Consider the following 50,794-nt stretch of genomic DNA (forward strand, 5'->3'; position numbering starts at 1 on the left):
TGTCTTTCAGTGTTTCTTCCTTCTGAATGTAGGCCATAGTGAAGAACAGAGGAAGGCAATATAAACTTCCATCCATAGCATCGCATGTGTCCAACTACATGTCCAAACCTTTACAAAGATACTGTTCCCCTCTTTCATGCAGTGTTTTGTTGGAAAGAAAGCTTAGTATAAACATAAGAATTTGAATCTTCTCCAGGCTACTAAGTATGCTATCAGTGTACCTTGATACAGTACTTGAAAGTGATACAAGAAGAAGTGCACTGGTCCCGGAAGGAAAATTGTGGTTTGGTTCATGTAAGAGCTTTATTTCTCTGGAACAGTGCACAAAGGACCCTAGGGATGAAACACTGCTCTTCTCTGCTCCTCATATGGCTAATGGCCTGGCTGGTGCCGTTGCTTCTGTCTCCTCTTCTGACTCATACCCCTCTACTTCTCCCACAGTGAACTGAGACTTTGGCATCAGAACTAGATTGTCTGCTTTGGTGAAATGATGCTGGTTGGTTGAATTTCCTCTGATGGATTGGGTGGACCTGCTCCTCTGTTCAAGTGTATCTTTGGAACCAGCTCTTCACAGAATCACAGAATGTTAGGGGTTGGAAGGGACCTCCAAAGATCATCAGGTCCAACACCCCTGCCAAAGCAGAATCACCTAGGGCAGGCCACACAGGAACACATCTATGTTGGTTTTGAAGTCTCCAGAGAAGGAGACTCCACAACCTCTCTGGGCAGCCTGTTCCAGTGCTCCATCACCTTCACAGTAAAGATGTTTCTCTTCATGTTGAGGTGGTACTTCCTGTGTTCTAGCTTATATACATTATTCCTTGTCCTATTACTAGGTGCCAATGAAAAGAGCCTGTCCCCTTCCTCTTGACACCAACCCCTCAAATATTTACAGACATTAATAAAATCCCCTCTCAGCCTTCTCTTCTCCAGACTAAACAGTCCCAGTTATGCCAGTCTTTCTTCATAGGAAGACTTCTGACTCATACCCCTCTACTTCTCCCATAGTGAATTGAGACTTTGGCATCAGAGCTAGAGTGTCTGCTCTGGTGAAACGATTCTGGTTGGTTGAATTTCCTCTTTGACCTGACAGATTGGGTGGGCCTGCTTGTCTGTCCAAGTGTACCATTGGAATCAGCTCCTCCTGGTGATGCTTTGCTTCCAGTGGATGCAGTCGAGGCCGGGATCTGGACATTACTGGAACTGCAGCATTAGAGCCACTTCTGTGGTGATCTGATGTATAATAGACAAATCATTCATATTTTGATGGAGAGAAAAGAGAAACACTATGTATTGTCACAGACAGCTAAAGCGTATTCAATAAAATACAGCATTACAGCTTTGGAGCCTAAAACTGAAGCATTTAAAATCATTGCTATAGAATAAGAGAGCAGTCAAGAACTAAAAATAACCCTAAATGTTTATTTTGATCCCAAAGCTGGTGTTTAAAAGATTTTATTGATCTTGCCTCTACCCTGAAACCTCAGTGAATAAGCACATTCAGCTATCTTTTAATGCATCACAGAGCTGCTCAATGCCTTCACAGTGCGAGAGTGCTCCTTTACATAGCTTGCTTTTTTTTTTCTTCAGATCCCACAAGTATACCCAGTACTGTGGTTGAAAAGCATTGTGAAATTCACAGCAGAAGACCAAAAACGTGACTAAGGCAAAAACTCTAGTGCCATTGAAAAATCAAGTTTACCAGCCACCTGTCATTAACAACTGGGAAGAAAACAGTTTCACCTGAAACCAGGAGTTTGACTCTAAGGCACTTTGATTATATTGGGTGTGTCAGACCTGCTCCTACTAGCTTTCTTTGCTACAAGTACACAACAAAAATTTGCCAGGGATAGGCCAATAACTGGTTTTCTCATTCTGTTGAGTTTTTAGAACACACTTTTTCACTTTCCTTAAATCCACCTGTAGTCTGGCTGTGCACTGGTAAATCCGTCAATTTAAGAAACAACTTGCAGCAAGCTAGGAGGTTTTGTGAGATAAACACAAAGGTCTATGAACAGCAAAATTAGACTCTATTCTGCTGCAGTTAAAGCACGTGTGTATTAGCTATAGCCACACAGTCAAAATTTATCAAGTTACCGCCACATAATAACTATTAAAGTATTTTGAGCTAATACTTCACAGTTGGCACAAAGTAAGAATGAGTGCACCAGCACTTACCTCTACCAAAGAGGGGCACAGATTTCTGTAATAGCAGAACCTGCTTCTTTCAGGTCATGTGGGCATACCACACCATAATCAAGGAAATAGAACAGGCTTTCTTAGACTTGAAGGGCTTCGGCCTAGCCCTTTGTGAGCATCACTACTACAAAGTATGAGTGATATGTACTATCAAAGAAATAATTCATTTGTATGAGTGGCAGAAAGAGCTGTTAAGATGGTTTAACGGTGGTCATTTCTGAATGCATGGTTATGACTTTCTGCACACGTCATGCAGAAAAGCTAAAACAAACTTGCTGGAGCATGCTTGTTCCAGGAGGGCTTCCAGGCACAGACAGAAGAGGTGGCATTTGTCTCTGTAAATGCATATGTGTATATATGAGGTTTTCATTCTAATTTCTGACCTACTGAGTATTTCCCTTCTCCGTGCAATTCATCTCATTCTTACAAAGTTTATGGAAGGACTTTAGGATGCTTCCTTCTGCTGCAGACATTTAAAGTGGTGTGAATGCTACACAATGGACCTAAGACAGGGCCACAAGCTGGACCAAGAAGTTTAATTATTTATATAGATCACAAGATAGGGCTCAAATTCATATCTGCTTATTAGTACAAATGTCCTTGCGTGGTCCATGGTCCAAGCTTTTTGTACAAAGAAAAAGATTAAAATGTTTGGTTTCAATGGCTAAACCAAATTCTGCCATAAATGAAAAGGAATTTTTCTAATGAACACAAATGCCTTTCAGATTCACATAAATAAACTTAGAAAGAAGTGAGGGAGATTACGTCAGGAGATTACAAATAGAGACAATGGTGAACATTCCAGTCTACTAAATTCCATGCTTCCTGTTAGCTGTTTTGCTGTGTTTTCTCAGGCAATTCTGTGTTGCTCCACCCTTAGCCTCTGACTTGTTCAAGTGTGAGGATGGCTACTAACCAGGCTGTATTCTGGACCCAGTACCAAAGAGACATGTTTGCATGTCTCTGTCCCTGTGTATGAGGCAAGGGGAGACCAGGAAAGACTGTCTGTCCATGGCCAGCTACTAAAGAAACCTCTACAGTGCATGAGTGGGGTAGAAGAGCATCTGTGCATGTGTGTCTGTGTGTAAGTCAGAGGACCAGCAGCTGCCATGGGACTGTGTCCCCAGCAGCTCATATGCCTGACTAACAGGCTATTGTCCTGATCAGTCAGAGAGTGGACCAGCATGAGGATCTCAGTGCTATTTGTGTGAATAGGAACACCTGCCCAGACTCACTACCAGCAAGGGTCTGAGGGCATGGAGCTGTGGCAGCTTTGCACCTCCACTGGGCTTATGGGTTCAGCAGCTCCTAATGAGTGCAGTGCTGCCGGGAACAGGTAATTTGCTTTCTTGGGCTTCCATGGATGCCCCCATGGCTAAGCCAAACCACAGGGTTCATAAGAATATTTGTGCAAGAGGGAAAAAGAGAAAACTGGGCGGAGCTGGAATGAGAGAGAAACTACTGCAGTAATGACCATATAAACAACACAGATAAAAAAGATAGGAGAGAAGGGCGTAGCTCATTTAAAGAGGCCAGGGACTTCCATGAGAGTATTCATTTAGTACTGTTAAATCCACTGAGCAACTGGCCAAGTTTCGTTTATTGCAGGAGCAGGATGCAGAATAAAGCACTTTCATTACCTGTAAAAGTAACATGCCTGGCTTTTCGTCTAGCATGCTGGCTGGGGCCCTGAGGCAAAGAGAGGTAGCGTACTTCTGTGCCACTAGCCTGTGTATGAGACAGAAATGTGGTCACTACTTGTGATCGCCTCTGCAGTTTGCACTTATTTGGTGGGACAATAAAGAAAGATAGTTATAAGCTTTTTCTGTTGTGCTTCTGCACCTTTACAGCCAAATTTAGAGAGATGTGAATAAGATTAATGCTTGGCTTGGATAGTTGACCTCAGGATCAGCTGCAGTGAAAATGTCTGTGTCTGATATAACAGGCTAAAGGGGTTTTTTTCACAGTCAGCAGAATAAATATATTCTTCTAAGATTCATTTTTTTCAACTTTAAATAAAATTAATATATCCAGCAAGAACTTATTTGTGTTCCTTAACTGTGATTATCTAATCTGGAATTGTCTATGCTATCCAATGCCTGTATTGGGTCAGACAAATCCTACTGATCAAGAGCTGAAAATATCAGTGCAAGGTGCCAAGAGCTTTGCAACAGGCCTTTTGTGAATCCACAAATTCACACAGCCATTAAAATACTATGTTTTGCACATGATAGAAGAATGCAAGTTTTGTTTTGTTTTGTTTTTTTCCACTACTTACAGCATAGTGGCTGATTTCTGACCAATGTATAGAGGTAGGGTATAAAAATATTCCTGTCCACATGCTAAATGAAGATCTTTCTTCTTAAGTGCTGCATGAGGACGTTGGGGAAAGTATCCATTTTAATTATTGAAAAAGCCAATAAAAATTGGTGTCGCTTTCCTTATTCACACAGAAGCAGAGGTATTTTTCACATGAATAGGAGTATACGTACAACAGGTACTGGTCTACCCCAAGGTAAGCTGTGTCCCTTCCTGCAACTCTGCCTCAGGCTGTGCTGCCGACGGATGAGAATTTCTTGGGCTTGTTTCTCATTCGTGTTGGCAGGCAGGTTGTGTCGGTTGTATGCTGGTGCCTGAAACAGAAATTGGACCCAGTTGATTCTCTTTGCACTTGCGACCGCCGAGAGGACATCTGCCTCAGCTCAGCCACTGACTCACCACAGCCGTCTTTGGTATCACATGGAAAAATACAGTATTCCATTAACCTCACTGCTGCAGGGCAAGATGGGAGGAAGCATGACGTCTCAGACTTCAAGGGCTATATTTTGATGTCATTTTTGATAGAATCATGGCTGCCCAGTGTTCTATAAAAAATACACTTGCTTACACAAGGCTGTTAACATCTCTGGGCTTGTCCTCCCTTTGTCAGCCCTGTTCTAATCACACAATTGGGAGTTACAGATCCAAGGCAGATCCCAAGGAAGAGACAGCTGGTTAACCCACCTCAGAGCCTTGTTGCAAATATTACTGAGCCAGGAGCATATTGCAGATGTGCCCAGGAGCAAAAGGCTATGTTAAACAAAGTACATGTCCAGAATGAGATGCGCAGTTGAGTTTCCTTTCCATAGAGAGACAAACAGCACCTTCATACTGCCCTAAAAATTGCATTTTTTAGGACAAGCATTTTAATTTATTGCACATATCTTAAAGAGAAAACGTCACTTAAGTTTATAAATCCCTTTTAAAAACAGACCCTAATCTCACTTTCAAAGTTGGCCTAGCGAGCCAGACCTTCAAAGATGAAAGTGAAGTATTAGAAGAGGCTTTAATTTACCAATCTTTCATTTCCAAAAGCACACAGTTCTCAGCATGGCATAGGAAGTGACTGGCACAAACAGTCATTACTGTAATTGATTTTGAAGACAGAGAGTTCATTTCAGTAATCTAAGAGGCAGCCATATATATGCAAATTGCTACCAGTAAGATAAGAAATTAATATCATAAGGATAATTGGCCATGGCAAATCAAACAATATTAGGAATGAATATCATATTAATAATGACACATTTAAATCAGGAAGGCCTAGCACTTTCTAGCAAACATGTGTTACACAAGTTAGCCCCATTTATCTGCATAATTTCAAGGTTACTATAACGTATCCTCTACCATGTATTGCTGAGGAGAACACTCAGTTGTATATTCTGGCCCAAGAATCAGATAAAGTAGATATTATACAGTGGGCTGCATCAGAATCAGGACAGATTTCTACAAAACAAATCCCTGTTGAGGTATTATCACCCCTATTTTAGGGGGAAACATCACAAATGGGTAAAGTGAACAGCCAGAGGAGGTGGAATATTTTTTTTTCCTTTTTCCTCCTGTGGCAAAGGTGAAGTATTGCTCCCACGCAGACACAGGATTTACCAGCCTGACTCTCAGCTGACTTTGGGCTATGCAATGTTTACCGCCACTGATCCGCCCACTTCCACAGGGGAGTTTCGCTTCTGCTGGCAACCTGCCAGCCTGCTGCTCCTGCGAGGTCCTGTACCCGTCCCCGGGTGCCGAGTAGTTGCCTGCCCAGCGTCAGTTGCTCCGGGCTGCTGCAGCAGCTCACAGGCCACCCAGACACCATTCGCCTTGTGGGCTCTGCGTGCCCCCAGGCAGAGGGCCTGGCACCCCGAACTCCCCAAGGGATATTCAGCAGGCTCAGGAAGGTGCTGGCGTGTCACAGGTAGCTGTGCTGCAGGGGAAGCCTGACCTCTACAGCTCAGTCACAGAATTTCCCGGCTTTTACTGCTGCCATCAGGGTGAAAAGCTGCTGGGGGGAAAGTGCTTTCATTTTTTTCACCCAGGAGTGTGCCCCAAGAAAAGCCTCCTTCCCTGCCTTCCTGTCCCCACACAGCTCCTGAGCCAGAGTGGCTGAAACCTCCGGGTCCACGTTTCCCAACAACGTGACCCCCAGGGCTGGTCCCAGTACTACCACCCAACGTGGCTATGATATCAGAAGGACAAATAAGAGCTTTCAATCTGCAAATAGCATGTAACAGCAGATCACTTACGCACCCTCTGTCGCACTTGATATAGATTATGTGCCAGGACATCTCTCATGGACTCCACCTCTGCGGGGGAGAGCCTATGCACACGTCGATTTCTACCTCCCCTGTAAATAAAAGATAACTTTAAATATTATGAGTTGTTTAAATTCTATTGCCATAAAATGATGCATGAACTATTTTTAGTGCTAGGACAGAAGGCTATGAAGAGGCTTTCAGTGACCAAGTAACACCACACAATCATGCAAAGATTAATAAAAAAAACAAAAGAATTTGCTCTTTACCAGGTTTTGCTGATATACTGGGTAATTAGAATAGACCCTAAACCATCATACATCTGGCTGCAGAAACTCATTTTCTTTCTCAAAGCTTCATAATGAAGTTCTTATTTAAGGTTAAGAGTTGGCAACTACCAGCTGCATGTTCAGGAAGGCACTGCGAGGTTCTTTCTCCAGCTGAATACATCCTTCAACACAGTCTAGCATTCTCTGCCATGTGGTCTTACTGGTTTTAACTTCTATGAGAATGTGCAGCAAATCCTTAGGAGTTAAAGCACATGCCAATGAAGAAGTGGAAGAGACCTCCCCTGTTTCCTCACCTGTGGTCAGGAGAATGTACAGGGTTTCCTTGCTACTAAGCCTGTTTGTTCATAAAATGAAAGAACTCCGTTAAAGATCATCATCTTTTTGTTTTTAATAAACTGTGACAAGCAGCCCACAGTCACTTGTAGCTGCCTGGCTTTTTCATTAGCAAAACAATGGAGGAAGGCTGCTGTGAAATGTTGACTAGTTTTGCTAAATCAGTCTGTCCGTGTGAGAGTTGGCTGTTGGCAGAATTCCCAAGAAAAGAAAGGGAAATAGATAGTGATCACCCAGGATGAATCAGTCTGAATTAATCTTGTTTCTGTATTTTTCCTTTCTCCGATTTGTTTCCTTGCTAAATGATGTCCTTAAAGTGTTGTCTGCAGATTGTACAAATAAAGAATGGATTATATTCAATGCACAGTATTGCCAAAGCTTTGTGTGCATTTATTTTGTATTCCCTCTAAAATAAATTTAAGATTTTTAATGGCAAAGTCAGGTGGATCCAAGCTAAAATGCTGTAAACATTAGAAAAATGTTGGAATTTGTAATTGCAGGTAGTTTAACAAGGTTACCACTGTTTTGTGCTATAATCAAACATGAACATCTTGAAAACTTGTAGGTCCATCATGAGCTGCCTGGATTCTATGTTTTAATGCCTCTTACCAACAAGCAGATAGTGAGTACTGGTGGCTTGACCCTGTCCAAACTCCCTCGAATGCAAGAACTAATTCCTGATATATTTCAGTGTTTCAGAATGTGTTTTCATTCTGCATCAGGCCAAAGCTGAGATCTACCAAAAATTTCATGAAGTAAAAAGAAAGGGATAAATTAACAATAGGTTAAGGTGTAGTGTTAGATTAGCACTGGAGTAACCAATAAGTTAAAGGATCTCACTGAGGTATGAGAGGCCTGTGAGTCTACCACTCAGCTATAGGCAAGCCAGAGTGACAGAAAAGGACTCCCTTTCTGGATTTGACCAGAAATGTTTTCCTGGCCCTGATGAATCCTTCTCAACAAATGTTTAATCAGCATTCATCAATTCTCAGCAACAGCAACAACAAGAAAGCTAAGTATTTGCCAGCAGGGAAAGAAGACCATCATCATCACCCAATTCCAGACCAGGTGGGTGAGTTCAGTGGTCGGTTGTTTTCTCACTTGCCTTCAGATCTCAGGGATAACATTGAGAGGATCCAGGGATGCCACCAAGTTTCCAGGCTTAGGTGTAACATACCTTTACTCTGTACTGGATCTGTCACGTTGTAGGCTGTGGGACAGTCCATGTATGCTACTTTCAACAGCAAGGAAACCAGTTTCCTCACTGTCAGCAGCCCCTACCTGCTGTCCCTTTGGACAACAAAGAGACCTTAGGTACATATGGGAAAGCAAACACAAACACAGAACCTGGGCATTAATGGCAATCTAGCCTGTTAATGAGTAGTTGTCTATAAGATGCAGGCTTGGCTTATTTGTGCAATGCAAATTGAACTGCTATAGCTGATGCAAGTGGGTTGACATCATAGGGAATAACTTCATCCTGATCCACGCTTCACTGAGTATCTCTACAGTGTCTATCGTACAGTCTGCAATAAATAAGGGAAAGCAGAACTCAAATCATCTTTTTCTTTTTCCAGTCACATACCTGAGCCCATCCACCTACCAGTACACAAGTGGTCAGTTTTAAGTAATTTCAATTTAAATTTTGCTCTTAAAGTGACTTAAATAGAAAAAAATAAAATTCCTTAAATTTCAGCTGAACTTGAATAGCAAGAGAACAAGCAGTGTGAAGACAGTCTATATGGGTATGGAGCATAAATAAAAAATGTGCATTCTTTTCATGGAATTAGATATTAACATACCCAACTGACAAAAATGCACAGATATGGTAATAAGGAACAGATTACTTTTACATTTTGCAATACAGAACACATTTTTAAAAAGAAGTTTCAAAAAAAAAAAAAAAGAAAGTAAGTTTTGTATGTTGCCAAACAAATAAAGCAATCCTTACTGAAACTATTTCTTTGTTCTTATTGAATCTTCCAGAATGTTATAACAAAGCACAACACAGGAGATGTATTTTGTGAAGAAAAGACTGAAATTATAATAATGCCATGAAAACTGACTGTCTTTCTGTATTGAGTGCCATGACAGTATCTCTTTCTTCTGTAGACATGGAGATAGTTCATATATGGAGGAAATAAAATGCCTTCTACAAACCTTGTAAGAGTATTTTTTATATATTACATTGAAAATTTTGGACTTTGTGAACTCTACACCAATCATTCATTAGGCATAGCTCTTGCACAGCTGCACCACCATAAATGTCAACAAGGCACTTGATTCTGATCTGTACTGCACTGATACATTCTAAGATTTGCCAAAGTCAGTATTGCAGTAACACAAAGCCAGCTTTAAGTAAGCTCAGCATCAAACCATATCTCTCTATTTGTTATATTTCCTCCAAAAAGCAGCCATACAAACACAGTTTTGATAATACCTGCTTGACTCTGTTTTTGCCATTTATAATCCTTATTTCTAAGGCATATATTCTCAAAAATTTCATAATAAAGATGCACTATATTGATCCTAATGTAGAATATTTTTCAATCTAAATTCTCAGCTCATAAGAGAATTTCTGAACTATGATGAAGCAATTTGTCTTCTTTTCTCTTTCCATTAGGAAAAGAAGTAGAACGTGGTTTGATTGCCGTAGATGGTCCACCAGCCTTGCACATTTTCTCTTGGCTCAGAACAGCAAAGAGAGTACAGCAGACAGAAAGGAGCCTAACAGACACACAGTCATTTTTAATATCACCCATTCAGCAAAAAAATGATTTAGAAAGTAAAAGGCTAGGTCTTATAGTGAATGCTGACATAAGTTTCAAGAAAGCCAATGAATCTTGACATGAGTAAATTGAAGTTTCAGGAGAAATTTTAATTTAGTATCTACTTGGTATTTGGGCTTTTGGTGTCAGTTTAGGTGATCTTTAGATGATTTGGTATCAGTTTAGATGATCATTCAAAAAAAAAAAAAACGAAAATATGCTTGGTTCTGCTAGAGGCTGATGCAAAATGGAGAGGTTGAAGGATGCATCAGCAAAGAGCAGGTAGTGGCAGCAACAGTGGCCAGTGGAAGCCCAGGAAGGGTTTGTGGGCATTAAGTGCCCGGACACTATGTTGGAAGGTGAGGATAAATACATGCACAGCAGTTAAAGTATACAGGAATGAAGATTTGTACAGACTTCCCTTCAAGAGGGTAGTTTCCTCAGTGATGGCCCTGGAGATCCCAGCAGTTCTCCCCTGGACTGTTTGATGTCAAGTTGCATTACTATTTCATGATTATAGAATTATAGAATCACAGAACGGTGTGGGTTGAATGGGACATTCAAAAGTCATCTGATCAAGCTCACCCTGCAATGAGCAGGGACATCTTCAGCTAGATCAGGTTGCTCATAGTCCCATCCAAACTGACCTTGAATGTTTCTAGGGATGGAGTTTCAAACACCTCTCTGGGCAACCTGTTCCAGTGTTTCCCCACCCTCACCATAAGAAATTTCTTCCTTGTATCTAGTTGGAATCTACAATCATTTCATTTAGTTACCCCTTGTCCTACTGCCACAGGGCCTAAAGTGTCTGTCCGCACCTTTCATATAAGGCCCCTTTAACTATCGAAAGGCTGCGATAAGGTCTCTTCGGAACCTGCTCTTCTCCAGATCAAACAACTCCAACACTCTCAGCCTGGCCTCACAGGAAAGGTGCTGTATCATTAAGATAATTTTTGTGGCCTTCCTCTGGACAGGTCCATATCTTTCCTCTGCTGAAGGCTTCAGAGCTGGATACAATAATTCCTGTGGGGTTGCACCAGAGGGGAGCAGAATAGCGGAATCACCTCCCTTGACCTGCTGGCCCTGTTGCTTTTGATGCAGCCCAGGATACAATTGACATTCCAGACTGCAAGCGCACATTGACAGCTCATGTCCAGCTTTTCATCTATCAGTATCCCCAGGCATATCTCTGCAAGGCTGCTTTCAGTGTTTAGTTGGACAAATTTACAGAACTACCAAAAATGCAGCAAAATAGTTTGAGGGACTGCAGACTGCAGTAGCAAAAAACTGCAAATGCTACAAGGAAGTCTGCTCTCAGTAAAGATCTGTAATTGGGATAGTGCAGTCAAGACTTGTACTCTAAGCTCTCCTGCAGGTGTTTCAGCACTTAGCAGTGATAAGCAAAACACACTGGCCAACTAAGTGATGAGTATGACCACGTTGAACCACTGTTGTGATTTAAAGGAGCCAGAGCGGCTACTGCATCTGACTCATGATTCCTCCTCAGAAGTGCTCATCATTGAAGAGAACCAGGGAAAATGGCGCTGGTTTTAATTTTCACTTTGTGAACAAAGAGCCAAAGTGCAAATACGATGAACACCAAGTTGCCAACACAAACCAGCAACTTCTCTTTTAAAATCTGTCTCTTCTTTCTTACATTTCTATTGAAATTATAAAATCCCTTGGTTATTTGCTCTTTTGTATCCCTTTCCTTTATGTCTCTACTCTACAAAGGGTCAGAAAGTCAATACTCACTGTAAAGAAGCTGTGGATGATTTTGAAACTTTCATGCTACTCTCAGCCATCTCGATGGCCAGTTTAATCTCCATCTTTTTGTACAATGACACAAGGCTGGATTTGGGATGGTGTTCCCGAATTAAGATTTTCTTCAAATACTTATTGTCAAACTTTTTAAATCTGGAAAAGAGATATTAACAGTGCAAAACAAAAAAAAAAAAAGTGTTTATTTCTGTGGTACAAACTGATTTTCATTCAAGTGCACACATATAAAATTCAGTAGAGGAAACTGAATCCAAATTGGAGGCACCTGTGGACTCCTGAAGGCCTGGTGAGTAAAGACCTTTAAGGGGGCATTTGGCATGGTCTACTGGTCCACAGAGATTGCAAAGCCCACCAGACAAAAGAAAGAAACAAGCTGCAATCAGAGCAAAAGAGAGGGTTGGGTGTGTGTTTGCATATAACTCTGCCACATTTGTCAGAAAAGAATATGGCCAGTCTCCATGCTTTTGTACAAATGGTGTATTCTAGTGGGGCATAACAGCAGCAGCTGCTTTTACAGTAATCCCGGCCTATTCAGCCAGACACCAATGAGGCTCTAAATGGCCCAGCAGTTACAGTAGTTTGGGACCATTATGTTGCTGATAATTTTGAATCCTGACAATTAGAGCAGAGAAAATACATTTCTTTGTGTTCTGAATAACAGGGAGATTGAATGGACCACAAAATACTATGTGCTTGTATACTGCAGATTGGAAAATATTGCTAATGTGTGTCATAATTTGAATGTGAATGTCTGTTCACACTTTGGAACAGGTATGTGCTTCAGGCAGATGTTTAGCAGAACAGCAGATCTTCTTATATGTTTCTTCCAAAGGAGCAGTTTACCACAGCAAGGTAATGTGCTTCACAATGCTAGTAAAAGCACTACAGTTTGGACATTTTTTTCTTAACAAAGCCTAATTTTTGTATATTAATAGCAGAAAAAGGCACACAAATGTTTCCATTGGGATTATAACTCTTTATGTTTTTCTGTGTAACAGAAAGCCTCCTGGAGTGTTGTCATTTAGATAATTAAATCTGGTCTACATATGCTAAACATCTTTAAAGTGATGAAATCTAAGGAATATCTTTTAATGGAATCTTCTTACATGTTTTCACATACAGTGTTGCTTGAATCTGACCCTGAACTGAAACAGTATGTTTATACTAGTTTCCACAAAATTCTCTTTTCATAGCTGTTGGGTAAATATGAGATAAAGAAAATAATTATTTTCACCGGTGTGGAAAAACAGCTATTTCATTGGAACTAGTGCTGCAAGAGGGATTTGTTTAGTTTATTTACTGCACACGCTTTCGCGTGGTCCCTGTGGACATCTGAAAGCTATCTCTGTACTGTGGTAGTCAAGAGAATATTTTAGCTTGTTGATTGAGGTGTGTGCCCTAGATATATTGTTATTCTCTGTTGGGACAAGAACTGGGTACAAACCAGCCACCTTCTTTTCACTCTGAATTCCTAATTTCCATAGAGAGAAACCCGGTCATGAAAGATGTTGCCCCATTTTTCCAGCAGACTGTCAGCTGTGCTACTGGGGTGCAGTATTGAAAGGTGAGACAGAGGACTCCAGCAGAGAAGTCTAGGCATAGGCTAATGGATAAGTTTTAGCCCATGGCATCACAATGTGTGTTTGTGGAAAATGAAGATTAGTGTCTCCCCACACTTCCCTTCACATACCATGGTGGCAACCATGATCACAGGGTACTATTAGCGAAAAGGTAAAGGGAACAGCAGCTCAGAATGGCAGATCCATCTCTTCTGAGCAATGTGTGGAATAGGAATAGCCAAAAAGCTTCACAAATCCCTGTCATCCTGACTATAGATGATTGGATTAAAAGTACGTAGTGCCTTTACAAAGGAAGAATTGGCTAAGAGGGAGTCAGAATAGCAAAGGAAGAACCTGACAGTTCACCTTGTCTATGTGTATGTAAATCAGAAAGGGCCTCTGCTAAGTGCCTCCTGTAAAATCCGTAGGGGCTGTTTGAAGATAGCAGACACTGAACACAGCCTGAACTTCTGAACTTTTAGGACACAGAGAAGTGAAGAATCTAATTCAAATGAACATACGATGTATGATGCAGGGGGGTTACATGTGAAGGGGGATATGTAGTAGGAGTTTGGGGAAAGACTGTAAATCCTGAGTACCTTAGCCAATGAGGAAAGGGAGGGTGAAATCTGCATCTGGGAATTTTGGATAAAAGGGAAGCTGCACAATTTGAGAGACCCCACAGGGAATTGTCCTGTGGACTCTCCCTTTATTTGAATAAAGTTTTACAAGACTTCTCTGTCTCCATTGTGAACAGGAACTTCTACATCAGGTTAATTTTTCTTTACGCAGAAGACACAACACAGAAGTCCTGCATTTATAAATGAAGGTCAGCTCGAAAGTTTATGCTACTGTATATATAAATTCAAAAATTACTTTCAATGATCTTATTCTAAATATCACTGAACACAAAGGTCTATAAGGACAGGCAACTAATTGTTACTGAATCTGTACTCACCACCAAAGGATTGTATTTGCTGTGGAGGCTTACAGCAAAACTCAGTGAAGCACAGGCACTTTACATAGAGTCTGTTCTACATCCAGACCTAAAATCTCACTGGTCTGGATCTAAGATTTTTCCCAAAGCTCTGTACTTGTGCTGATGCCTGCAGCATGAGTTCCTATCTCATGTTTTTCTTTTAGAAGGCTTATTTTCTGCTTGTTTGTGCAGCAGCAATTTAGCAAGGCAACATATGAACTCTGTACTCCCAACAGATAACAGTTACTCAGGAGCTCACTTTATAAAAAGACATATTGCACGCCCCCAATATTTTTGTGCTATTTTAGATTTATGGGGCACAAGATTAGGTCTTATTCTATTTGCCTATTGTATTTTAGATGATAGGTAGGTTATTTTATTATAGTAGGCTGCCAAAAGAGATGCTTACTTATCTCTTAGCTGATAATGACTCCAGTGTCCACATATGTCTTCAACTCCAGCCTTAAAGTGATCCATCAACTAGAGAAACAAATATGGAAAAAATTTAGGTCGTCATTATGACAACATTATCTCACCACAAATATACATTTGTGGGATTTTGAGATTTATTAGTTGGAGAATGTGAACTAATTCTGAAAGCACCCTCATTTCTCTAAAAAAAAAAAAAAAAGTAGAAAGATAGCTCCTTCTCCTGGCTGCAGTGCCAATATTTGCATGGAGGAGACAAGGATGTCAGGCTGCTATCATTTCACCATCACCCAGAAATATGTAGGCCCAAGTAAAGGACTATGTCCAATGAAAGACAATAGTGAACATCCAAATTGCCTGATCCTCTTTGTCTACTGAGTCCAAAAACTAAATTCTTGGTTCAAGCTTCCCTTCCACATGTGACCTCCCTGAGAGGGGCAGAGGGAGAGGTGCCCCACACTTTGACCTTTACTTTGGCCAACAAGTCCTCCGAGGTTTTTTTAAATTTTCATGAAACTGCTAAGTCCATCACTATTAACTACCAGTATTTTCAGTCATCTTTTGTGTGTTTCTATCATTATAGGAGCAGACAGCAAAATGGCTGATTCTGACATAGGTATTAGTGTAAGTGGTGCTTTTAAACATAAATTGCTTTCAGGGTAAAATGTAGAGGCTGAAATGTACTTCAAATAATTTGAGATGCTCTAATTTTGCCAGTGTCTCTGCATATGCTATGTTTTAAGGCACAGCATTTCTGTTAATTTCAAATATATTCCCTATTGCGCAAATGAAAGCATGGACATATATTTTGTACACTGTTGCTAAATCAATTTGAGAACTTTTCTGTTACTTTATATAATAGCAATTTGAGAGGTAAAGCAAATATTTGAGAGGGGAAAAGATCATTACTCAGAATAACTTGAAACTAAATTTGCAGACCAATTTTTCAATTCATTTCAGTTGAATAAAACTTGATTAAAGACTTTAAGGGTGTTAGTGTGTTTAGAACCAGATGAGCTGGCAACAAAAGTATCTGACAAATCTAGACAGGAGTGTATCTTGTAACTACTTCTATGTTTCTGTCCTCCCACAGTCGTAAGTGTTAAGAGGTAAGGACCTTGCTACACCATGACACTTGCAGTACATTATTATTATTTGATAGTCACTGTAATATAAATGAGACATCTTATCTTAGAAAATTATGCCTTGAGTTTCCAGTGCCACTAAATGCCTCCCTCTGTCCATCTCCTTTGGAATGTCCTTTCTCTTCTTTTTAGGACGCCAGCTACTGATATAAAAAACTTACTCGCATGTGAATTTCTTCATTGATAGACTCCTTTTTGTTGGTCTTTTTAACATCTAGATATCTGACCAGTGGTCCAATTGTGATTCCCTGCATTTGGAACAATGAGTTAAATTATTCATTATCTTTTAGGGAAAAAAAAGAAAGAAAGCGAAATGATTTAATTTTAATCAATTAGGAATTAATCAATTAGGAATTTAATCAAATATCTTACACAAAAGAAAGATATGTTATTTCTACAGAGAGCTACAGAAGAGGATTAAGACTCAAAAACTTTAAAAAGTTGTACTTTTTTCCTTAAGCAAGACTGCATTTATTCACAAGTTTTAACTGTGTAAAGTAGATGACTCATTACCAGCCTTCTTGAAAACAACACTCATTTGAAAGAAAACATTCTTTTCATGAGATTCTTATATTCTTGAAACATCTTACTTCAATGTTTTCAGAAATAAATTTGTGGGATTTTTTTTCACTTATAAACTATTTTTAATTGTTCCCAATTCTTTACTGCACTACAGAATAGCATTTGAAATGGAAATTAGAAACAAAATGTTGTTGTTTGTTGTTGGTTTGGGATTTTTTTCCTGAAACATTCTGGGGAATCTAAGTGCCTAACCATAGGTGCATAGTTCTCCATTGTCACTTACAGGCAAAAAATACAAACTCCTTCTCAGTTTGAGATTTGCCGCCACCAGAGAATGATTCTGTGATGGAGTATGAAGTTTAAATGCTTCTTAATTTTGGACACGAAGTGTCCTTTTCCCTGAATATTTCAGAAGAAACAAGTTTTCAGTACAGACTTTCTAAAAAGCTCTGAAAGGGTAATTACAGAGTGGAGTGCTAAATCTGTCCACCTTTAAGAGTAAACTCAATGCAGTCTTCACTGCAAAGCTTTCAGTCCCCTCTATTACATGAAGGTAATCCATCAAGAAGTATACTTACCTGGATGAACACAGTGAAATATATAACTACAAGAGTAGCAGTAACGAACAGGTTTTTTCTTGGGAAGAGATTCACTGGAAGTAAGAATGCAAGAGAGAAGCTGCTGGCTCCTCTAAGGCCACTGTAAGAAATAATGAGTTGGTCTTTGAAAGTGAAGGGATATGTTCGGAACTTGTTACTGATGTAGAAAAGGGCAAATACACCTAGAAAGGGGAAAAGACACAACTATTATTAATCAAGGAGAAAAACAACTTCTTGACTTAAGTAGCTGTTGACAGACCTTTCTTTTCGATTTTGAATTCTTGTACTTTCTCTTTAACCAACAGGTGTCTCTATTTTGTTTTAAACAATCTCCTAAATGCTTCAGGGTTTAAATTCACTTATGCAGTTTGAAAGTGAGATTTTTCTCCAAAACGTTCTGAAGACAAGGCCTACCACTGGATAAGAGTTGTCCCTGTGCCTTCCCTTGCAGTGTATCCTGCTTTCTGCACAATATCTGATCAAAGTGTTTGAACACTTACTGCCAGCAAGTCATGTGGAAAGTTTCACTGAAAGGCAAAGAGTAATAGCATTTAGATTTTTAATTCTCTGTCTTACTGTGTCTCTAATTCTCTGTTTATTTCTCAAGTTTCATTTTCTTTTTAATAAAGGTTAAAATTAATCAGACAGCCTGTGGCTGTGTAAGGACTGCTCCTTTTCTTCATAGAGTACATTGAGCTAGTTTCACTTATAATCTATCTTCCGTGAGAAATATGATCTATATTTTGCATGGAATGTACAGGTTACATTCCTGAAGTAAAAGCTGACAAATGCTGACAATTATTTGTTATTTTACACAGCGGCGACTGATAAAGTCGGTGGATTATTTTATAGGTAAAGCCAGTAGCAGTATGTTTTTGTATAGGTTACTGGGTGCTGCTTTATGTAAGATCTATGCTGATTACTTTTAACTGTGCTAGACATCAGTTACTCAGATTGAAACTGTATGTGAGGTATCACCCCCAGGCCAACTCTCTTTACTTTAGTTAAGCTCCAGAGAAAATTATGTAATCATTTTCACAAGCAAATTTTGCAGAAAACATTTCAGCCTTTCTTTGGAAAGCTCTAGCACTCCCCTTGGTGTTTGAGAGAAGGATGGACATGTATCAGGAGAGCACTTTTTCTGTCTTGTTTGAAAGGATATTCCAATACAGACTCTGAAAGTGAGTTTTAAAAGAATTTAAAGCCCCATCCACAAGAATCACAGCACCTCTATTGTTGAGTACTTGTGCCGTTCCTATATAATAGTGCTGTTCAGATGTATGTGCTTGAACTTTCACAGGTTTCCCTTTCCTCTTTTCCCTCTGGTTAAATGCCTTCCTCCAGGGCTCCCAGGCTTAGAAGTCAAAACTCTTAAAATGTGCACAGTCTTTGATTTTCAAACCTTCATCCTGCTCTGGTATTCATTTGACTGAGGGATAAGGCACATGAGAGGTTCAAGAAATAACTGCTTAATCTCAGATGTTTGATGGTCCCGAATGTTAAACTCAAATTACTGTAGGCTGGAGAGGACCTTCGGAAGCCATCTAGTCCAAATCCCTACTTAAAGCAGAACTAATCAGATCAAGTTGGTCAAAGCTTCAAGTCAAGTCTTGAATACCTTTAAGAATGGAGAGCTAGGACACTGCTACAATAACTGGATTACTCTCACATTAAGAAATGGGTTCCTACTGTCTAACCAGACTTCTGCATGTACTAGCTTGCATCTGTTGCACACTGGGGACAGCACACACTTCCATCGGTGCTAAAGAGAGGGGAAGAAATACTTCACTGAATCTGCTGGCTACGTGCTTACTAATGCAGCCCAGGACACAGTTGGCCTGACTTATCACAAGGACATAATTTTGGCATGTATTCAACGTGTTATTTACCAGGACAGGTCCTTTTCTACAGAGCTGCTTACTAGATTCCAAGCCTATATTGATGCATGGATTTATTCCAACCCACATGTAAGTCCTTGCACATGCTGGTTTTGAACTTAATAAGCCTTTGGTCAATCCATTTCTCCAGCCTGTCCAAGTCCCTTTGAATGGAAGCCTTCCAGATTATTGGCTACACCCTGCAGTTTGATGTCAGCCACAAACTTTCTCAGTGTGCACTTCATTCCATCCTCTAGGTCACTAACCATACATTAAAACAATATTGGTTCCTGTACTTAGCCCTGAGGGATGCCATTAGCCACCAGCTATGGTATTTTGAGCCTAGGGGTCCAAGCCAATTCCCTTCCCACATTATCAACCACTTCAACTGGCCAAAATCTGTTCTTTGAAGTCCAGGGCTGTAATTCTGCTGTTTATCAGCTTGCTCACCCCTTTCATGATCTTTGTGGTCACTGCAGTTAAAGTTGCCCTCAATTTTCTCATCTTCAGCCATTTCTTCCTTCTTTTCTGAGTGGCAGAGAAGATTCATACATGTCTTCAGCATCTAGCACTTTCCTTTTTCTTTCAATCTCTTGTTGTCATTCCCTTCAGTGCACAGCCCTGAAGGGTCTTTTTCCTCCTCAATACTAGCAGATGCAGGATCAATACCCAGAGATTAACCTGGGATTTTTATGTAAAGGGATTATAGACCAGGGCTAAAGCCTGGAAAAGGTGATGACAGCTGCCCAATGTAGACTTCTGTCCTGCAGGATGTTCCAGAGAAGCCTTGCTTGATTATAAGATGGGGGAGCTAACCTACTAACTTGGTTAGCCAAGGCAGATGCCTAAATTTCAGTGCTCAGAATATCTTATACAAAGGCATCTCATGGAATATTTGGATTTCTCATTTTCTTTAGAAATGTAAATTACTCTGAAAAATCATACTGATTTTTTTTAAGGAATATTATTATTACAAAAAACAGTGTGCAGAAAATGAGTCATTTCAAACACTTTTTTTTCTAGCACTTTAAAACTTCACATCAGACTTGCGAGGAGCAGTGGCATACCATGGTTGGACTAGGTGTGGTATAAAGAAGGGACCAGTCCCTGTTCAATTATCTGTCAGTGCTAATTTTCACCTTCAGAACTGTGGTGTGGTACTTTATCTAATTAGTAAGTTAATTACAGGGTCCAATTAAATCATTATGAAGCCCACTTACCCAAGGGCATATAGTTAACTAAGATATAAGCATTCATGTAGGCACAATCATGGTCATGTTTTAATTTTGTTTACAATACTCCATTCTCACCTAACATAAAGTGTTCACTTGGAGACTAGTGTTCAGATTCCTTGGGGGATTTTTCCCTCTTTTTCTACCTGTGTAGATTTGTGAAACTAACTTATCAGTAACATAAGCCTAGTAAATTCATTATCAAACCGGTTATGCCAGTCTGCACAACTTCTAACATACCTTTGCACCAGAGAGTTACTCTGGGACATGCAGAGAAAGTTGTCTGCAAAAGTTGACTTACTCAGTGTCCGCCAAATGAGGCAGAAGAGCAGAGTAAAGAGAATGAAGGCCCAGCTCCACTCGTGGTTTTTCCCCACTGTAGACACTCCCATGAAAACGAAAATCAGGGTCTCGCTGATGCTGCTCAGCATCTTCATGAAATATTTTATTGTGGTATAGGAATTCTGGGAAACATTCTCTTCCACATATTTTTTCATCGTCACTGCACATGCTGTCATCCTGTATCAGGCAAAACATCAGAGATCAGCTACAATCTCATTTTGTTTTCATTTCAGAAGAACCTCAGCCTTCACTACCCGCACTCTGCAGCACCAGCCTCTGACCTCCCTAATGTCAAGAAGCATTTCGTTTCTTCATTAATGCTAGCTATTTCATAACATGGAAGAACATCTTCATTCAGCTTTATAAATCCATTATAGGAAATAGGAAGCAAACCAGAGAGCCTTCCTGATGAAGAAGCAAGGATATCACATTCCAGTTCAAAGTCCATTTTACCCTGAATGCCTAAGACACAACCACCAAGCACCAAGTGTTTGAGTGTCAAACAAAGAGCAAGTTAGTTTTGTACCAGCCTATGGATGAATTGGCTAGACAGACATAATCTGCTTCTGAGTGATTTACCTCTTTGAGGTGGTAGTGGAAGAACAAGGTGGTATTCTTGTCCTGGGGTCAAAGCTACCAGTGGTTCCCTGCCAGCTGGCTGGCCATGGTAAGCTTGTGTAACTGTCTACCCACAGCAGCCCATTGCTGTACAAAAAGGGGAAATTCAGTTATCCTACAGAGGTGTCCTTCTTCACTTTTATTTACCCAGAGTGTGAGGAATGTCCCTAAGGAAGCAAAGGGACATTTTCCACCTCTTCAGTGTTAATGAAGACTACAGCCTGCTTCAGAGGCATCATCAGCAATTGAGCATAGGTAGTGGTAACAGTCATATTGAACAGCAGGCTTTCAGTAGCCCTATTGAAAGGGTTTTCCTTTTCCCCCTTAACTTTCCATAGCTATAGGTAATAGATTGAATGCTATGCTGGTAACATATTCCATCACTTATCTAGTTTCTACTGATTTTATTTTAGTCTCTGGGGGCTTTTTATGATGATATTTTTTCCAAGCTTGTGAATTCAGAGATGCTGGGTGTTTATTAAATAACCCTCCATCTAGACTCTGCTCATTTAATTTCCACTGAAGAAATCTCAAGGGTATCCTGGTAGAGCTGAGACATTTAGCAGGTCTGAGGACGCTCTGAGACAAGGTCATAAAGCATTAATGTTTAATACTGTTGATGTTCAGAGACACATGCATAATAGACTTTCATGATCCAAGTGAAAAATGAATGAATTCCTCAATAATTCAGAAAAGTGACAATAAGTTTCCACCCCTAAAACAAAAAAAGCAAAAATTTCATAATGAAGCAGTAAGAATAATAAATCCCAGTTATATTATCATTCTTTTTTTACTCATAATTTCAGGACTCTAATGAAAATAAAAAGCAAAAGAAGTAAAAAGCTGTATAGTCTAGTGTGATGAATAGGCAGGGAAGTAGTATTTCTGGAAGTGCAAGTAGGAAGGAGTCCATATGGTATTAGTGCTCACTACATAGTAAGTCAACTTAAAGTCACCAGTCAGCTCAATCAGAGCAAAAGTGTTAGATATGTAAGACAGGACAGGACTTTTCTGCTTTGTCTGCTTGTTCAGAAAAACATATCTCTTGTCTAACTACTGATTTAGTATGGTTAAACATTCACATACTGCTTATCAAGGCCATCCTGCAATGATTAGTTTTATAAAGCAAATTCTTCTCTGAAGTCAACAAATAAGGATAGTTCAGCCTGGAGAAGAAAAGGCTCCAGGGGCACCTTTTCACAGGCTTTCAATAGTTAAAGATGGCTTATAAGAAAGATTGGGAGAAACCTTTTAGTAGTTGCATTAGGACAAGGGGTTAAAAAAAAAAAGAGTAGAATTAGACTAGATATAAGGAATGAATTTTTCACATGAGAGTGTTGAAACACTGGCACAGGTTGCCCAGAGAAGTGGTAGATGCTCCATCCCTGGAAACATTCAACAGCAGGTTGGATGGGGCTCTAAACAACCTGATTCAGTTAAAGATGTCCCTGCTCACTGCTGGGGGTTGAAGTAGGTGACCTTCAAAGGTCCCTTCCACCCAAGCTACTCTATGATTCTATGAAATCAGGTTTTGAGAAGTGGAGGTGAGTAAATGCACCAGTTTGGACATCAACAACTACACACTTGTATCTGTGAGGTTAAAACCAGTTTGTCATCAATAAAGGGAGCTTCTTTATGGAGCACCAGTGCCCACAAGACCTGGCATGAAATTTCTGAGCCAACACAGGCCATGCAAGACTACTGTCACCCACCAGCTGGACACTGAAACTGCAGCAGGCAGCAACACTAGCTGAAACATTTACCATCATCAGGTCCCCATTTCTTTACTCTCCTGAGAGGTTGTTTGGTGTAGTATCTTTGAAAATTCACCTCCCAGCAGTTTTCTCATAAAGTCTCTCACTTTTACCTTTATTCCTTCCTTTCCCTTCTGACTCCTTTCCCACTGCAATCCTCTTTTCTGCCTCCCCCAAAATCACTCTCTCCACATTTACTCCAGCTGAGAAATCTGCCAGCTTTCTCTCTGCAGCAGGCACCCTTGCCATCACAGCACTTCAAGGAAGAAGTCTCTAGCATTTAAGCAGCATCAATCAATCCTGGTCAAATCAAAACATGATTGCAAATATCCCTGTACATGAGTGTGTGTATGTATAGGTGCCTGACGTTCTTTTGCCCAGTTTCAGTCCCAGTGATGCTGTTCAAATGTAGTGTAATTCTAGTAAATTGTGTTAGAGCTGATGCTCACAGCTGCAAACAAAAGCAAGAACTCAGATGTTATTTATTATGTTTTCCATATTCTTACTTTTCATCTCTCCTGTGATCTGATAGTGATGCTGATTTAAAAAAAAAAAAAAAAAAACAAACACAGAGACAGTGATGCTGATTAAAAAAAAATACAGATACAGTGATCTATTATGAAATCATTCTCTCATTCTCCTGATCTTATCCCAGGTGGCAGCCCGATGGTGACACCACTGGTCATTTTACCCCTAGCATGCAGCATTTTTGCCAGCAGGCAAAAATCTTAAAAAAATTCAGAGGAGATAGGCACTCCTCAGTAGTACATCTATGCCTATGCTGGCTGTGGGTTTGCTTTTTCTAGTTACCACTGTATTTTACAGAACCCTTAGAAGCCATCTACTACAGATCTGTAGGAGAAAAACTGAAAATGCCTGTCTTGTACAAATCTTGTGCAAACCAAAGTTACTTCCTTCAAGAGGGCATCCAAAGAGCCATAAGGGATACTCACGCCAAAATGCCTGAGATGTAAAGGGTTTCAGCAGATAAGTATGACAGGTAGCTGAACATGAAGACTAGCAGGGGTTCAATAGCAGAAACATTGCGGGTGAATCGAGTCATGAATGCTGAAACAAATCCAAAGACGATGCCGAACAGCATGCCACCCAGCCCCACCACAAAGAAGCGAGCAAAGCCAGCGAAGACATCAATGGATTCAATTTCTTCATACTTGTGCATCTGGATGAAGGCGATGAAGATGTTATATAAAACCTATATGTGAAAACAAGGAAACAGCAGTCAAACATCTTTCTGAACCTTATTCATTTTCATAGGGGAGTGTGTGTGTATGTGTGAATATAAGCCTGAAACTGTTTTAAGCAGCTCAGCAATGTAACAGCTCAAATCTCCACTGGTTTTTAACAAGTCCCGGAAAAAAGGGTCATAAAATAGTAAAAAAACAGGAGGGGTGGATAGCTGCATAATAAGCATAAAATTCTGGGGTTTCAAATGCAGCTGAAGTGGCAAAAAACCCACATTGATGCATTTTTGTTTTCTGAAGGTAAACTTAATTATTGGTCATTTAACAGATGTTGAAAGCCCAACTTGGTGGGAAAAGAAGGGAAGGGAAGGGAAGGGAAGGGAAGGGAAGGGAAGGGAAGGGAAGGGAAGGGAAGGGAAGGGAAGGGAAGGGAAGGGAAGGGAAGGGAAGGGAAGGGAAGGGAAGGGAAGGGAAGGGAAGAAAGAGGGAAGAAAGAGGGAAAGAAAGGGAAGGGAAGAAAGAGGGAAAGGAAAATGGTAGTCTCTCTGTCTTCATGTGTTATGGGTTTAATAACGCTTAACCTCTCCCCCAGGAACGCTGTGTCAACCTCAAAGTGGGAACCAAAGTCTGTGACACTCTACATGGCCTAAAGACCCATTGCACATGTTTTGACTTGAAAGCTTGAAATTACAGAAATGAGAGTGAAATATTGTCGGATTAGAAGAAAGATTGAATTTGCTACATTGTATAATTTGGCCTGTAAAGATAATTTAGTTTAGAGTAGATTAGTTTACCATACTTCTGTTATCAATAATCTATTTTCTGCAGAAATTTGTGATGAAAAATCTGCAGTATGTTCCAATTTCATCCATCTTTTAGAAAGTAATAGAAAGTTTCCACAGTAATGAGTGGTGTAGTAAGTCTTAGAGGTTGCTGACAGTCAGTTAATATTAAGTCATGTCAGATCTGTTTGCAGGGAGTATATAACACATGAAAGTCACCTTTCAGTTTTCGAGATAATTTAGTAAACATATAAAGACATCAGCTCTCCAAAGCTGTTGCACCAAAGCAGTAGTTCAAAAACTCAAAATGGACCAAGATCATTTGCCTTATCTGGTTTTCTTTGGTTGTCTTCATATAGTTAATTCCCAAAGTCTATTGTGAAGATTAAAGCAGGTATTTACAGGTAGAAGAGTCAAGCTCATTAGGATAATAATTATTCCCCAGCTACTATCTAATCTTAAATTGCTGCTGGGAACATATGACCTTGAGCTGTCACGCAGCCTGTCCTCCAAGAGACTCATTGCTAGTATTTCTGAGGAATGGACAAAGCACAACAAAATGTTTCAGGTGAGAAAATACCCAGAGCTGCTTTTTCCTGATGACTGTGTGTGAAATTAGACTTTTCATTAGATAAAGAAAAGAAGATTCATGTTTCCATGTTACTGTACCTGACATAGAGCTTTATATTGCAAAGCCTGTTTTCTCTCTATTCTCATTCTCTTGCAGACTTCAACCTCTTCTTAGGCTTTTGGTTCTTTATAAATGACTTGTGAATAAAACAAATTATCCTCAGCAAATGAGTTAGTAAGTTTTCCTCTCTTTTTCTAGGTCCCAAAGTGTCCATATGCTATAACTGAATTGGTATTAAAATGTAAGTGATGGAAATATGACATAATTTCCATTGTTTTGTAACATGCTCTGTGGGAGTAAATTGTTCTATGCAACATCCTGCACTGCATCATACAAGTAAGGCTCCATGCAACTGCTGCTTGGCTAAGTTACATTGTAGTGTTTATGCCAGTAAACGGAGTACTGATTCTTTATATGTCAGGAAAACCTGAATCTACTTAGAATGCCTTTGTTCACTCCAAAAGAAGTGATGGGTTGATACTTGGCCTCATTTAACAACTCTGAGAATGTCATGCTTTGGGTTTTTTGAGGGGACATTACCATATAGTGGTGTACCACTGAGTGGCTTTTAAAGCCAGGGAGAGGAAGAGAGAACGTGATGTTCTTGCCCGCAGGGGAACCTCCCCAGGGACCGGTCCCTGCTCCAGCTGTTTGTAGGATACAAGCATTGCACATACCATCCACACCAGAAGCACTAGAAAACAGGTTTTCAAGTTACTGCCCTAACCAGCAGCACAGGCAGCCCTGATTAATCTTCCTTTCCACCCTGATAACTCTTTGTTTAGAGTGCATTTAATTGCACTCTAAACAGCAGCAGGACAGAAAGTGTCTCCATGCTCCCTCCTAGTACCCATACACCCCAGTGGTCAAAGTCTTCCTCAGTGACATCAAAGAGTTAATTTCAAATCCCCTCAAATGAAGAAATTAGTTTTACTTGGCTCTTCGTTATGCAGTAGATTTCTTTAACTGCATACAAGGCAGGGAGGGCACACTTAGAGAAAACAGTCACTGCCACTTCATTTGGAGTGCAGCATGACATATAGATATTCTCAGTGCTTCTAAAATCAAATCTCAGAGATGAAGAAGTCAGGGAAAATATTCAGTTTCTTGATGCACACAGGTGCTCAGGTCCCATTGAGGCAGAAATGGTCTGTCTATGTGCAGAAGCAGAGCATCAGATGCCTGAAACACTTTTTAGCAAAATCTGTCCTCCCACTGTGCGCAGGTTTGAATAAAATCTACACTGAATTTACCATCACCACTGTTCTGAACAGGGCTTTGAAACTCCACTAATGTATGATGCATGATAGAACTCCTGAGAACTGAGGAGTATGAGAAAGGGTACAAATGGATAAAAAGGGTGAATTATCCACATTTGTTTTAGTCGCTTATGTCAAAGGCATAACTCCTAGATCATCATTCTAATAATACAATCTGTTATTTTTCTCTTTTTTTGGTTGTTTGGTTTATTTAATTCTTTGTTTTTTAATACCAGGCTATTGAACTAAATGTAGGAGAGGCAGCCATTGTTGCTTCAAATGTCATATACAAGTTCAGCAAAATTCATACCAGTTTTTCCTTATGGCAAAAAAAAAAAATCAAGCTGATAAGCAGACTGGAAAGAACCAGGGGATATTTATATTTAAAATAATATCTTGGTGATATTATCTTTTTAAACACATAGAGTTAACTCAAACAAAACGGTTAAGAGAGAAGCAAGAAGGAAATGGTAAGATAAAGCACCTGAGATAAACAGTTTTAAAGCCTTTTTAAAAGCAAGGTGGGTATCCTATTGGGCTCCATCCAGGTGACAAATACTTCAGTCTTTCCAAACAGGAAGCTAGGTAGACATTTTGAAAATTTGAATGTCTGGAAAATGGATGAGAATAGTGCAGGAGCTATAAATGATTGCAACATAGATGCTATGAGAAGACTCTCAAAGATGAGGGTGCATGGGACAAAGGGAACTTACAGAGGTGTAGCAAATATTCCCCACGTACATCTCTTTTAGCACTTCTGCTCATACACCTAGTGCTGCTGAGGAGTGCCTAAACACCGTTGCTCTTAAATGCTGTAACAGGATCCTGACTGAAAGCTCATATAAGCATCATGAGTTGGACCAACATCATAAATCAAAGCTGGGAACAAAAGTATGGCAAAGTGCAGAGCCAGTCAAAAAAGGGTGAAACAAGCTCTCCAGGCTTTTTGAGGTCTACAACTTGAAGGAATCAGAAAGACAAGTGGAAATGATAAATGCATTAGCGATTTTTTCATTACATCTATGACACATAAGCAATTTGCGTGTAAAGTTAAGTAACATTTATCCCTTAGTTCTACATCAACTCTACATCTTGGATTCACCAAGAGGAAGAATTTATGATCAACAGGCTATGGCTGCAAGAAATTAATTCATTCCTTTTCATTTTTTGCATTAATCATGAACTGCACTTCTCCAATGAGGCCTGTCAGCAATGAACTCTGTACAGATTTTACAAGCCTGTGTTATGCTGTACCTAACGTACAGCAGCATCTGGATAGTTTTATGTGATTTAGATTCTTGTGATTTAAATTCTGTAGAGATCTTATCTAGGAAAATTCCTTAACCTGCAGTTAACATGCAGCGCATGAGTAGTCCTGTTGGTTTCTAAGTAATTAATTTCCTGCTTGAAATTTTGCCCTGGAAAAATATGTATTCTCTAAGTGCATTTGTCAGTTGTGGTTTACAGTGAGAATTTCAAGTTGATCCAAGTTTTAGTAGAACTAATGAGAAAAGGGGACAAGGATTAGCAAAAGGAGCTCTGTAAATACATTTTCCTATTTAAAACAAACCAAAACCAACTAAAGAAATCCAAACAGAACAAAAAACAAACAAAAAAATCCAGACAAAAAACTCCAAAAAACCCACAACAGAAACAAAACCCAAACAACAACAAATAATAATAAAAAACACCACAAAAAAAAACTCCCACAAAACCCAAACAAACCAACCAACCCAAACAAAACCAAAAACAAACAAACAAAAAACCTAGCAAAATCAGTCTTATATCAGAAGCATGGTTTCTGGACACTTGAGGTAAGACAGCCAAGCTGAACCTTTGTTAGATGTTTTTACTGATAGAAAGAATTAGGCAAAGTTATGAGTGGCTTTTAGATTGAAATTCCTGTTTAAGGTCTCTGGGGAGCTTCCTAGAAAAGGCTAGGCCAAGCTGAACCTTTGTTGGATGTTTTTACTGATAGAAAGAATTATGCAAAGTTATTAGTGGCTTTTAGGTTGAAATTCCTGTTTAAGGTCCCTGGGGAACTTCCTAGAAAAGGGCTAGAGGAAGCAGTGTGGCCTCCAGCTCCAGAGGTTGTTGGTTGGTGGCTTTTGCTTGCTTTTTTTTTTTCTGCAGAGAGCACATGACGAAGCAGAGTCTCCTGTATTGTTACCTGTTTTGCCTTCAGTCTTTCAGCAGTACTATTTCCTATTTATTTGTTTCCACACTTAAAAACATTCCAAGGTCTTAGATGGATCCTACCAGAATAATCAGCTGTAGCATATCCATTCATTTCAGTGAATGCAAGAGCAAGATGTCATGTCCAATGTGTATGTGTATGCTCCCCTCTTCCAGCAGCTCTAAAACAATATGTTTCTGAAAGAGTTAGTATAAGATGTAATCTTTTCACACATTAAAATTACTTGTGTATAATGTACTGGAGTAATCATAAACCAAATAATGTATCTAGGATCTCCTTAGAGCTGCTCTTGCCCTGTGCCAAATAATCCTACCAGCCACAAGAACCCGAAGAGGGGAAGACAAGAAACTCACCACAGTTATGCCATCATTTAGCAATGACTCTCCGAAAATCATCATGTAAAGCTGCTCATTAACAGAGGCTTCCTCGAAAACTACCAGAGCTGCCACAGGATCCACAGCTGAAATCATACTGCCAAAGAGAAGGTTCTGCAGCAGGTTCAGGTCAGTCAGGCCAAAGGCTTCAATCTGGCAGATTCCGTAGAGGGAGAGACCAATTCCAAATGAATTTAGCAGAGATCCCAACACAGACCACCACAAGATGGATCCAAAGTTTTCAAAAAATGGGCGGGTTGGCATGAAATAACCCTCCTCCAGGACAATGGGTGGAAGGAGATACAAGAAATAAATACTTGTATTCATCACTGGTGGAGATTTATGATGAGAAGCAAAGATGACAGCTCCCACTAGTGCTCCAATGGCAATTAAGATGCAGCTTTCAGGCATGAGTCTTGGTAATCGGTGATAGAGATGGAAACCTTAAATAAAACATTATGTTTAAATTAACCTGTTGTCAGACACATGTTTTTTCTGCCTTTGAATCTTTTGCTTTCAGACAGCAAGGGTTTCTTCCTGGGATCATGAATGTAAAAAACAATCAGAACTGTTCTCTTTGAAATTAAATGTTCCAAGACTTATATTGCTAAAGCAGGGGAAGAGTTTGGTCATGGGTGTCTTCTCTTCCTGTTCCCCAGCTCTCCATCTCCAAGCAAGTGTGCCAAAGAACCATAGAATTACAGAATGTTAGAGGTTGGAAGGGACCTCCAGGGATCATTGGATCCAACCTTCCTGCCAAAGCAGGATCACTTGGGTAGTCCACACAGGAATGCATCCAGGCAGGTTTTGAAAATCTCCAGAGAAGAAGACTTCACAACCTCTCTGGGTTCCAGTGCTCTGTCAGCCTCACTGTAAAGAAGTTTGTCCTCATGTTGAGGAGAAACCTTCTATGTTCACGTTTGTATCCATTGTTCCTTGTCTTATTACTGTGCACCACCGAAAAGAGCTTGGTCCCCTCCACCTGACAACCACCCCTCAGATATTTATAGACACTGATCAGATTGCCTCTCAATCTTCTTTTCTCAAGACTAAACAGGCCCAGGTTTCTCAGTCTCTCTTCATAAGGGAGATGGTCAAGTGCCCTAATCACCCTCGTGGCTCTCCATTGGACTCTCTCCAGCAGATTCCTGTCTCGCTTGAACTGGGGAGCCCGAAATTGGACACAGTATTCCAGGTGTGGTCTCATCAGGGCAGAGCAGAGGGGGAGGAGAACCTCCCTAAACCTGCTGGCCACACTTTTCTTGATGCACTCCAGGATACCATTTGCCCTCTTGACCACAATGGCACTTTGCTGTCCCATGGAGAACTTGCTGTCCACCAGCACTCCAAGGTCTTTCTCCATGGGGCTGCTCTCCAGCAGGGTAACCCCTAACCTGTACTGGTTCATGTTGTTATTCCTCCCCAGGTGCAGGACCCTGCACTTGTCCTTATCGAACTTCATGAGTTTTACCTTCACCCAGCTCTCCAGCCTGTCCAGATACCATTGAATGGCAGCTCAGCCTAACAGGGTGTCAGCTACCCCCACCCCCAGTTTTGCAAATGTACTCAATAATTTGGAAAGAAATTATTCTTCAAGAATCCTTGGTGCCCAACCACTGCTGCCAAACCTCTGAGGCACAGTATTGTCTGTTCATCTCAAAGAGATGGATGCTGGTTTTGGGCACCCAGAAACCTGCAGAAGCCCAAGGGAGCACGGAGCATCTCAGATGCTATTGTCTGCTCCACTCTACTGCCAGCACTCTCCTGAAGCATTGCATGGACTCCAGATGATCCACAAAGAGAGTGAATATTCATGAACAGCAAAATATCTAAAGCAGCAGAAATCAAGCCACATAAGGTTTTGTATAAGCTGATTAAACTTGCTCTTCTGGGGAGAATGCTGCTCCTACATAAGGTAAACATTTTGTAAAGAAGTTTATGAGTTAGCTCACTGAAACAAAACCAGTGATTACAGAAGAGCTGAAAGAACTATCAAGAGTCAGCAAATATCTGAGAAAATAATCCATCCTGACAGATTCTTTTTTTTTCATCACCAGAATAAAAGCTGTCTAAACTAGGAAATTAAGCAGGACAAAGATTTTTCCAGACAGAAAGATTCAGCTTGCACCAATACAGCCAAATTCTCTTCCATACCCCAGCAAGAAGTCGTCACATCCAAAGCGCCTGTTTGAGCACTGCCTGGGAGAAGGCTCATTGACATGAGCCAGAGCTCAGGAGGAGCATCACAACACTGACATGGTATGCACAGTGACACACAGATTCCTGACACGGTGCTTGTCAGTTTACCAGCATCAATGTAGCCAACTTGTTTGACAGAGAAAGGGCTACACTTAACATACATATATGTTGTGGGTGTGAATCTCCTTCTGCCCACTTTGATGTGCTGCTACTGCAACTGAGTTCAAACAATTCTTCCTGTATGACAGAATACCATTGACAACAAGGCTAAGAAAATGTCTATGGATGGTTCATCTAGTTGCTATAAACAGCACTGTGTAATCATATTGCAGCTTAGAGGTGCCTCAACTGGGAATGTAAGGAATTGTTCATCATTTAGAAGAAGAATGAGAGTGAGACAGATTATGAAACCTATAAACCCAATGGCTATTTCCATGACTGAAGCTAGGTCAGCTGTCATAACTCTGCCAGCGATTAGCACGATTGCCTTTCTGTGAGCCTTGAATTATTAATTTTCAAAAGTAAAGGAAAATAAAAATATTTTTATGAATTTTGAAGTAATTTATTTAGTAGACTATTTTTTAAAAAAAGTATGTTATGATCATAACTCTACTCATCAATTTTTTTCAATGAAAAAAAAAAAACATGTCCAAGTCTTTTGTCAGTTTTAGAGAAGAAAAGGATTGTTTTTCCTTTCAAGATTTCAACAGTGCTTCTTCACTGAAATCTTGAAATCAAAAAATAAGATAATACTTGAATAAAACACAGTTTGCAAAGCTTTTTTCTTTGAGTAGCCAAAATATTCAGAGCATCTCTTCCAAGAAGATTTAAAGTCAGCAGCTTCATAATTTTCATCAAAACCAATATTTTTGGAAAACTCTCAGCTAAGGAACAGGTCTGCTTGGGAGGCATCACACATTTCATCTAAATTATCAATTTCTTACTCAAAACAAGAATGTAGAGTAAATGTGCCTTATGGCAAGTTCTCTGTTTTCATGAATGATGAATAAAAATTGCTTAATATGCTCACTGCTAGCACACTCTGCAGATGCAATAACAATAAAATTGATTTGTGAAAATTTTTACTTTAGCAATGAAGACGTTTGTATATAGGAGCTGGATTGAGACCATCAGTTATTATGAAACTGGCAAATCGTGGTCAACTGTAATAGTCTTTGAAAATGGTATAACTATGACATGAAAAATGTTTATCTTCATGCCACCTCTAGAAAATCCTCAGTCCCACCTACCAGCCTGTTGTATAGGAATGTTTGAAAATTCCATGGGAGATCGAAAGAGCAAGGCTATCACATGTATGCATCTCTTCACATTATTATCATCTTCTTCATGCATTTGATATAGCTGCATTAATTCTAAATGGTCAAAATAATTTAGCCCAGCTATACAGACATTCAAGACACATGGTGAGCCATTTTTACTGCATTAATTGCAGTCCCAGTTGCCTTCCTTTATTCAGATGTCATTGTCATGGTAACGAACCATGACCTCTTTTGAGGTCAGAAGATGTAAAAACAATTCCAGCTACAAAAACTCATGGAATATACATAGCTACGTGGTACATTTTTAACTTCTCACCAAGGTAGTGGTACCCAAGATTCCATTTTCTACTTACCTATTTTTGCAAGAGAGGCAAGGAGGATCCAAAGAGTAACCTCACAGGGAATTTGCACATAGTCATAGTCCAGTGTGAAGACATGTAGCCTCATATCTTCTGAAGAGCCAACAGCCTCATCATCACTCTTGCTTAGGCTGGGCTCATCCACATCAGCAGCAGCAGAACAGCCTACCAGACTCAACAGTGACAGCAAACAGTTCAAAAGCTTTGCATGTGCAATCAATGCAAAGGCCATGTCTGGGGCTGTGACTATTTGACTGCAGATGGAGCATGCAGTGGGTAGATGAAAGTATGCAACACTCACACTTCTTGATTCACGCTGCTCATTGCCATGGTCGCTTCTTCCTCAGGGTTGCTTCATTTACCTATTAGAGGTCATTCTAAAAGCCCCAGTGTGCCTGTCCTCTTACTTTTGTTACAGACAAACCTGGAGTTTGTATGAACGTACCGGTTCTGCAGGTTCCTCTGCCCCAGCTAAACCTTGGCCACAGCATCACACTGTGAAGAAATAAAAAGCCCTTTCCAACCAAATTACTTATGCAGCCGCTTGGATTTCTTCCCACGGAAAAAAAAAAAAAGGGGGAGGGAAAAAAAAAAGAAAAGCAGATGCAGTGCAAACGATTCAGGCAGCAAGGGCAGCACTAGTGAATAGCATCAGCTGGATGAGATGGTGGCACTCTAAGCAGGCAGGACATCCTGTTTCACACTTGCTTTCCTGCCCTCACTCCCCGTCTTCCACTCCAGAGCAACTGGCGCCTCAGGTACCACGCTTGCCACTGCTCACCGGTCCTGTCTTGCTCGGTAACAAAACTCGTTGTTGTGTAAATAAATGGACTCTGCAGGGCTTACAGTAGGGACATCTGGTGGAGGACTATGCAAATGACGTTCTCTTTTGGAAACCAGTTTTCTCTCTTAAATACATCTATGTAACTTACAGACTCATAGAATGGTTTAGGTTGGAAGGGACATTAAAAATCATCTATTTCCAAGGCCCCCCCTCCAAACACCAGTAGAAAGAGGAAGGTCTGAGTCACTTCATGTGTCTGAAACTGGATCTTTAGTTCTCTTGTATTCAATATTTGTTTTACTCACGCCTGCAAGGCATTTGCTGGACAACCAGATTATCCTCCTTCAACATGACATTCAACGTTATGCAGCATGTTTTTAAAAGTTCAGTCTCTTCTCCACAAAAACTACCATTTGATAACCTAAAGGCCAAATTAAGTCAGCATAACACCAAATCAGTGTCTGTCCTACTCAGATTTTCTTAACACTAATCATTGCATTTCACTTAGCCACAGCAATACACACACAAACTGCAAGATGTCTCGAGTGTAAGTGCTATGAACCCCAGAGAGTTGGCAGCCAGAGGACTCGAAAGGAGAGACTTCAGAGTCCCTGGAAGTCTACCAGCTGTGACTACCAGGAATTAGATTTACAACTGCAACACACCCTTAATACTAACAGGTACAGTGGGACTGATAAGTGACCAGCAACAGAGAGGATCAGCAATGTGAAGACATCTCTGAGTGTGAAGTGTTTCAGAACTGGCAGGTTATACTTTCTCCCATTGCAGGAAGGATGGAGGTGCCTGGGATCAGCCCTGACACAGTGCTCCTTCTTTTCTCAACCTCGTCAGCATAACCAGTTGTAGCAGTCTCCCATGGTACTTCCTTGGTGCTTCCACAAGAGAAGCTAATTCATTTAAAGAGGGTGGATTTGTCCCACTAGACCACACAGGACTTCAAAAAACTTCAAGCTTCCTCAGAGTTCCCCTGTTTAATCATTTTCTAGAAAACAAGTATGAAAATATTCCGTAAGAAATACAATGCACAGAACAAAACATTCATGTGTATGTTTCAAAACCACAGCAAAAGAATGTAACAGTTTTAAAAATAATAAAATTAAAAATGTATGAGGGATAGCTCACATTTACAGTTGTGTGCAGCGCCACTCAGTTTTACTGTGGGGTTTCGTCACTCTCATGCTGCAGTCCTTCTCAATGTTTTGGAGTGAGCTCTTGCTCACTGTGTCTCACCGTAGTGCCAGTCCACAGTGGTCAGCTGATGCGGAAGGTCTTTCACAATCACATCACCGCTCCTGAGTCTGCTGTGATCCCTCTGTGAGATTTCTGTTATCGATACACTAGGCTGAATAACCTTTGAAAGAAGCCCTTTAGGCTGCAATTTTCCATCATCTTAGTCATTTTCACTGGCATGTGGTAATGCATATATTTCCAGAACTTCTTGTCTGGAGCAGTAGAAATAGAAGACTTCCACGTAACTACTGGTAAAATTCTAAGAGCTTTCTTCACTTCAGCAGGCAAAGTCTCTGGCTCTTGGAAAGGCTGGAACTTTATTAAGACCAGTTTGATCTTTTTGTCTTCCAATGCACAGTTCACCGCTGCCTGTAGTTCAAAGATGCTTGATCCGTTGACATAGGCTGGGCTCAAAATAATTATTACTCGTCTGCTTTGTTTAATAGCTGTAACAACTTCATCTGTATACACTGGAGAAATATTGGCAATCATTACTGCTTTCTATAATGTGGTATTTATTTTCACAGTTCGTTTATCAACAGCTTAAACCCAAAAATAACAAAATCCAGAAATATGGATGCTAAGCAATCACATAACCCCTAGAAATGAGTTTTCTATCAGAGAGTACTGCAGCCGTTCTTAAGCAGCCTGGACAATACAACTTGCTGCTCAGGAATGGGAGGACACAGCTGGAACTCCGCTGCTACTCAAACAGGGTCTCAAGGTACACTTTGACCTCTCCCAGGGACAGGTGCTGAGGGCTTTCTAATTACTCCAGGCATCACTGACTAAAGTTGCTCAGAAAGTAACTACTGAAATATTTGAGGTCTTTTTTTTTTCAGGACTGGAGTCTGCTTGCAATTAAATTCTTGGATAAGAAGCTTTGTTTCAGCCTTGTGGCTCCCCAGTGACCACACATTCAGATGTGTGTGTGCCTCAAGTGCAAGGGCCAGATATAAATATCAAAACACAATGAGATTTGAGCAGAAACTCCAGTACAAAAAAATAAACCATTTACCAATCTGGTGCAGAAGCCTTTTTGGAAAGCAAAAAACAATTTTATAAAGAACTGAATATTTTCTGCTATCCACAGGAACCTTACCTCCTCCTGGAAGAATATCTCTTTCAAGAATGCATAACTTGTATCCATATTTATTTTCCAGTATGTCTGGAAGAAGCTCCAGGGCAAATCTTTCCTCACTAATTAAAGCAGATTCATTTTCAGAAGAGTCTAATTTTGCATAGGACACAAATGCATCAAATTTTTTGCCATCTGAAAGAAATAAATAAGCAACAAGGTATACATTAACAAGTCTGTCTGGAGCATTCAGCTTCTTACTTAATGCTCAGTTTCTATTTATATTTAAACAGGTGTAACACAAACCTAAAATTATCTCCTGTCCATGAAGTGCATCCAGTGACTCAATGCCAATCCTTTCTCCTCATTGTCTTGCATATTTTTGTAGACATATACAAAGGAACTACATATGAATAGTGCAAGGAATTTAAAATCGGACATTTTCCTGCATTTTCACAAATGCGATCCAGTTTTTACCAGTGGAAGACTTGGCCCTTTCCAGGCAAATTCTGTATTGTAGGGAATAATTCCCATTCTTTTCTCTCATTTGCTCCAGTGCTGGTTCCAAAAATACTCTCAACAAGCAATGTATTTTGAAAACATAGTGAATTTTGAAGGAACAATGTTCTTAGATACCAGTTGCTTGCAAAAGTTATGTTATTTTCATACACTGTTATGCTTGTATTCAGAGAGACTGATGCAAGTAGCAAAGCCCAAATCTCATTCAAATATCAGCTCAGATGCTGAGTACTCTCCAGTTACTGAATGTTTTCTTCAGTATCTTAAAATAATGTTTGTGAGGTGCAGATGAAGAAATACATAAAACTCTTCTCAGCTTTGCAACACTCTGGTACCAATGATGTCAGTTAGGCCCATCCTTAACTACAAGCAAATATTATCTGTTTGCAAAATAAAATTTGAAGTGCGCTTGAGAGAGGAGGAAGGAAAACAAAATGAGTTGCTGTTGATAGCAAAAGGCACAGTGGACTCAGTCCAGCTCCCCATATGTAGTTGCTTTGATGTCATTTAAAGAGTCTTAAGGTTGATAAGGCGGCCAGATTTGACAGGGGAACTATTGGAGACTCAAATCATTTGGAGTGGCAGGACATCATTGAACAGTAAAAATGGCATCAGATACCTACGCTCCCTCAATTGAGTTGTATAATATGTTGATACAGATAATAGAAACCAGGAAGAAATTCAGCCTAGTGTAGACTTCTGCTGTGTCCTACACTCCACTGTGTGCATGCAGTTGCAAAATGAGCTGACAAGCTCTCCAGATTTTACTGTATTGACTATATCTTCATTGCACAGGAAGGCACTTACATCCAGCACAGACCTAAAGGATGGTGCTGAGTATCACCCTGTGCCTGAGTCTTAACTTCCTGATTTCTATTCCTAGACTTAAGATCAGAAACCTGAGCTAAATTTATCAGGGTTCCACAGGATCTAGAAGAGTCTACATAGATTTCAGGGAAGTACATATGACAGGATGAGGGAGCTGGTTGATCAGCCTGGAGAGGAGAAGTCTTTGAAGACACCTAATAGTGGCCCTCCAGTACCTGAAAAGCACCTATAAGAAGGCTGGAAAAGGACTGTTTACAAAGGTCTGTAGTGACAGGACAGGGGGAAATGGATTTAAATTAGATTTAGGTTGGGCGTTGGGATGAAGTTCTTTACCGTGAGAGTAGTGCAACATTGGAACAGGTTGCCCAGGGAGGTAGTTGGGGCCCCATCCCTGGAGATATTCAAGGTCAGATTTGATGAGTCTCTGGGCAACCTGGTCTAATGGAGGATGTCCCTGCTCACTGCAGGGGGGTTGGACCTTTGGAGGTCCCTTCCAACCCAAACCATTCTATGATTCTATGAAAAGCTAATGATATTCATGAGCTGGGGTTGAACTGCTACACTCAGAACCATCACATTGCAGAAAGTATGTCATCAAAACATAGGTGTGCAGGTTAGGTTTAGAGACCAAGGGTATGATTAGACAACACAAACTGTATCTCTGCTCATCGCCTCTCCTCCTGGCCACAAACCTCCACCACTTCCTTCTACTGGTGCTGAAGCTCCTGTGGTAATACAGGAAGCCAATTCACTTTGCTAGCTACTCACTGTCATTTGCTGAATTAATTTTCTTCCAAGCTGAGATAATTTATGCCACCAGCTAGTGGCATGCAGTCCTAGTGCAGTACTTGAAGGTGGGACAGTAGGTTACTAGATTGGTTTAGCTGAACTTTGTTTCAACTACATCCTTTGAAAAGTTTTTAAATTACAGTAAATTTTACTACAAGCTAGACATTCCTCATTTCACCCACAGAGGTCACTGTAATCTTATTAGACAACAATCAATTATAGACACACCATTTTTCTTTATAATATTACAATTACCAAAGCAAGTTAAAAACATGTACACATTAAACACCACTAGGCTTTTTCTTTTTCCCCAGAGCTGTACATGACTATTACAACCCAAGGAACTTTAGGCACATTTAAGATGCTCTAATGGTGGGAAATGAAGAATACCTAAGTTAGGCAAAGTGACTGCATACGTGATTCTATGATGCTTCTGTACTGCACTCTATGATCAGCAATTCTCTGATTTGCACTAAGGGGGATGGAAGAGAAGAAATGATGGAAAGAAATGGTAAAAATAAGTCATTATTGCTGCTTTGCTGCTCTATAATCAGACTTTTTCAGAACTCAGGCTCCTTGATATACATCCACATGAAGTGAGAAGGACATAATCCTGCAGGTGATTTTCTGGCCAATCATTGTAGGCAGAAAACTGTCTGGGTAGGCACAGTTGGTCTGAACACTACATACCCCATGCTTTAAATGGTGCTGTGTGCATGTAGTACACAAGAATCAGAGAGCAGGGCAGAGGCTGCCACAGTGGAGTCTAACAGCATCTTCAATGCACAAATTTTGGCAGGTTTGTCTCTGTACTACTAATATATGAGATGAGCTCTAAGGGGACTTTCCAGGGGTTCTTAAATCAATTTGTTACCAAACAGGGGAAATTTTGAGTGATTTCCCAAACCACTTTTGTCAGCTGCCTTAGAGCTCACAAAAATACTTTCCAAAGGGTAGCTGTCTCATTGTGTATGTATTTATAGATATCTAGACACAGTTATTCCATACACAAGTTTAATTACATATACATATACAAGCACAAAAGCCAATTCAGACACCTGAGTTGCATCAGGGTTCAAGAATTTGTAGAAAAATTTCCTTGAACATGTATTATCAGATTTCTTTCAACCCATGTATGAAAATTAAATGGTGCATTCTTCGAAATAGGCATTATAATTTCTGATACATTTTTAAACTGCCTACCATGCTGGAGGCCCATTTTAGCTGAGATGATGGGGTAATCTTGCTATGGAGATTTGAAATCTTGGAAACTGATCACTCTGATGTAAAAGTCAAGATGGTCCACGCAATTTTTAGAAAGGAAATGCCAATACATCCCAAATGTGCACTTGTCAGTTGTTGCCCTATATCATCTCATCTCTCTCTTTTTTTTATTCTTCTGATAAATGATTTGGCTTCTGGCGAATAATACAATAGAGTCTAGAGTCCTTCACACAGTTTTGCAAGGACATCTGATTCTTGTCCACAGGTTCTGTTGAACATTTTGGGGGAATGACATTAAAATATGGCAGATGCTTTATTATTCCCTCCAAAGGGACTGTCAAAATTCAGCTTCCTATTCTAATCCTCCATGAGTAAATTAAGACTCTTGTAAAAGGCTAAATGAAGCATTTTGGTTGCTGATACTTCCTCCACGTTGCTTGGCATTTTTTCCATCTGAATCCAATGAGCACCTTGCTACCTTTAACAGGCAAGGTATCAGCTCAAAGAGAAGACGGTCATTAAGAGAATTTAATTAAATGCTTAATTCACACTAGATTAACTCACATGGCAAAAGGCAATCAAAAAACATGGAGAAAATTAGCTAGTATACAATGCTTCTTACCTCCTAGGGTTTCATTGTGGACCAGATAACTTCGGTACGCCAGCACTATTTCAATCCGGTATTGGTAAATAAAGGCAGTGCACAAAAGGAGTGCAAATAGAGTAGAAATGGCACTACATAGGATGTGTAAAAGAAACACTGTAGAAAGAAAAGAGACTATCATCACTCAGGCTTTCCAAAATAATGTTGACACTCAGATGAAAAAGTCAGTGAAATGGGGGCAAACCGTCTCACAGTCTTTGTTCTTGCCTCACTAAGAAACCTCAGGGAAGTCAAGAATTCATTTAGCTGAAATACTTAACACACAGTTTCAATCTACCATCATGGACCTTTGAATGATTTCCCTTTGACAGTATGAAAAGCCAATTGGTGATGGAAAGCATTGACGGAATGCATAGAGGAAATGGTCTCTGTTACACCCAGCAAAGCTGAAAGCAATCACCGTTTGAAATGGAAAACTCTCATCAGAACACAGTTGCACACACTGCCCTGATGGAGACTTTCTGTGCCACTGAAATGATGAATCTCCACAGTAGTTTAATTCCTACATCTCTTCTGGTTTTGACCTTTACTTGAAAGGCTGCCACACTTATGTCTGTTACAAACATAAATATCCTATGGAAATCAAGCAATACTATTGCTTTCAGCAGCTCCTCTGCTTCACTTTATTAGATTGCCTATTAACGTTCAGAGATGCTACTCCTCTTCTTCCTGGTTACTCTCCAGCTTCCACTTGGCCCATCTGCCCACAGTAAGTCCCCAGATACCTCTACCCTTCTGAGCTATCCTCAGAATAATGTTCTATTCTATATAGTTGCCAACTCAAACTTTGCCTGCCCAGCTTCAAGAAACAACCACAGCTGGCTAAAAAGCCAGTGACAAGGAGGAATGAATTTGTAGCAGTGAGTAAATCAAAACCTGGACAAGGGTAGATGGTCATCCATTCATAGTTTTACCTCTCTGCTTTCTCTTGAGTTGGATCACAGCTGTGGCATTCCCGACCAAATTCTCAGCAAAACATGTGAAGTTGCTTCTGAGGTCCCTTTCAGTAACTGCTTTCAGTTTTGCAACATGAACAAGTGTGTGCCCCTGTAAACCTTTTTGATAAATGCTAAAGAGAAAAAAATATATATTTGCATGATACCTTTGCTGTTCATTCATACAACCCCCAACTGTCTTAAATTCAAAGAAAGAGGAGCTTGTAACTTCACAGAATCACAGAATTTCAAGGGCTGGAAGGGACGTGGAAAGATCATCTAGTCCAACCCAGCTGCCAGAGCAGGATCACCTATACCAGATTACACAGGAACACATCTAGGTGAGTTTTAAATATCTCCAGAGGAGGAGACTCCACAACCTCTCTGGGCATCCTGTTCCAGTGTTCTGTCACCTTCACAGTGAAAAAAAAAATTTCTCATATTTACATGAAACTTCCTATGCCTCAACTTCCACCCATTGTCCCTTGTCCTGTCATTGGGCACCACCAAGAAGAGCCTGGTTCCATCCTCTTGGGACTCACCCTTTACATATTTGTAAACATTGATGAGATCACCTCTCAGCCTCCTCTTCCCCAAGCTGAAGAGCCCCAGCTCCCTCAGTCTCTCCTCATACAGAAGATGTTCCACTCCCTTAATCATCCTCATGGCTCTGCGCTGGACTCTTTCAAGTACCTCCCTGTCTTTCTTGAAATGAGGGGCCCAGAACTGGACACTATTTCAGATGTGGCCTCACCAGTGCAGAGTAGAGGGGGAGGAACTTCTTAACTTTCAGCTTGAACTTTTAAGAGTGATGCAATATTCTGGTGTGGAACTTTCGTTTGGTTTTTAACATTCTGAGAAAATACTAACATCAAGGGTCTGCAGACTGAAAGGTTTATTCTTAATTCATCAGTTCAGCAAAATATTTATGCACTTCTCTTTTTAAATATATAGCCCCTTTTGTGCTTTTCTAAGATGTAAAAAATTTCCCTGAGAGGAATGCAGGGAAATGAAACATCAAAAAGGAGCCCTAGGAGAGGACTAGTTGGGCAAAAAGACTGAGCAGCACAGACTCTTGCACGGGCATGAAAAGCAAACAAAAGAAGATGGAAATAAAGGACAGAAGTATAGGAAATGAAGAGGTAGCAGAGAACTCCCTTTGGGCCTGAGTGAGAGTTATGTGGAACAGATCTGTGTCTGCAATCACTTGAGAATACCCAGGGTTTCTGAAGCTCAGTATTTCTCTTTGAAAGTCACAAGTACAGGCATCTCTGGGTGGTCCTGAAGGCAACTCACATCATGCCACTGTAAAATCACAGTCTACCATGACTTCACCTGTGTTAGCTCAAGATACACAGGGAAGAGCATGGGCAAGGATTCAACTTTTAGGGAAAATCTGCTGAGAATGTTTTATTTATTTGGTTATTTAAAAAATAAATAAATTGCACATGAGCAAAAAGATAAAAACGTGATTAAAAGAACACTTCAAAGCTAAACATTAAAATGTTAGGAAAATCCATTTTCCAATCTATGTCATGAGTGAGTGTGTGTACATGTGTGATATCATCATCTGTTAATTTTTCCCATATGACTCCTATTAAGAATTTGTTTGTAGCAGTGACAGCAGGGGTTTTGCTTCCTCTGGTGCACAGACAAGTTTTCCCATAAGGATGATTCAGGGCACTAGCCTCTGTTGCCTTCACTGTGTTTCTACCTCAAGTTAGGTACTACATAGTGAATGAGATAGGGAAATAAAGGAAGCAAAGGGAAGCATGGTGACTGTTTGGTTATCCTCAACTCATGGGAAGCTTTTTCTCTGCATGTTGCTTCTCTGCAGGGTCTGGTTAATTCATGTCAGGGGAGATTCCCGAAATTCATTGCTTCAGTTCCTCAGACTGACTCCATAAATACACCCCAACAACTGGGCATTCAATCTCCTTTCCATGTCCACACTACTGTTTTTACTGATGTCATTTATTTTCCACTCTGACAGTTCCAAAGATAGCTTGCGTGACTTTTGACTTCATGGCCATCAATATGTGCTTCTGTATGTGAAATGCATGTGCCTGTCACATGCTTATGGATATACACATTGATATGCTGAAGAACAGAGCCTTCTGAGTTTCTGCCAATAAAACGTATTCATAATGATGTAGAAGTATTTTTACAATTGTTGACTGTAGTAGTAATCAAAGAACTGGGTTGGTTTTTTCTTACCTTGTTTCCTGATTCAATTTTTCATTTATGTTCTCTTTGTTGTTTCTCTTCCATGTTACCCTCATCGGAGAATCTCTTTCAAACCCAAACTGTACACGACATTCCAATTCAAATGGCTTTCCTGCAACAAATTAGAACAGGAAAACCATGTATGAAGGTCACCAGAATATTTTTCTCTTATCTAGCCTGAGTTCTGCATAACACATGATGCTTCCTTTAATAGCCATAAAGTTATATATCAAGAAAAAAATATGTATTCAATATAAAATTGTTTTATCAAGCTCTTTTGCTATCTATCTCATTTAAACATTTTCTTTCACTTTTAGATAAGGAATCAAGACTCACCAAGCTCTGCTTCAAGGATCACCACACCATTAGGATACAAGAAGTTTGGTGGATGGATAGTGTTTTTTGCTGCAATCAACAGGAATATTATTACTAACTAAAATATTGTCATTAGTGCAGAAGAACAGAGAAAATACCTTCACATTTTTCTTTTCCAAATCTTAGACGGAATTTAAGCATCTAAGTTCAAGAAGATAATCTGCAGTTGCTGAGGTGTATGAGAGAGCACAGATAAGGATGACAAGGAAGTTTTGTCCACAAAGCTTATCTAACTACTCAAAGATCTGCTATCTCTGTTACGCTGAGGCACTGCCATATTACATGATCTGAGGAGCTCAGCATTTATCCTACATTTTAGATGGTTTAGGATTCAGACATTAGGGATCTCCCTTCCAAACCCCCCTGAAGGATGCAATCCTCATGTCTGTTCCCTGTTAAGTCACATTCCATGCCCAGTAAGCACACAGACCTCATTCAGAAGTACTTGTATTAAAATAACCATGTTCTTTTCAAAACAGTGGCTGCCAGAGGGCACAGATAATGACACTCATGGTTTGTACACCTACTAAGCAAATTACCCAGGCTCCAGTAAAACCACCTGAAGTGACTAAAACCCAGAGCTCCGATATTCTAGGAAAGCCCCGTACTGCAGGAAATGATGCCACATGACACTTCTTTTCTTTTTTTTTTTTAAATAAACTACAGCAGAGAAATGTATGCAAGATTCAGCGGGAGAGTATCATAGAATCATAGAATCAAGAGCTTGGAAGAGACCTCAAAGATCATCGAGTCCAACCTGTCACCCTACACCTCATGACTATCCAAACCATGGCACCAAGTGCCACGTCCAATCCCCTCTTGAACACCTCCAGGGATGGTGACTCCACCACCTCCCTGGGCATCCCATTCCACTGGCCAACCACTCTCTCTGTGAAGAACTTTCTCCTCACCTCCAGCCTAAACCTCCCCTGGCGCAGCTTGAGACTGTGTCCTCTTGTTCTGGTGCTGGTTGCCTGGGAGAAGAGACCAACCCCCTCCTGGCTACAACGTCCCTTCAGGTAGTTGTAGACAGCAATGAGGTCACCCCTGAGCCTCCTCTTCACCAGGCTAAACAGTTCCAGCTCCCTCAGCCTCTCCTCATAGGGCTTGTGATCAAGGCCTCTCACCAGCCTCGTTGCCCTTCTCTGGACGTGCTCCAGCAATTCAACATCTTTCCTAAACTGAGGGGCCCAGAACTGGACACAGTACTCAAGGTGCAGCCTAACCAGTGCCGTGTACAGGGGTACAATGACCTCCCTGCTCCTGCTGGCCACACTGTTCCTGATGCAGGCCAGGATGCCATTGGCTCTCTTGGCCACCTGGGCACACTGCTGGCTCATGTTCAGGCAGCTGTCGACCAGTACCCCCAGGTCCCTTTCCACCTGGCTGCTCTCCAGCCACTCCCATCAACATCATCTTCTATATCACAGTCAAGTGAAAAAATTGAAGTTCTCCTCCATGTCACAAGGAACCATTTTTTATCAAACTCTTACTTTTGCATAAGTTTCTAATTCAGGGACAGATGTAGAATTCAAATACACTGCTTTTGCCCACATTTTTTATGCAAGATTAGGACTTCTTCCACCTGGTATAAAAATATCTTCCTAAAACTCCCCATATGGTACACAGGAAACATAGGCACCAGTTGGAGTTTCATGAATTCTACTCCCATATCAAATCCTTTTGTAGATTGGATCCCCACTGTTAGAAGCTAAAATAAATCCAAGGCAGAATTAGATCTTGAAAATTATGATATTGTATGCTGTATGTCATTATTGAACATTAAAGATTCAAACAGATGTCCCAAGATGTCCTAAGAAAACTTGTAAGAAGATTAGAATGATCACGTAGCTAATTCAGTTTATGCATTCTTCAGAATGAGAGTCTGAACATGAGACATAAATAGGGTGGGAAAGAATAAAGAAAATGTCTTTTACTTCAGGTAATTTGAGTTATTATAGTACTGACCAATGACTTCCACTTTGACCATTGTTCTCATTGTCCACTTGGTAGCGTTGTCATACAGAATGTAATCACACACATACATCCCAGCATCTTTGTCATACGTTGGGTTCAAGTAGATTTCATTATGCTTAAGCTTTAGGCTTTGTCTTCTTTTAGTATGTTTTATCTGATAACCATCCTAATGAAAAGAAAAGAATGTCAAGAAATTAGAAGTACTTTTTTTTTTTTTTTGTCATTGCTGCTGTTAATAAATTACATTATAAGATATTTGGATAGGATTACCATGACAGTAAGGCTAAACCAGAGAGACAACAAACTGCTGGAGTGGGTCCAGAGGAAGGCCATGAAGATGATTAGAGGACTGGAACATCTCACTTATGGGGACAGGCTGCAAGAGTTGGGGCTGTTCAGCCTGGAGAAAAGGTGGCTCTGGGGAGACCTTACAGCAGCCTTCCAGTATGTGAGGAGTGCTTAAAAGAATCACAGAAATGTTCAAGTTGAAAAAGACCCTCGGGATTACTACATCCAACCGATAACCCTACTCTACAAGGTTCATCCCTAAGAAAGCTGGGAAGGGACATTTTTACAAGGGTTGTGGAGATGGGATGAGAGGGAATGGATTGAACATTGAGGAGAGTAAATTTAGACTGATTTAGATTTAGATTAGAAAGAAAGCCTTTACAGTAATGGTGGTGAGACACTGGAACAGGTTGCCCAGAGAAGTCATGGATGCCCCCTCCCTGGAGGTATTCAGGGCTAGACTGAATGAGGCCTTGAGTAATCTGGTTTAGTGGAAGATGTCCCTGCCAATGGGAGGGGGGATGGAACTAGATGATCTTTAAAGCTCCTAAAATTCAGTGGGCTTCGATCTAGATGAAGATAAAAGTATGACTCATTTAAAGTCTGGATGTAAAAGAAGAATAGCTTTGACCAAATAACAGAAACGTGAATACTAACAGGTAGCAAAAAGAACAATTGAAATTTCAGTTATTTCTATTTTGCTCACTTATAAAGGTCTAGATCCTTACAAACAGAGTAGGAATAAATTTTAGCTTGCAAGTATTTTAATGGCCATTTGAAAAAGTCAGTAATGTTTCAGTAAAATAGTGTTTCATTCAAAACAGGAGCCTTGGAAAGAACAATTCAAAAATTAGTCTTAAAAGAATGTTGTTTCTAACAAAGCCACTGTTTCTTTGGTATATTTGATATTTTCAGAACTTAAGATGTCCAAATAAAACTTCAAAATTTAAATTTTAGTAATATAGCAGATTTTTAAAGAACCTATTTTGATTTTTAACTACTTCACAATCTTAGCTAAAGAGAAAGTACTTCTAGGATTCTGTTTCATGGAATAATATTTTGGGTGTGGTGAATTTATTCAAAACTCTTACTTAAGGGCTTCATACATAGCAATTTCATATTCTACTTTTGGGCTGAGTTTCTCAGACTGCATCATCTGCCAAGGAAGAATTCAAGAACTTACAGTACTTAAGCATTAACTAGACCGAAAGCATTACCTCCACTGAGCTCTTTTGAATGCTCAAGAGAGTGATTCTTACCTTGTACCATTTTACATCTGACTTTTTTATGTGGCTGTAGCATTTTGTCCCAGGGCAAGTTATTGAATTTCCATTGCCAGCAAGAAGATATAGTATATTTGTGCCATAATCTGAACATTTTGCCGCCTTCTTTGTTTGAACCTCCAAAACAATTTTTAGACATGGGATTTTTTCCCTGAGTGATGTAGGGAAAAAGAAGTTAAACATGTAATACATGAACTGAACTAAACCAATTCTTCTATAGAAATATAAGCCTTTTGCTCTGCTACATACCATATCATGCAGACATACAGTCCAGAAGCACTGTCTTTTATTGGTTTAAACAAAAGTGCATCTGCTTGGAGAGCAGGATTAGAGCTTTCCTTGATAGCTTTCAGTGGCTCTTTATCTTTTTGACTCCAAAACCATTTCACCTTATGTTGCTTTAGAAGTGAGGTGTTGTAAATGTGTGAAGCATGTCCATCTGGTAAAGCACATCGTAAAACAAACTCTTCATCACTAATTGCACGATACCACAGAGGTTCAACATAGGAACATCCTGAAAAGAAGGACAACAAGATATCAGCACCCCACGAAAAACACATGCTCACCATGCTTAAAAACAAAATAACAACAAAAAAAAAGAGTTAAGAATACTATAAAAATACAACTTTGCCTTTCTTTGTGTTAAAGGATTTTTTATGTGACCACACGCTGGGCTACTAGAGAATTGCTTTCCTTAAACATGAAATCTGCCAATGTTCTCCAAAGTTTATTCAAAGATTTCCCAAGATTTTTAGTGACTGAAGATTTTCCCATGGGTGCTAACCTCAACTCTGTAGAAGAGCAGATGCAGCTGTTCTACCTCTCCTCAAGTTAATAAGAAATCATGGAATGTTTTGGGTTGAAAGGGAACTTTAAAAGTTAGCTAGTCCAGACCCTTGCACTTAGAAGTGACAGGGACTGATATAAACCTGAAGAAGTACCTGCTCACTGAACTCCCCATTTACGCTAAGATTGACAAGCATGGTCAGTGCTTGTCAATTGTCTCACTGCTTTGTAACCTTTCTCCTCTTAAGTTGCAGTTACTGTCACTAAAATGAAACAAATTTATGGATTCTGAAAGCTGTGAACACCCATTCTAACCCCAGATTTTCTAAAGGCTGACTGATCTTGCTATGCAAGCCCTCCTGCCAGTCAGGAGTTGGTAATCCTTGAAAGTATGGCAGGATTTCACTTCAACAGGAGGGGATGAAATCTTCGATTCCTCACCTGCACACCTGGGATACTCTGCAGTTTTGCCCACCTGGCACACGCTTTGCAGTTTCAATTTCTCTCTCTGATCTGAAATGGATTAAGTTTCTTCAGATAGATTGTGTGAGTAGAAGATTGATATATGGGGTCTCACTCTGTCTTTCTCTTTCTCCCCTGCAACAGGCTTGGACCATCTCTTGGAGGTTTCAAGGTATCACAGAAGCAATTCATTTGCTCCATTTGGTTCCCAGAAAGTTTCCTTTACATTTGCCATTTTCTTATCATTAGGGAAGTAAATCTGAACCACATTTAGGACAAACTGTATTACAAATACTTAAAAGGCTTGCTGAAAGGCTAGAGACCGCTGTTTGTCTGAACAGGCACAGGAAAAATTCATAGCAAATGCACTTTTCCCAGCTGTCAGAAAGCAACACAAATACCAAACATCACCAAAGCAGACTCTTACCTAACAAGTTAATATCTCTAACTTCTGCTCGACTGACAAAAAATGTTAGGATCCAGCACAAAGTGAGCATGGCTTTCTTCATCCATTTTGGTTGATATTCTAAGACATTTTCTTTAAGAATCATCTTGCTTTCTGTAAAAGTGGAAAACAGATTTATTTTTTCTAATATTACTCCAATAAGATAGATAAGGAATTACTTATTTTATTATGTAGCTCTATAAAACTTAGCAGACTCTCCTCCCTAGATATTGTGCTTTAGAACCAGGTTTGCAGCGCTGTTCCTGCTCATACCATTTCACAAAAATGCAGGATAGCTGACATTCAAGAATGTGCAACAGTAACTTGTATAGAGTTGCTTACAGATGGATTTCCAAGTTATACCTATGATGCAGAACTCTACATCTCTAGTGGAAATGCAGGTCTTTCAGCAGCTATTACTGTTAGGAGAGGAACCCATCATCTAAGATGAAAGACAAGATAGAACATAACTGCCTTTAGCTGATAACAACTATCAGCAACAGGCTGAGAAAGATGTAACTGGCCCCACAATTCATGGAGCTCTGTTGTATCTTGAAGGGAAACAAGCCCAGAGCGTGCAAACTGGATTCTTTTGGGATTAAATCAAATCTGCAGCCGTAAATTGCATTGAGTTCATGGGACTGTAGTAGAACCACGCACAAGTGAAATCCTCAAAACATGCACTGTGTCGACATCAGGTCTTTGCTTCTAACTCTTTTTCCCCAGGAGGCATGCTTCTAATGGGTTTTATTATCAGATAAAATGGACATACCTTAAGATGTTCATTAGGATGAGCAGAGCAATCTAAAAAATCCCTTGTGCACCACAGTACTGTGCTGCACTGATTCAACAACCCTTAACTGAGGGTTGTTAAGGGTCAGAGACCTACTGAACAGGGTAACATCCACATCATCATAAGGTATCAGCTCTGTGGTGTGACATCTGTGAGATGAGACCAGGAACACCCAGGGAATTTGAGAGCAGTTCTGCAAAGCACTCAGCGTCCTGTCCAGGGTGAAACCCCAAACCCACTGTATGAAGTGTTTTTCCTCTTCTGCTAAGAGATTTGATCTAAATCCTACAGTCTTCTCAGCCACAGGGCAAGAGGGAAGGCAGGCTGTCAGGCCAGGGCATTTAGTAAGAATATATCCAACACCTGTTTTTGACATATCTAGAGTGCCTGATTCAGGATCTCAGATGAGAAAAGGCCACATGCTATGCTGATGTTCACATTGTACAATGGAGGCCTCAAGGACATTTTTTCTTTGCTTGTTTGGCCACAGAGTGACTCTGCACTTTCACAGCTGCCAGAGAGGCACTGAGTCAGCCCAAGGGGTTAAAAGAAAAGGTCAGGCTTATCTGTTGTCTTTTGGCACATCATGCAAATCAGACATGACTCATAGAGGCAAGCAGCAAGAAAGCATTGAGTGCATACTGAGCTAGCAGCAGAGGTGAAGAAAACTCCCACTCTACTTTTTCAGGCAGTTCTTCAGAGTAGAGAGGAGCACTTGAGTCACCATTCTCTTCACCATGTCTCCATTCCTTGCAAGTCAATGGAACAATCTATTTTGACATTCAGAGGTCAGGCAGAGTAGGTTAAC

At 40.2% G+C, this 50,794-nt stretch overlaps 2 protein-coding genes across 2 annotated transcripts; both read right to left on the minus strand.

Annotated features, from left to right (window-relative positions):
• Positions 1 to 364: 364 nt before the first annotated feature.
• Positions 365 to 33,535, minus strand: SLC9A4 (solute carrier family 9 member A4). The gene is made up of 13 exons (XM_054384360.1): positions 33,274 to 33,535; positions 29,421 to 29,884; positions 23,950 to 24,209; positions 20,584 to 20,801; positions 17,153 to 17,355; positions 16,214 to 16,300; positions 14,888 to 14,958; positions 11,914 to 12,075; positions 6,763 to 6,859; positions 4,701 to 4,832; positions 3,840 to 3,927; positions 1,092 to 1,233; positions 365 to 530 (listed from the first exon to the last, which is right to left on the minus strand). The coding sequence occupies exons 1-13, from the start codon at positions 33,509 to 33,511 to the stop codon at positions 365 to 367; spliced, it is 2,328 nt and encodes a 775-aa protein (XP_054240335.1). The 5' UTR covers positions 33,512 to 33,535.
• A 1,875-nt stretch (positions 33,536 to 35,410) lies between these two features.
• Positions 35,411 to 49,299, minus strand: IL18RAP (interleukin 18 receptor accessory protein). Its single transcript, XM_054390236.1, has 10 exons — positions 49,176 to 49,299; positions 47,750 to 48,014; positions 47,477 to 47,651; positions 45,921 to 46,095; positions 43,914 to 43,982; positions 43,569 to 43,689; positions 41,331 to 41,485; positions 40,375 to 40,512; positions 36,417 to 36,587; positions 35,411 to 35,784 (listed from the first exon to the last, which is right to left on the minus strand). Exons 1-10 carry the CDS (start codon positions 49,297 to 49,299, stop codon positions 35,411 to 35,413), a joined length of 1,767 nt encoding a protein of 588 aa, XP_054246211.1.
• Positions 49,300 to 50,794: the final 1,495 nt, after the last annotated feature.

The sequence above is a fragment of the Indicator indicator genome, chromosome 1 (genome assembly GCF_027791375.1).
Source record: "Indicator indicator isolate 239-I01 chromosome 1, UM_Iind_1.1, whole genome shotgun sequence".
Taxonomy (NCBI): Eukaryota; Metazoa; Chordata; class Aves; order Piciformes; family Indicatoridae; genus Indicator; species Indicator indicator.

Bases quoted from the DNA above. Each gene is read 5' to 3' on its own strand.
- SLC9A4 (XM_054384360.1), bottom strand. From the start codon at position 33,511: ATGGCCTTTGCATTGATTGCACATGCAAAGCTTTTGAACTGTTTGCTG. The intron at 20,802-23,949 runs GTGAGTATCCCT...TGCCTGATACAG, and splicing joins TACATCTCAGGCATTTTGGC to GATGACAGCATGTGCAGTGA. The intron at 6,860-11,913 runs GTGAGTATTGAC...TTTTATTTACAG, and splicing joins TCATCCACAGCTTCTTTACA to GGGAGGTAGAAATCGACGTG.
- IL18RAP (XM_054390236.1), bottom strand. From the start codon at position 49,299: ATGATTCTTAAAGAAAATGTCTTAGAATATCAACCAAAATGGATGAAG. The intron at 41,486-43,568 runs GTAAGAAAAAAC...TTTTCTCTTTAG, and splicing joins AAATTGAATCAGGAAACAAG to CATTTATCAAAAAGGTTTAC. The intron at 36,588-40,374 runs GTAAGAAGCATT...TATTTCTTTCAG, and splicing joins CCACAATGAAACCCTAGGAG to ATGGCAAAAAATTTGATGCA.